The 72089-nt window shown below is 41.8% G+C and overlaps 1 long non-coding RNA gene across 1 annotated transcript; it reads right to left on the bottom strand.

Annotated features, from left to right (window-relative positions):
* Positions 1 to 13792: 13792 nt before the first annotated feature.
* On the bottom strand, positions 13793 to 51730 carry LOC120401964. Its single transcript, XR_005596882.1, has 5 exons — positions 51683 to 51730; positions 37028 to 37055; positions 28623 to 28754; positions 15763 to 15868; positions 13793 to 14527 (listed from the first exon to the last, which is right to left on the bottom strand). It is a non-coding gene; the product is annotated as an uncharacterized LOC120401964 (long non-coding RNA).
* Between the last annotated feature and the right edge of the window lie 20359 nt (positions 51731 to 72089).

Below are 72089 nucleotides of genomic sequence, written 5' to 3'. Positions count from 1 at the left end.
TGTGTTGCCTGATCTTCATAGCTCTGTCTCCATCTCAAAGCTCTTTTGGTGTCTACTAGTGTTTAACCTATTTGGTTTTGGTTGTTTTGTTTTATCCTAGAAATATACAAACTGTTGTATAATTCCACTACTGTGTCCTTCAAATCTTTCCTTACCACCATCCTTTGCCCCAATCAATAAGCCAATTGATGGCAGTTTGAGGGGCACATTGGGTTAATTGGCAAATACTATATTTATAGTTAATGTATATAGAAATGTGTACTTCCACCCTTTATATGTCTTCCTAGATCATGAGCTTTTTAGGAGAAGGACATGTCTTGGTATGTATTTGAACAGCACCTACCACAATGATGGGCATGGCTGTAATATAATAAATTCTTCAGATAGAGACAGGCCTAAAGTGTAAAAAAATTCAATCTGGAACCAAACTTGCCAGAAGTGCCAAGTTGTCTGATTCAGGCAACTCTCTTCTCATAAGCCAAGTAGTTTCTATTGGAAACAATACATGTGTTATTTTGATTAGATTGCATTCAGCAGGTTGGACTTGATAGACTAATTCAATTACTGACTATAAAAATTCTCAGTGAATTAGTGAGTGCTTTCTTCATACAGATTTTTCTACATTAGTGATGTTTTATTACCTTCAAGACAGAATCTGATGGCTATAGAATAATTTATTTAAAATTAGTGTATTCAGAACTAGGCACTGTGGGGAAGTGCCTTAAGCAAAAGTGCTTAACAAAGAGAGGTGCCCAGTCTGCCTTGCCTTTTAAAGGGAGTTGGGCACCCAATGCCCTAGGGTGCTTTTGAAAATTCCACACTGGGATATTAGAAAACCTGAGGTATGTTTATAAGAGACTCCATTCCTCACAAACAAAATCTTAGCCGGACTCTATTAAAATATGCTTTTAACCTTAACTAGGGTGACCAAATAGCAAGTGTGAAAAATCGGGACGGGGGGCAGGGGAGTAATAGGAGCCCATATTAAAAAAAAAAAAAGCCCCAAATATCAGGACTGTCCCTATAAAATCGGGACATCTGGTCACCCTAACCTTTTTTCAACTAACACCTAAAATCAATATTTCATTTCCCTTACAGAAATCTATACTTACTTACTTAGTCTAACATTTGTTGTTGTTTTTTTTTAAATCTGGAAATGAACAGATAAGCAACCCAGCCCATTTTCACTGGTATATAAATTCTTCACTCACTATCATTCCTACTTGATTTACAGATACCCAGACTTTACTTTGCCACCTTGGTTTGTTTTAGGACATGAATATGCTGTTGCATGAATATTATTGATTTTTAATATCAGTTATTTAGAGCCTAATCCAAACTCCATTGAAGGATTTGTGTTTTGTAGTGTACAATGTTAATTTTATATGCTCCAATTCAGCAAAAGAACTAAGCACACTCAAGTCAAAACTTCCAGTCTTAACTTTTTAAAGTGTTTTGTTTGTGAATTTCCCTGATTTTTGTGGGTACCAAAAGCTCAAGGGAGGTGAGCCCTGCTCAGTGAGACCTTATAAAGTGAATCAAATCAAGGCTTCTCTCCTGCAGAGATTTGCAAGGAACTTTGTGTGGGTATGATATATTTGTATGGGGAGGAGAATCTGTAAGTGGGTGGAGTAATCAGGATAGTGTACTGTGAAATGGGAGGGTAGAGGATTTTAACCTCACTATAAATGTGTATGTAATGTGTGTGTATGTAATATGACCCTCTCTGGATCGTATGTCCATTCTAGCTAGCTGTTGGATTGCTCAACATTGTACTTTAATTTCCACTTCAACAGGTTAATTAGCATAAGTACACATAAGCAAGTGCAATTTATACTCTTCCACCTCCTTTCTAATAATCACTGTCTGCCTGATAGATGCTTTCTGAAACCACACCTCTGTCTGTGTTAACAAATATATGTGTTGAACTAGAACAGGATTCTTGTGTCACTTTCAGCTAGAGCTGGTCAGAAAACGGACTTTCTAGCCTTTGGAAAAAATTCAAGATTTTGAAATTATTTTGTGTATTGAGGTGGAAGAGAAAATAAAATTAAAAAATTTCAGAACAGTTGAATCATTTCATTCTGATAAATTCAAAATGTTTGTTTTTTACATAAAGTGAATTTCAAAATAAGTTGATTGAAAAATGGAATGTTAACATTTTAAAAACCAATTTTTAACAATTTAATCAAAACTGAAATAATTTCATGAAAAATTTCTGTTTCAGTGAAACAGCATTTTATGATGGAAAACTGTTTTGACAACATTTTCGATTAGTTCTACTTTCAGCATGTATTCAATAATTGTACTTGCTTTTTAAAGCTATTTGATATTTCATAGGAAGGTGCACTTAAATACAGTATAAGGCAGTTTCAGAATTTCTAAACAGATTTAAAGCTTCTAGTCAATGCAATATGGTCCAACAGCAAAACAAAATTTTATTGTACCCAAATCTTTATTATTTGTCTTAAGAAAATGCTCCCCAGGAAACTATTTTTTTTAAATAAGACATTACTCAGGCTACAGCCAAAACAATTTCTGCTCCAGTTGATGTTGTACTTTGCTTCCTCACCAGCTTCTCCATTTGATTACCAGCTGTTTTCAGTGCAGTTCCCTGGCTTATCTTTGTGGCCCAGTAGTTGGATAGGGCTTTGTCACAGAGGGGTTTCATTACAGCTTGTTAAAAAAAATTGTTGAATTTTTTGTTGATGAAAAATAGAGTTTTCCTTTATATAAAAACATTTTGAAAAATGTGTCAGTTTTGACAAAATTTTGTTTAGGTGGAAAAACAAAACATATGAAGGATTTTGATAACACCAAAATATCCTATTTTGACATGTTCAGAATGTAATGTTACCATTTTTTATTTCAAAATAATTTATCCAAATGAAATTGTTTTTTTTTAAAGTTAAAGGTTGAAATCAATTAAGTGCTTTGATTTTATTGAAACAAAATGTTTCAATAAATCCAAGGTGAAATATTTTGTCATTTTGTTTCATGGGAAACTTCTAACTGTTTTGGTTCTTGTTCCATTTTGGAATGGGAAAAAATTGGAATCACAGAATTTCCTATGAAACAGCAAATCCAGTTTCTGCCCAGCTCTTGGTTTTTGTCTCTTTTCATCTCTCATCTAACTCACAATGATGAAATATATGCTTAATGAATTTTCATAAACATTATAGTACAGTAGATTAATGAATAAAATAGTCTTTTTAAAAGCAATTTTTCCTACATTTCTCTTCCCTTTAGAACACAGCCATAGAACTGGGATGTCAAGCTAAGAAAATACTATTTTTAGAAAAACCACAAGATCGTTGACAATCTTACCAGCCTGCGTATAATTCTACTTGGGCGGTATGAGGTTATTAAGCTGTAAATATTAGCCTGTGTATGGAGTCTTCATTCATTCACTAGTTTCTTTAGACACGCTAAGGTGACCAGATGTCCCAATTTTTATAGGGACAGTCCCAATTTTGGGATGTCTTTTCTTATATAAGCGCCTATTACCCCTCCCCCATCCTCGTCCTGATTTTTTACACTTGCTGTCTGGTCACCCTAAAATACGCATTGCAAGAAACCATGTTAGTTTCTTAAGTTCGATTTAATCGGACTAAAGCTTGCAGTGGATCCTCTTAATAACATGTATTAATTAATTCTTTTGCAGTATAAAAGCATCATCCTGATCTTAGACCAATTGCATTCCTTTGAACATTATTGCCAACCTCAAGAGTTCACAAATTTTGAGTGAGGCCTCTAAATAAATAAAATCTCCTGCAATTAGCTTAAAATTCATCATATTTTTAAATAATAATTAATTGGGGGTCATTTATGTTTGCTGTCAGATTTCTGAGCTTTTAGGGAACACTCTGTTCATGTTTCCAAGCTTTTCTCAATAAATAAATAAATAAACAGAACTAAGTTTCATATGATCGCCTGATTCCAGGAGCCGAGGCTTTAAAAATATTGCGAATCTTATGAGATTTGGGATAACTTCATGAAAGTTTGCCACACTGGGTGAACTTCTGTAAAGGTAAATTAATATTCTTTTATACTATCTAGCAGGGAAAAACAGAATTCTGAAGACAGGACTTGACATCTAATTAAAAACGGAAATAGCTTTTTTATTTCTGTGAATGTCATATATTCAGTAGTATTAATAGTAACCATTATACTTAGCAATTATATTGTCCTTCTCATCTTCAAAGTGCTTTACTAACCCTTTGTTAATGTGAATTTTAGGCCACATTAGGCAGCTAATTTAGACCTCCCCAGGCTAATATAGAGATGATCTGTGTCATAGTGGAACACTGGAGAGACCAATGGTCTGCCTACTTCTGTACCCTGTCACCATCTGAGGCCAGTTTCAAAAGAAGATGCAAGAAATTTCCGAATGGAAGATTAGAGAGTAATCTTTCTATAAGGAAAGCTTCTTCCTAATCCCACAGAATTAGGGGTTAGTTTGTGCCCTCAAGGAAAAGGATTTTTTCCCCTTATTTTTAAAATCCTACTATATATAATGGAATTGTGCATATTACTATTCATATAAAGAGTCTGTTCTTTTGTTGAATCCTAGTAAGATGTTAGTCTTAATAACCTTTGGTGTCAGTGAGTTTCACAGGTTAATTATTCAAAATATGAGCAAGTATTTCCTTGTTATCAATTTTAAACTAATTGATTTTTTTATGTTCATTGGATTTCTCTCTTGTTCTAGTATTTTGAGTGAGGGTAAATAGGAACAGCTGACTTATTACTCTAAACAGTTCACTTTTTTATGCACCTTTATCATGCCGTGCCTTATGCAAGACCAGTCAAACATGGTGACACAAAACTATTAAGGGCCTTATATTGTTGTATGTGAAAGACTCCGGATACAAATAGAATTATTATTTATATTTTTCTTGGAAAATATGAACCAGAATGTATTATGATTAGGACTTCAGGAGTTGTGAGTTTTGTTTCCTACTCACTCTTCTAAAAATGTGCCATGACTCCTGGCTTTAGATCACAAGCTGCTTCATATTCTGTTTTAGAAACTACGTGTATTCTGCTCCCATGGAACCAAGCAAAATTTGTTCCACTTATTCTTATTCTGAACAAAAATACTTTTATATTGATGAGCTCTACTGTCCAGTGGTGCTGCACTCTAGCCAAAAACATTGTTCCCAGGTTGCACATTTTTTTGGAAGTATAATATTATGTAGCTTGGGTAACTGTAATAGAGTGTAGCAACACCACACTGTGTCTGAAGGAGTTAATGAGAGCTGATGGGTGCAATCAGCCTCACTCTGCTACACCTGCAGTAGGTGTCATGCCTTGAGAGAGGAGTTAAAAGGGCTGAACCTGACCCAGTTAGGCCCTGAACAGGAAGAAGAGCATAGCTCTGGCTTATATCGCAGTGAGAAGCCTGTCTGGAGTCAGGGAACTGGTTGGGTGCTGTGGGGGCAGTGCCTGCGGACGGGGCAGTGCACGGAGCTGCCTGGCTGCGCCTCCGCATGGGAGCCAGAGGGGGGACATGCCACTGCTTCCCAGAGCTGCTTGAGGTAAGCGCTGCCGGGAGCCTGCACCTCTCTTGCACATCTACCCCTTCCCCTGCCCCTGCCTCAGCCCCAGCCCTGATCCCCTGCTGCCCTCCAAACCCCTTGATCCCAGTCTGGAGCACCCTCCTGCATCTCAAACCCCTCATCCCCAGACACCCCAGAGCCCGCACTCCCAGCCGGAGCCCTCACTCCCCCTTCCTGTTTCCCAACCCCCTGCCTCAGGCCTGATCTGCCCCCCCAACCTCTGAACCCCTCGGTCCCAGCCTAGAGCACCTTCCTACACCCCAAAGCCCGATCCCCAGCCCAGAGTCTGCACCCCCAGCCAGAGCCCTCTCACACCCCCTGCACCTCAACCTCCTGCCCCAGCCCAGAGCCCCCTCCTGCACCCCAAATCCCCCCAGCCCAGAGCCCCCTCCTGCACCCCAAATCCCTCATCCCTGGCCCCACACCAGAGCCCGCATGCCCAGCCGGAGCCCTCACCCCCACATGCATCCCAACCTCCTGCCTCAGCTTGGAGCCCCCTCCCATTCTCCAAACCCCTCAGCTCCACCCCCCCAGGCTGAAGCCCCTCTCCTGCAGCTCAAACCCCTCATCCCTGGACCCACCCAAGAGCCCACATCCCCAGCCTGACCCCTCACCCCCCTCCCACATCCCAATGCACTGCCTCAACCTAGAGCCCCCTCCTGCACTCTGAACTCCCAATTTCTGGCCCCACCCTGGAGTCCGCACTCCCAGCTGGAGCCCTCACCCCCTCTCGCACCCCAGTCTCCTAAGCCAGCCTGGTGAAAATGAGCAAGTGAGTGATGGGGGGGAGCGAGTGACAGAGGGAGGGGGGATGGAGTGAGTGGGGGCAGGGCCTCAGAGGAGGCAGGGTTGGGGCAGGGCAAGGGTGTTCAGTGTCGTGCGAGTAGAAAGTTGGCCACCCTACCTTTTGGACTGGGCATTATCTGAATATTAATGTGATTTTTTTTTTGGTGTAAGAAACCATCTATCACAAAGTCCAGCTTGCCTAGGCAGCAAGATAGACTGGGATACCCAAGGGGACTGTCTGTGACTCCCTCGTAAGACTGTTACAGTGCTTTAGGAGTTCACACTTGTTACTGGTGATATCTAATAATAGAACATACAACGAGTTTGGGGGTTTTGCCCTGCTTCTTGACAGTCCGCCCCGAGCTTGGCACTCACGACCGTGAGCCACTCTAGACAGCGTGACACCAGGATTCTGCACACTGGTGGAGAGGCCTGCAAGGAGCAGTAACAGCCCTGCTGAGTCAGGGAAACAAAGAAAACCATTCTCCAGCAGAACCAGCTGGGTGGTGGGAAGTGCTAAGCTCTGCAGTGAGCCTGTGGAAGAGGCTTAGAGAGGGTCTTGACGATACACTGGGAGCCCAGGAAGATGCTGGGGTGAAGCCCAAGGCAGGGCTTGGTTTCCCTTAGCAGCCCACTGAGAAACATGGAGCAGAAAACCCTCCTGATGAGGGGTAAGGGCTACTGAAAACCCCTGACATTAGGGATAAGCACTAGTACAGGGGTCGGCAACCGGTGGCTCGCGGCTCGCCAGGGTAAGCACCCTGGCGGGCCGGCCCGGTTTGTTTATCTGCCGCGTTGGCAAGTTCGGCCGATTGCGGCTCCCACTGTCCGTGGTTTGCAGTCCCAGGCCAATGCGGGAGACAGGAAGCCGCGGCCAGAACATCCCTCGGCTCGCGCCGCTTCCTGCCTCCCGCATTGGCCTGGGACCGCGAACCGCGGCCAGTGGGAGCCGCGATCGGCCGAACTTGCCGACGCAGCAGATAAACAAACCGGGCCAGCCCGCCAGGGTGCTTACCCTGGCGAGCCGCGAGCCACCGGTTGCCGAACCCTGCACTAGTGAGTCCTGATTCAGACTGAAGGTACAATGTGAGGTTGACAGACTATTGTTTAGTGGATTATTGGTTTACCTTGGAAGGGGAAGGACTATGTGTGACCCAGCCTGTTGGCCAAGTTACAAGAAGTAGACCACTGCAGGGCCAATAAGGGGGAGAGGATGCAATGTCACACCCAGCCACCAGGAGGAATGCTGGTCAGTGAGTCATGCTTACAGCAACATGAAATTAAGTGATATTTCAAGAGTGTTGCCTTTCTATACATTGGGAATATGCACGTTAGCTATATAATTCAGGGTGGGTGGGATTTTCAAAACCATAAGTGATTTAGAAGCACAGACTTCCTTTGAGTGTCAATGAGATTTGTAATACTGATGCACTTTTGAATATCCTACCTTTAGTTTCCAATAAAATCTACCAACTTTGTGCAAAAAAAAAAAAAATTAGGCCATGTGACTGGTGGTTACAGGGAACAAATTTTGATCGGAGCCTTGCTCCTAGTAAACAGAAGTCAATATAATAATAAATTATAATTAACATACTTGGCAGGGTAGTATGGACATTGACCTATATACTCTCATACATAGATGTGATACTCAAGAACAGAACTGGTTGAAAGATGCTTTCACTGCTGCTGTCCTGCATTGTAGATACAGGATTTCAGTTTCTAAAAAAGCTTGTCATCTTTGTTTTTCACACAATGGATTACAGTTCAGATTGAATTCTTGCTGTAAATGGTGTATGCGCCAAGCGATGTCTGATATTTATGGCCCTACCAAATTCACTGTTCATTTGGTCAATTTCATCATAGGATTTTAAAAATCATAAATTTCATGATTTCAGATATTTAAATTTGAAATATCAGTGTTGTAATTGTAGGGATCCTTACCCAAAAAAGAGTTGGGGGTGGAGGGGGGAAGGAAATCGCAATGTTATTGTGTGTGGGGGGGGTTTGCAGTATTGCTACCCCTACTTCTGCACTGCTGCTGGTGGTGGCGCTGCCTTCAGAGCTGCGCACGTGGCCAACAGCCTCAGCTCTCTGGCCACCCAGCTCTGTAGGCAGCACAGAAGGAAGGGTGGCAATACCGTGACCTGCCTAAAGTAACCTTGTGAGCCCTCCGCACCCCCTTTTTGTGTTTGAGAAACGCTGCTCTCCCCCATGAAATCTGTATATGTAGAGGGGCAGTTGTCCCACTTTGGCAGACAAAGGGTTAATAGCACCCCAGAGAAGGCTTAAAAGCAGCCAATCAGGGCCAGGCTGGGCCCTGTATAAAGACTACAAAGCAAGGGAGGCGCACTGGGGATAGCACCTTAGATAGAGCAGGGCTGGGCAGTCTCAGGGAGCAGGGGAAAGCTCCAGCCTGATACCTGCCAGGCTGAGGCCCCTGAATGAAAGGGCTGAAAAGTGGCCAGGGAGCATGAGCAGTAGAGAGAAGGAGGGCAGGACATGGCTACCGCCAGAGGGTCCCCGGGCTGGGACCCAGAGTAGTGGGTGGGGCTGGGTCTTCCCCTTCCCCTTACACATGGCCGATGAACTGTGCCTTGTCCCTGAGGCAAGGGACCAGACTTTGGGGTGGCAGGTGGCCACAAAGGCAGGTACAGACTGAGGACTGCTGATACCCCCGGAAGAGGGGGAAGGATTAGAAGGGTAGAATTCTGTGAAATGCTTCCTGTAACTGGCCCTGTGCATGGAACACAGGCAGAACTGCAGGGTCCCACTGTGTGGATGGGAAAATGATATAGAGAAGAGGGGTTTAGGTTTATTAGGAACTGAGAAACCTTTTGGGAAAGGAGGAGCCTATACAGGAATAATGGGCTTCACCTAAACCAACATGGACCAAGATTACTGGCAAGAAAAATTAAAAAGGTTGTAGACGAGTTTTTAAATTAAGGGCTGGGGGAAAGCTAACAGGTGTGGAGAAGCACATGGTTCAGACAGACAAAGCCCTTGGGATAGGATTAATTAATGAGGATACACTATATCCTAGTAAAGAGAAGAGGATAGAAGTTGATAAAGTGCAGGCAGGAACGGAAGAGAAGCAGTCAAATGAAAATGAGTCCCATTTAGCTACATCACATGAAGGCAGACAACTAAATACTGCCAAATTTTACAAGTGCTTGTATACAAATGCAAGGAGTCTAGATACTAAGATGGGTGAACTCGAGTGCTTAGTATTAAATGAGGCTATTGATATAACAGACATCAGAGAAACTTGGTGGAACAAAGATAATCAAAGGGGCACAATAATACCAGGTACAAATCATATAGGAACGACAGAGTAGGTTGCACTGGTGGAGGAGTAGCCCTATATCTGAAAGAAAGCATAGAGTCAAAGGTAGTCAAATTCTTAAATTAATCAAACAGTACCATATAATCTATGTGGCTATTAATTCCATGCTTTAATAATGAGGATAGCAGTAGGAATATACTACCCACCTGACCAGGATGGTGATGGTGACTGTGAAATTTTCAAGGAGATTAGAGAGGCTAATGGGGTAATAATGGTGGATTTCAACTGTCCCCATATTGGTTAGGAAAATGTCACCTCAGGAGTTAACATTTCTAGACACCATTAATCATTGCTTCTTGGAGCAGCTAGTCCTGGAACTAACAAAGACCAAGGCAATTCTTGATTTAGTTATATGTGATAACACAGCATCTGGTCCAAGAGGTGAATACAGCTGAACCAGTTGTACACTATCATAATGTAATTTAAATTCAACATCTTTGTTGGGGTGGAATTCCAAGGAAACCCACCGCAGTAGCATTTAACTTAAAAAGGGGGAAGTATGCAAAAATAAGGAGGCTAGTTAAATGGAAATTAAAAGGAACAGTCACAAGACTGACATGCCTGCAATCTGCATGGAAACTTTTTAAAAACACCATAGTAGAGGCTCAAACAAAATGTATTCCCCAAATAAAAATAAGAGAACCAAACATGCCACCATGGCTAAACAATGGAGCAAAAGAGGCAGTTAAACACAAAAAGACATCTTTTAAAAATTAGAGGCCAAATCCTACTGAGTAAAATAGAAAGGAGCATAAATGTTAGCAAGTCAAGTGTAAAAGTATCAGTAACAAATTGAAGAGAAACTAGGCAAAGACACAAAAGGAGCAAACTTTTTAGGTACATCAGAAGCAGGACGCTTGCCAATCAATCAGTGGGGCCTCTGGCCAACTGAGGTGCTAAAGGAACACTCAAGGAAGGCAAGGCTATTACAGAGAAGCTAAATGAATGTTTTGTGGTGGTCTTCACTGCAGAGCATGCAAGGGAGATTTTCATATCTGAGCCATTCATTTTAGGTGACAAATCTTAGGAACTCTCTCAGGCTGAGGTGTCAATAGAGCAGATTTTGTGAAAAAAAAAAAAAAAAGATAGATAAGCCACCAGGCCCAGATGGCATTCACCCAAGACTTCTGAAGGAACTTATATGAAATTGCAGAACTACTAACTGTGGTCTGTAATCTATCAATTAAATCAACCTCTGTACCAGATGACTGGAGGATAGCTAATGTAACACTGATTTTTTTTAAAAAGGTTCCAGAGGTGATCCTGGCAATTACAAGCTGGTAAGCCTACCTTCAATACCAAGCAAATTGGCTGAAATTATAGTAAAAAACAGAATTATTGGATACACAATGATGAACACAGTATGTTAGGGAAGAATCAACATGGCTATTTAAAAGGGAAATCATGCCTCACAAATCTATCAGAATTATTTGAGGGTGTCAACAAACGTGGACAAGGGTGATTCAGTTGATATAGTGTACTTGGATTTTCAGAAAGCCTTTGACAAGGTCCCTCACTAAACACTCTTTAGCAAAGTAGGCAGTCACGGGCTAAGTGGGAAGATTCTTTCATAGATCAGCAACTGGTTAAAAGATAAGAAACAAAGAGTAGGAATAAATGGTCAGCTTTGGTAGTGGAGAGAGGTAAATAGTGGAGTCCCCCAAGGATCTGTACCGGGACCAGTGCTGTTCAATGTATTCATAAATGAGCTGGAAAGAGGGCTAAACAGTGAGATGGCCAAGAAGGCAGACAATACAAAATTACTCAAGATAGTTAAGTCCAAAGCTGATGGTGAACAGTTACAAAGGGATGTCCCTAAACTGGGTGACTGGGCAACAAAATGGCAGATGAAATTCAGTGTTGATAAATGCAAAGTAATGCACATTGGAAAACATAAACCAAGCTATACATACAAAATGATGGGGTCTAAATGAGCTTTTACCACTCAAGAATGATCTTTGAGTCCTTTTTGATAGTTCTCCGAAAACATCTGCTCAATCTGCGAGTCTAAAAAACTAACCGAATGTTTGGAAACCTTAGGAAAGAGATAAATAATTTGACAAAAAATATCAAATAATCTCTATATAAATCCATGGTATGCCCACCTGAAATACTTCATGCAGTTCTGGTCTTCTCATCGCAAGAAACATATTAGAATTGGAAAAGATGCAGAGAAGGACCACAAAAATGATTAGGAGTATGGAACAGCTTCCATATGAGGAAAGATTAAAAAGACTACCTGTTCATCTTAGAAAAGAGATGACTGAGGGTGGATATGATAGAGGCCTATAAAATCATGAAAGGTGTGTAGAAAGTGAATAGGGAAGTTTTGTTTACACTTTCATGGAACTCAAGAACCAGGAGTCACCCAATAAAATTAAAAGGCAACAAGTTTAAAACAAATATTAAGTAGTAGTACTTCACACAATGCACAGTCAACCTGTGGAACTCATTGGCAGGGGAGGTGAAGGCTAACTCAGGGGTAGGCAACCTATGGCATGCGTGCCAAAGGCAGCACACGAGCTGATTTTCAGTGACACTCACACTGCCCGGGTCCTGGCCACCGTTCTGGGGGCTCTGCATTTTAATTTAATTTTAAATGAAGCTTCTTAAACATTTTTAAAAGCTTTTTTTACTTTACATACAACAATAGTTTAGTTATATATTATAGACTTATAGAAAGAGACCTAAAAACATTCAAATGTATTACTGGCACACAAAACCTTAAATTAGAGTGAATAAATGAAGACTCGGCACACCACATCTGAAAGGTTGCTGACCCCTGGTCTAAATGATGTTTTTTTAAAAAAAGAATTAGATACATGAATGGAGGATAGGTCCATCAATGACTGTTAGGCAATATGGCCAGGGATGTACCCCATGCTCTGGGTGTCTTTAAACCTTGACTGCCAGAAGCTCGGACTAGATGAAAGGGGATAGATCACTTGATAACTGCCCTGTCATGTTCATTACCTCTGAAGCACCTGTCACTGGCCGCTGCTGGAAGACAGGCTATTGAGCTATATGGACCATTGGTCTGATCCAGTACAGCCATTATTTCTTATGTAGAGAATGGAGTAGGAATTCCTGCTGAGATCAATAGGGAGGCTTCTCATGGGGTGATCTGAACTAGCAATTTTCTAGGCCAGTGATTAGCCAGAGCTGCTCAGCTACTAAGTGGGAGGGGACAGCCTGACTCAGACAAAGACAAGCTTCAGTTTCAGTTTTGACTAGGGCTTTTAGTTGGGAGCGGAGAGAGAAGTAGAACAGCTCAGTCTAATTAGCAACCACTCTCCACACAACCAGACTTTGAACTACTCTGAGATCTGATGCATGAGTCAGGCAGTTCTAATCCTGCGGAGACCAGCATCCAGAATGGCAAAGATATCAGCTGGCACCAGTTGCCAAGAACTCCAGAGCAGGGAGCTAGGAGAGGACCCTGCCCCCCTCCCATAGGCAAAGACATTATAAGAGTATTTTTTTGTTTAAGCCAATAGCCCTGCAGCACTCATCTCTGGACTTCGCCTCAGTGTACCATCTGCCTGGGAAGGGGCTGGGAAATTTGTTCATGTTTATTAATTAACCTTGACCCTTTCTTTCCCTAGATCTTATTTTCCTACTCCCAGCAAAGGCTTCCTTTGTTATACTGTTTTGTGGTGCATCATTTCTTTACTTGGGTTAGTGTTGATGTATTTCAGCTGTAGTGGTTTTTATACTCTTTGCCAGCAGTGGTAGCATTATTCATTTTCCCAAGGGGCAGCACCTCTTGTGTTTTGGAAACCAAGGCTACCCGATCCATGTTGCACACAACACAGTTAAACTTCCTTGTCCTAACAGGCATAATTGCAGTAAACTGAAAAACTTGGAGGATTTATTTCATTTTAAAATGCCTAAGAGTCTCCAAGAGGAGTTTGCCAAAAGAAATATTCCTTAGCCCTAACTGACCTTGAATTAGAAAAGTGGTCTTCCTAATCTTTTTTGGTTTTATAACAGCAGAAGAGGACCCCAATTTTAAAAGAGAACACTACTTCGTTATGCTTTGTTGATTCTGATATCAAAATGGTCTAGGACTCTTGGCATGGCATAGAGCCTTACTGTAACTTTACATGGCACAAGTGTAATTCACAAAGTCAAAATAGTTGAGAACCTCATTGCTGGATGGTAACAGAGTATGAAACCCAGCGATGATTCGTCCTGGTGATATTCTGAACAAAACAAGTCCTCATCCATGTCTGTAGCTGTTTTCATTGCTTCACACTGACTAGACAGCAATTCTAGGCCTTAGTGATATACAGACACATGACAATCCTGAAACCTTATTCTAATTGAGAGTGTAAGGTGTATACTTTTGTTATGTATTATAATACATGTTGCTGCAATTCAAAATGGAGTCTAAAAATTCAAGATGGCGCATGTGGTAGGAAAGTTTTGAACTACATCTTGGTATACTTTCTTCATGGCATTTTCCTGCCAAAACTCTGTTTCCCGCCAAAACTTGAGGGACTGAGAGCTGGCTGGAACCGGTTGGGGGCAGTGTCTGCCAGAGCGTGCCTTAGCAATTTGCACCACAGAGAGCATATAAGGAACTGTCAGCGATGATGCAGAGGCTGTCCACCGTCGAGGCAGCCACGTCCAATTTCTTTGTGCAGTTATTGGATCAAGACTTTGGCCACTAACACTTGCCAAGGACTTTAATAATTACCTATAACTGATTCCTGTATTCCATTGAAGGATCCAGTGAAGACTTTCACTGTTGATCTGCTTCGGCGGTAGAGAGCCAGGTCCTTTGATGTTCCTGAGACTCTGAGATGGTCCATCAGTTGCCAGTAACCTCCATCTGCAGTGAAAAAGAGACAGTCATTGTTTTTTGGGAGCTTAATAGTTTAACCAAGGCACAGTTAATGGGTCTGGGCTTTATGCCCCTTGCTGGAATCTATTCTTGGGTATTTGTAGGGATCCCTTTAATGAATCTTCCCTCTCCACCCCAGTTGTAACCATCCCTTAATAAATCTTCTTTCTGTTTAAGATTATATTCTCTCTATCCTTTATTTTAGTGCAACACAGGCAGCAGGCACACAGATTTCTAACTTTCCCAGGGGATAGATGCTGGTAGGAGTCGAACCTGCTTAATAAGGAGGTGACATAATTCAATAACAGATTTTGGGGTAACAAGCCTACTGAAGTCAATAAAAAGACCCCCATTAACTGCAATTGGCTTTGGAGCAGACCCTTAAAATAAGAATGAATAGTATTTAATAATATAAACTAAAAATTAATATTGTTTTAAAGAAAGTATCTTGCCAGGATTTTCCTAAAGGGCTTCTGGGAAGAGAAGTGTAACTTTGCCAAGACAGCCGTGACCATGAACAGTCTTTCAGTTCCTGAAAATATTGTTTTTTACTTTTTTTTTAAATAAATATCAACCTCCCAGGGTGCCATACAGCTTGCCAACTACTTTCTTTGATAAGATTATCTCTCTCTTTTTTTTATTCCATTGTCAGCTGCATTTTAAAGTCTCAGTACTTGTATCTGTGGAGTTTATTTTGCAGTGGAAAATAATTGCTGGGTCGTCTTCTGTTGGCATGTGAGCATCTCAACAATAACAACACCAGGAGATGTTATCTGATAGTCTTGGCAAAAATACAGGACCAGGACTCTAGAGAGCTAGATGTCCCAAGGATGACACTGACTTGCTGCATGAGCTTGAGAAAGGCATTCAAAATGTTCTGTATCTATTTCTTTTGTAAAACAGGAGTAATTGTACTTACACACCATGGGAGAGGCATTAACAGGAGACAGACATTCTCTCCCTTCCCACCCATGGAGCCAATATCCTCTCCCTTTTCCACATGAAAGTCAAAGTAGGGGAGTGTCTTCTCTGCCCCCGCCCCGACCTGGTCAGAAGAAGAGAGTTTGCCTGACTCATCTGAAAGTTCAAAGGATCCTGCAGGGCAACTAGAGAAGAAGACTGATTTGGTAGCCAAGGGACTAGGTCTTAGGAGATCTTAGGTGAATTGCTTAATATCTCTAGGCCTCCATCCCCATCTGTAAAGTGAGGATAATATAACTTACCTATGTTTTGGACATGTTGTGAAGATAAATCCATTAATGCTTGTGGGCTGCTGAAATACCGCTGTGGTTGTGTGTGTGTGCAGGAAGAGGGAGGAATTTTAAGTACCTAGATGGGTTCAAAGGCAGATAGAGCTAGGAATATTATTCAACAAGGTAGATAAGAGGAATACTGAGCAATTTGATCAGCTCTCAAGAATGGCTGCCACAGCTCAGTTCAGTTTTTATCTCAACGGAAGCTATATATTTCTCATTCCTTAATCTAATTCAGTCAACCCAGAGAGCCAGTAAATTGAGTAATAAAAGCAGCATAATCCAGGATAAACCCCAACATCCCTTCTGTGATTTATATTTAATAAGCATTTATCTGTGCTCATCATGGAGGCAGCTGGGTCCCTTACATCAATACGATTACACAATCATATCAATGATGGTTCTGTTATTGAGCCAATGTATAGATTCAATAACAGAACAATCTATTCACATGCACAGACTCTCCAAGCCTTGCCAGGCTGTCTGCAGATTCAGCCAAAAAATAGGAATGTGCTGTGGGGTGAAGTGGAGATAGATAAAATACAGCATTAAAAGGGGCACTTCCCACTCAGCAAACAGGTAATACAGTATCAACAATTCTCCACAAAAGCCAGCATGGTAGATGAGGCGCTGTCTAAACTAGCCAATGGGAGATGCCGAAGAGGGGTGTGTCCTAAGCCCCTCCCTGTCAGGGAGCTAAGTGTTTAAGACTGAGCTGCAGTCTTGTCATCCACAGTCAGGAACCCTTCTCCTGGTGTCAGGAGGCTTAGAAGCACCTAAATTTCTTGTGACAATGAGTTAGGTACCTGCTTTGCTTCACTCCGCTCAGAGTGCAGGGGCAGGGTGCTCTCACCTAATATGTAGGAGACTCAGGTTCAATCCCCCCCTCTACCTCATGGAGAGAGAGTATTTGAACAGGGATCCACTCCCCTCTCAGGAGTGTGAACTGACAACTGAACTGTGGGATATTCTAAAGAGGGGCTCTCTGTCTCTGCTATTGAAGCTGTTCCACTGGGGATAAATAAGAAAAGGGTTATTGGAGCAGAAGGATTGGACCCTCGGTCTCCCACAGAGGTTCCTTAACTGCCAGGCTGTAAAGTCATATTTTCTCTCTGGCCCAATGACTAGCTAAGTATTTATCCAAAGTGGAACAGCTTCAACAGGAGAGAACCTGACATCAAACTAGGATTAAAACTAGCATTAAAAGAGACAGAAACTGAGGTGCCTAGGGGAGTCTCTGCAAATGTAGGTGCCATCTGAATGAGTTTAGGTATCTACAATGTTAGGCAGCAGCCAAGTGGGAGTTATGTGGATGACAGTAGCACCTAGAACTGGAACTTAGGTGTCTAAGTCTGAAGTTTTGGCACCCAAGTACCTTTGTAGATCTGGGCCTTAGTGCTTGCAAACTGGAAAATTCTTTGGCATCCACTATACTTCTGTTTACTATATATATCTCACAAATTGAAGGGATTCAGGGACACATGATGAAAGTGATAAGAGCCATGGAAAGACTTTCATATGAAGAATGGAAAGATTTTCAGTGAAATCCTGGCCCCACTGAACTTGCACTAAGGAGAATAAGCACAGGATTTCACAGACTAATTTTTTAGAGGAGATGAATAAGAGGGGACACAATAAGGATTTATAAAATAGTAGTGAATAGCATAAAGAAGGTAAATCATACACTGTATGGTTTACTGTTGTATAATACAGGAACCAGGGGCATTCCATGAAACTGAAAGGCAGCAAATGTAAAGCAGATGAAAGAAAATAGTTTTTACACCATGCATGATTAATCTGTTAGAACACGCACACACAATATATCATTAAGGTGAAGAACTTAGAAAGAGTGAGCTTTATCTGATGAAGAAAATAAGGCTGAAACTGCAAGTTGAGGTCATGGAGATTTGTGGTCAATAAAAAGTTATAAATGTCTGTCTATCAATGCAAGAAACTAAAACACAAAAACAGATGAGCTAGGCTATACAGACGCAGCTGTGGAGGAGGGCCTAGATGTAATTAAGCATTTCTGAAACCTAGGAAGATGACAGTATTGTCCGTTCTTGCATCCGAAGAAGTGGGTATTCACCCACGAAAGCTCATGCTGCAAAACGTCTGTTAGTCTATAAGGTGCCACAGGATTCTTTGTTGCTTTGATAGTATTGTAATACTTGGTGACTATTCAAGCATGACAGCTTAGGTCATAAAGAAGGAAGATTAAGACTATATCAAAGAGATTCTGTAGAGTCTATTGAAATAAAATTTGAGAATGTCAGGCAATAGAATCTGCAGGAATAATCCTTCTAAATCACAAGTATATAAATAGAATAACAGGTAAGTAGTGGTGAGCAACATTTTTCAATTTTACTGTCAAAAAATTGAAAGTTGTAATAAAAAATTATTTGCAGGTTTTTGACCAGCTTATAGAGCTTGTCAAATTTTGCCCCAAATTGAAAATTTTCATTCAAAATATTTCATAAAAAAATTGAAAATTTTATCATTTTCAAACAAGTTTGAGTTGAAAGTCATGAATACGGGAATAAAATCTACTAAACAGCAATAATAGATGATTGCAATTACTTAAACAGTAACTCGCCAACAGTTTCTGTGGTCCTCTTAGAGATCAGCTGTTGGATTTCTTTTATACTGTCAGGGGAAAAAGGAAACTGTTCCTGTATTTATATTTATTTGTATTTGAGCAACTGAAATGATTGTCCATATTGAATGCATTAATACTTGCTGTTGCCATGCGTCATTCTGTAAGCATGAGCAGGTAAGAAGAATTTTTTTTAAACACTTTGGATCTGATTCTGTGCTCCCATTGACTTCCATAAGAGCAGGACTGGGCCCATTGTGTAAATAATTAACCTTTGACTAACTTTAAGGGTATTTGGTTTTTAGTAACATGGACACTGATAAGGTAGAGGGGGACTGTGGTGGCTCATGAGAGTTTGTTAACAGAGTCACTCGTTGGGCCCTGTCAATGAGATATTTGGCTTTCATTTTGAAAACAAAGTAGCTACTCTTTTCTTGTGAAAATAATCTTGCAAATGTGAACTGATACAAGTCAATCACTTGACCAAAAGGAACATACAGTTGGACTCCACCTCTGCAGCATGAGATTGTGGGGAAGGAGACAGAGAGAGCAGAGGGAGCTGCCTGCAGGAGACTTGAAGCCTGGGGCAGGCTTGCTAAATGAGTTAATCAGAGACACCTGGTGCAGGAAGGAACCCTGAAGCTACTGGTTCCATATAAAAGGAGCTGAGGGGCTGACTCTGAGAATTCTGAAAGGGAGCCAGTGCTGAGCAGAGCACTTGCAAGCTGACCCTCAGAATCAGGGGCGGCTCTAGCTTTTTGGCCGCCCCAAGCAGTCATGCGCGGGAGGCGCCCCGGAGCCGCGGACCTCCCGCGGGTATGACTGCTGGTCCCGCGTGGCTCGGCTGGACCTCCCGCAGCTGCGGGCGGCTCGCGGGTCCGGCGGCTCCGCTTGAGCTGCCGCAGTCATGCCTGCGGGAGGTCCAGCCGAGCCGCGGGACGAGCGCCCCCTCCGCAGTCATGCCTGCGGCAGGTCCAGTCGTCCCGGGGCTCCGGTGGACCTCCCGCAGGCATGACTGCGGCAGGACCGCCGGCCCAGCCCGCTGCCCCCGCGGCGCAGGGGCGCCCCTAGATGTTGCCGCCCTAGGCACCAGCTTGTTTTGCTGGTGCCTAGAGCCGCCCCTGCTCAGAATGGGTCAGTGCCTAAAAATTGATGAAAAGCCTCTGTAAATGAACTCTCTTGCTCACGTAGGCTCTGAGGTAAGAGCTGTTCCCTAGGACAGACTTTTGGGACTTTGAGTTTTACTGTTCAATTAATTTTGTCTGAACAAAACCAACTCCAATAAGGATGGTGATTGGATGAATAAAGCATGTTTAGCCTGTAAAAGGGCCTAGAAGAGGGAGCATAATGAGCAGGGTAGTGCAGAGGCCTCTCCGCCATGAGGGGGTGCATGGGGTGGCCAATGTCCTTACAGAGACCTAAAGCGCTCCCTCTGCACCCCTGTCCAACACATATATACAGAGCATCCTTCTCTAAGTCTTACCTTGCATTATGTTTGCTGTCCTGTATTGCTGTTGTTTATGTGTGTTGTCCTAGCACCCATGTGTCTCAGTTAGGGACCAGCACCCCACTGTGCTATGCATTATACAAACACAGAATGAAAAGACAGTCCCTGCACCTCAAGAACTTCCAACCTACTTACCAGGCAAGAGACAACAGATGGGTACAGACAGAACAATACAAATTGTAAGCTGGCCTGTACAGAAACAATGAGACAATATTGGTCTGCATGCTAGGCAATGGTCTCTGACTAGCAGCATCCTAATGTTTGTCAACTTTTTGTAAGTATCACATCAAAGGAGAGTTTTAAGGATTTGAAGCAGAACAATGAAGTGATTTTTGTGGCTATTTATGGGATGCTTCACCCAAGTATGAGGGACAACGTGGGAAAAAGGTGTTGACCCAAGTGGGCAATGGAGATTGGCATCATGGGCTGATTGAAGGCAGGAATTGACCTTTCAATGCTGAATGAGAGATGACAGGTGGAGTGAAGATGAGCTTATTTTGACGTGATAGAGAAGGGGGACCCAATGAACATTTTGAAAAGAGGGGGATGATGTAAAGACAATGATGGGCTAGGAAAATAATCTTTGGAGAAGTATTCTGATTGGATATGAGCAAGGAAAGACTGTATTTGTCAAGACCAGAGAAAAGAATATTTGAGAGATGAGATTAGAACCTGGGCAGGAGTTTATCTGTGGGGGTGAACAGGAAGGGATGAAACTTTCTCGCTCAGGGGTGTGAAAAAACAATCCTTCATTGCCTTACTGAGTCAGGGCCTAAATGGATTCCCTGGCCTGCTCCTGCACGGGGCACCTGGAATGAATGAAGCAAAACTGTCCTTCTCCTCTTCTAGATTAGATCTAATACAGGGCAGAATTTTAGTCCTCGGTGCTTAAAGCTCAATTTAGGCAAGTTTTAAGCAAATACGTTTGTTCTAAAAACAACAATAAAAACCCATATTCCACTACAGAGATAAGAGAGGCAATTTCCTAATGGAAACAGTGCTTCGTAACTGATGTTTGACTTTTTTTCTGCTTGATGTTTAATGGGTTTTTCTATTTTTAAAGCATGGAGGGTACTAGTGATGGATTTAGTTAATTAGTTGTCTTTGTCATTGCAAACCATGATAGCTTGTTGGCAATTTAATGTTGATAAGCAGCAATAAGAAAGTAACTTAATTCTAAACAATGTTTTAAAGTGAATTTGAAAGTCAGTAACTTCACTGAAAAAAGAACTAAACCATTTAAATCAAGTAAGGAAGAACAAAAATAAATTGCAGTTTTATCACTTGCATCAGGCCTTGATTTAGATTCATATGCCCAATGGTCATGACAGCAGCAGTTATATATGTGCATTTAATCATTGTTTTCAATCTAAGATACAAGAAACATTTTTCTTTTCAAAAAGAGAAGACAGCTGTAATTTGTCTATCCATTCTATTGTCTTTCAAATATTTTATTCCAGTATTAACAAGATACACTTACCCCATTTCTATTAAGATATTTAGCAGCATTCACTTGCAGAGCACTGTGAGGTTTAATGTTTGTATGATGTTGATCTGTGATATGATTTTATAGATGAGGAAAATGAGAGATTGACTTGACTGAAGTCATGCAGCAAGTCAATGGAAAAACTTGAGCTAAGCAGATCCCAGCTCCAAATCCTGAGCTCAAGCCTGTATCTTATATTGCCTCCCCATGTCATTGGATGGTGCCAACCAGGTGTTGTGGTCTTTCAGATGGGCCTCTTCTGGGCTGGAAGTGCTTCATACTTTGTAAAATATGTTGCATCCTGAGGCATAAAGCTGAAGAGAATGTGGAAATTGATCTTCCTTTATCTGAATGTACCATAAATACTCTGGACAGATATATTTGACTATGACTAGATGGGTCAGACACACCCCCTTAGCCAATTAACATTTATTTTACTCTTTCCCATCTCTCCTGGTAACCTGACCTCCGAGAACACCCCTCGGAAGAACAATGGATCCCCAAAGAGGTGGAGCAGTGTGTCTGCTCCCTTTGCATGAGAGAGAGTTCAAGTGGGAATTGTGGCTTGGGTCTGTTCTTCTCAGTTCCACAGTTAATAAGTTTAATGAATTGTTAGCTACTGTTACACCAGCATTAGCCTATGGATATCTTCCTTATTTATAATGGTCTTGGCTCGTACACTCCGTTTCTACTGGTACTTTTAGGCTTTGGATTTGATTACTAAGAATAGTTAGCATCTTGGTGTTCTTTATAAATGTAATTTGCTCTGAGTTGGTTGGTTTGCTTTTAATCCTTTTTCTAAGTATTCCACTGAAACTTGATCATTTACGTCTGCTTTAGATAGCTTTTTTTATAGACCTTCATCTTCATCCTTACAATTTGGCTGGAATTATAGGAAGCGAGATTCAATTTTCAGGACTCAACACTTGAACATTTAGTGGTTTTCTAATTTTAAATAAGTTTAACCATTCATTGGCTATAGAATATCATCTTTCCCTATTGCAGATTTCAGGATAAAACTCAAATTTCCCTAAGATTAGATTTATCATGATAGGGCCTGATCTAGAGTAGAGTATTCCGATTGACTTCAATGGCCTTTGGATCAGGTCCATAGTTTTGATTTGCTCTATTGATCTCATGCTTTTCCGCACCAAGAGCTTCAGGTTTTGTTGTATGAGAAGTGGTTTCACTCCGAGATAGTGAACTGGTATTTAAGACTTTCCTTATGCTTTCTTTGCTGTTTTCTCTTTGTTGTAAAAAGTGACCAGCAATTCAAGCCCACTCAAAAATATTAGGCAATTTATCTTGTTCCCAAGTGTGAACATGTAAATTCAGAACTGGACACAACCAAGCCACTAGCCTGTAATACTCCTGATGTTTAGGGAAGATAAAATCTGAACTATGAGTGTTAGAAGTCTAAAACTTTTTTTTGAAGTTTGATTTGTTTAAAATAAGGTTTACTTGGGAAAACCAGCCCTTCCTCCAGGGCCCATATTTTCACAATTATGCTATCAGCTGTGTTAACCCTTTCCACAACTGATGAGAAACTGTCAAATGAGAAAAGTCCCATGCCATTACATGATGTAATTGAAGACAGCTAAAAAGTGACAAGTTTTTTAAAGTGCTTATATACCAATGCTAGAAGTCTAAATAATAAGATTGGTGAACTGGAGTGCCTCATATTAATTGGGGATATTGATATGATATAAGCATCACAGAAACTTGGTGGAATGAAAATAATCAATGAGACACAGTAATACCAGGGTACAAAATATATCGGAAGGACAGAACAGGTCATCTTAGTGGCACTATATGTGAAAGAGCATAGAATCAAATGAAGTAAAAATCTTAAATGAACCAAACAGTACCATAGAATCTTCATGAATAGTAATTCCATGCTCTAATAAGAATATAGCAGTAGGGATATGTTGGCAATTAATTTTGGCAATTGATCTTTGATTATCAGCAGGTAAGTATGCCCAGTGGTCTGTGATGGGATGTTAGATGGGATGGGATCTGAGTTACTGCAGAGAATTCTTTCCTGGGTGCTGGTGGGTGAGTCTTGCCCACATGCTCAGGGTTTAACTGATCACCATATTTGGGGTCGGGAAGGAATTTTCCTCTGGGGCAGATTGGCAGAGGCCCTGGAAGTTTTTCGCCTTCCTCTGCAGCATGGGTCACTTGCTGGAGGATTCTCTGCAGCTTGAGGTCTCAAATTGTGGTTTGAAGGACTTCAATAACTTAGACATAGGTTAGGGGTTTGTTATAGAAGTGGAAGGGTAAGATTCTGTGGCCTGCTTTGTGCAGGAGGTCAGACTAGATCATAATGGTCCCTTCTGACCTTAAAGTCTATGAGTCTATGACCTGACCCATATGACTGAAATTCTCAGGGAGATTAGAGAGGCTATTAAAATAAAAAACTCAATAATAATGGGGGATTTCAACTATCCCCATATTGACTGGATGCACGTGACCTCAGGATGGGATGCAGAGATAAAGTTTCTTGACACTTTAAATTACTCCTCCTTTGGAACCCACAAGAGGAGAGGCAATTCTTGATTTAGTCCTAAGTGGAGCACAGGGTCTGGTCCAAGAGGTGAATATAGCTGGACCGCTTGGTAATAGTGACCATAATATAATTAAATTTAACATCCCTGTGGCGGGGAAAAGAGCACAGCAGCCCAACACTGTAGCATTTAATTTCAGAAAGGGGGACTACAGAAAAACGAGGAAGTTAAACAGAAATTAAAAGGTACAGCACAAAAAGTGAAATCACTGCAAGCTGGATGGAAACTTTTTAAAGACATCATAATAAAGGCTCAACTTAAATGTTTCCTCCAAATTATAAATCTTAATAAGAGAACCAAAAAAGTGCCACGGTGGCTAAACAACAAAGTAAAAGAAGCAGTGAGGCAAAAAGACATCCTTTAAAAAGTGGAAGTTAAATCTTAGAGAGGAAAATAGAAAGGAGCATAAAATAAAGAATTTGAAGAACAGCTAGCCAAAGACTCAAAAAATAATAGCAATTTTTTTTTAATTACATCAGATTCAGGAAGCCTGCTAAACAACTAGTGGGGCCACAGGATGATTGAAATGCTAAAGGAGCACTCCAGGATAAGGCCATTGCAGAGAAATTAAATGAATTCTTTGCATCGCCCTTCATGGCTGAGGATGTGAGAGAAATTCCTAAACCTGAGCCATTCTTTTTAGGTGACAAATCTGAGGAACTGTCCCAGATTGAGGTGTCATTAGTTTATCAATTTGTTCCAAAACCTCCTCTAAACAGTAATAAGTCACCAGACCCAAATGGTATTCACCCAAGTGTTCTGAAGGAACTCAAACATGAAATTGCAGAACTACTAACTCTAGTCTGTAACCTATCATTTAAATCAGCTTCTGTACCAAATGACTGGAGAATAGCTAATGTAATGCCAATTTTAAAAAGGGCTCCAGAGGTGATCCTGGCAATTACAGGTTGATAAGCTGGATTTCAGTACCAGGCATACTAGTTGAAACTATATTAAAGAACAAAATAGTCAGACACAGATGAACATAATTTGTTGAGGGAAGCATCAACATGGTTTTTGGTCAGGCAAAATTTCCCTTTACAATCTCTTTGAGGAGGTCAACAAGCATGTGGATGAGGGGGAATCTAGTGGATATAGTGTACTTAGATTTTCAGAAAGCCTTTGACAAGATCTTTCCCAAGGCTCTTAAACAAAGTAAGTGTCCTGGGATAAGAGGGAAGGTCCTCTCATGGATTGGTAACTGGTTAAAAGATAGGAAACAAAAAGGGTAGGAATAAATGATCAGTTTTGAGAATGGAGAGAGGTAATAGTGGTGTCCCTCAGGAATCTGTATTGGGTCCAGTCCAACATATTCATAAATGATCTGGAAAAAGGGCTAAACAGTGAGATGGCCAAGTTTGCAGACAATACAAAATTGCTCAAGATAGTTAAGACCCAGGCAGACGGCGAAGGGCTACAAAAGGATCTCTCTAATCTGGGTGACTGGGCAACAAAATGGCAGATAAAATTTAATGTTGATAAATGTAAAGTAATGCACATTGGAAAACATAATCCCAACAATACATATACAATGATGGGGTCTAAATTAGCTAATTAGCTGGAGTCATTGTGAATAGTTCTCAGAAAACATCCACTCAATGTGCAGCAGCATTGTAAACAGCAAACAGTGTTGGGAATCATTAAGAAAGGGATAGATGATAAGACAGAAAAGATCATATTGCCTCTATATAAATCCATGGTACACCCACATCTTGAATACTGCATGCAGATGTGGTCACCCCATCTCAAAGAAGATATATTGGAATTGGAAAAGGTTTAGAAAAGGGCAACAAAAATGATTAGGCTTATGGAACAGCTGCCATATGAGGAGAGATTAATAAGTCTGGGACATTTCAGCTTAGAAAAGAGATAACAGGGAGGGGGGATATGATAGAGGTCTAAAAATCATGGCTGGTGTGGAGAAAATAAATAAGTGTTATTTATGCCGGTTCATAACGCAAGAACTAGGGGTCACCAAATGAAATTAATAGGCAGCAGATTTAAAACAAACAAAAGGAAGTATTTTTTCACACAACCTGTGGAACTCTTTGCCAGAGGATGTTGTGAAGGTCAAGACTATAACAGGGTTCAAAAAAGAACTAGATAAATTCATGGAGGATAGGTCCATCAACAGCTATTAGCTAAGATGGACAGAGATGGTGTTCCTAGCCTCTGTTTGCCAGAAGCTGGGAATGGGTGACAGGGGATCACTTGATGATTTCCTGTTCTGTTCATTCCCTCTGGGGCACCTAGCATTGGCCACTGTCAGAAGACTGGATACTGGGTAAGATGGACCTTTGGTCTGACACAGTATGGCGTTCTTATCTTCTTATATACTTAATATTGGAAGCCCTACTGGTCCTACAGTAGTCATCATTATGAAGTAAATATTTTCCAATGGCTACTATACTGTCACCATTCAGTTGTTTCCTATTCCTTACCAGGTGCATAAAGACCTGGTAAGTGAAAAGCATCTATTTTGCTGAATGTTGTATATTGCCAATGACTTCCAGGCCCTAGAGAGAGCTGTTTTCTGAGGTTCCCATTGCAGAGAGGGTAGTTATTGTGGTAGTTATAGTGAAAAGAGTGAGTAAGGGGGAAGAAGAAAAAGGCAAACCTACCAGAGCACATTCAATTCCCATTTGGAGTGCAGCTGTAAACAGCCTAAGAGTCAGGAGGAACTGTTCACAAGTGGCAGAAGTGTAAAACAGAGGTAGGAGGAAGCACAAGGTTACTGTGAGATGATTATGAATAGCATAATAAACAATGGTCACAGCACACCAGCTGCCTAACAATCTTATCATACTTTGTAAGGAAGCAGAAACTGAGGAAGAGGAAGATGACAGGAGTGGTTAGAGGGAGGCAAAAGGAAAAATAGGGATGGAAGGAAAGGAAGTAAAGGCTGCAACTTTCTGGAGAAACAAATCTGGAAAAAATTAAAGGTTAGCGATAAGGTTATTAAATAACCGGTGGCGGAGTGGGGAGAGAAGTTTAATCGTTTTATAACTTCATCTGTGCACTGTATTTTAATTGATGAAATGCAATTGAGGATAAGCAAGAAACACTAAAGTTACATTTCCTTAGTTGCAGAGTATGTTCTGTTGAGCCTCTTATACCAGTTCATCTGGTGAAAACATAGTTGGTGGGGCAGCCCATGACCTAGTGCATGAGTTCCTGTGCCCTTCCACTAAAATTTTGGCAGGCTATAAACCCCACAGGCTGCAGTATCAACCAGTGCACCACTACTTTAGCCATGTAACACGTGGACCAGAGTTTGTTGCATTTTAACCCCTTTTTTCTCCCCTTTATGACTAGGAGTTTGTTATAAGCCAAAATAGAGCAATCTTGGGGAGAATCGGGCCCTTAATGGTAGTTGGTTACTCTGTGGAAATGTCTTTACTAAGCATGGCCCTCTTTTCATGCAGTTAGTTTTTCCTGTAACATAGGATAAACATGGAGTGAGAATAGGGATTTTTCAGAAGCTGAAAGCTTATGCTCAGACAAGTTTGCCCAAAATTAATATTCTGCCAAATAACAAATTAAAAAATAATTGAAACCCCCACAAAAATACTGTCCTTTTAATGTCATGGCTCCAGAAAGAACGCTAGGTAATGTAATAATTGAATTGCTTTTAGTGAATATCTTAATTTTATTTTTCAAAAAAAATTTCTTCCTAACTGGAAGCCTCTTTTATTTCAGTCTAAATATGTTGCTCCATGATCAGCCTTGGTTTAAGCAGACAAAGGTATTTATCCCAGTTTACACCAGAGATGAATCTGATCTGTTGCTCTAAATGCGACCTACCCAAAGGCTCTCAGCACATCTTACATTCTTTGCCTGTAATTTGTGTGATTAATTTGTTGACCAATCACCATTTCCTGTCAGTGACCTTGAATCATTGTAAAGTAGTGTGGGAATAATACTGTACTGATGGGCTCTGCCAGGGCTCAATGAGAATGAACCCTCTTGGGCACTAAACCCCACCTCCCAATTTATCCACTGAGGGAGAGGGAAAGGAAGGTGTGTTTAAATGGCAGAGGAATATTTTCCATCCACCAGTGGTTTCTTAGGAATCTACTTGGTCCCACAAGAATCCAGTTTGAATGTAACCCAGTTGAGTGGCTCTCTGGAAGCTGACTACAAAAGTGGTGTTGAGTGGGAGTTACTTTGATTCAGACTCCTCAGGGCTAAGGAAAAGCAATGTAGTTACCCCGACATCCAGTTAAGCACTCCATAAAGCTTTTTTTTGTTGGATGGTTGGTGGGGGTGGTTGTTTGGGGCTGGTTAGTGGCTTCAAGGTTTAGAAGCATGTGTTATAATTTCCTTTGTAGGAAACTGAGCATAAGCAAAACTCTGCACGCAAGGAAAAATTCAGTGATTTTGGCAGTAATATTTTTACTCTTGAAAGAAGAGAACACCAACCATGTAAACCTTGGAGAGGGAGCTTTATTTGCCCTAGCAAGCATTCTGTGACTGTATATTGGGGGTGACCCTGCGTCTACCCTATTCATTTACCTCTGAGAAGTGCTGTGAGATTTAACTAATTTTCGAAATGTGCTTTGAGAGGCTCTAATGAAAAAATGTTAGCTACAGTGAGCACTAAATGGACACATACAATATATGCTTGTTTCTTCTGTTTGTCCATTGTAAAATGCCATAAATCAATCCACTCACCGGTCAAAGAGTTTCCTTAGCAACGTGATTGGATGTAGGAAGTGGAGATTCTGATGGCTTGTTTTGTTGTTGTTCCATTTTATCTTTTGGTGAAAACAGATTTACTCTTCCACTTCAAGGCGGGAATAAAGTCTTGAACAGGCATTAGAGGGGGAAAGATACAACCAAAACACACACACACCTTCATTAACAGACTGGATGTTCTATTACAGAAATGACAAGCAATGAAATAACCAAAAGGGGTTAGCTAGGAACCTGGAACACAGTGTGTGCTGGGTCAGATAGCTCCACCCTGGCAAGGACCTGGGCTAGGGCTGCTGGCTAAAAATAAGTTTGGGCCTGTAAGATAAGAAATGGTTCGTTTTACCTAAGTCGTCTCCTGCTTTAGGAGGAGCCAAACTTTGTACATTCCTGTATAAATAAACAAGTTTGCACCAATAAAATTCCGGCTTCCATCAGTTTCTACTCCCAGATGGAACATCCCCAGAGTACTGAACTTTGACTAGCCACTTGGGTCAAAAGGGAGTAACAATATGTTATCAGAAGAAAAAATGAATAAGTGTTGGATACCCTTGCAGCATCTTCAGTGTAATTGTTTAGTAGTTATTACATAGAATAGTGTTTATTCAGAAAAAATGCACTCTGCAGCATTTCCACATGTCAGGGTTGATTTTGGTAGAAGGTGTGCATAGGATAGCTAATCTTAATTCCACTTTTTTAATGAACAACAGTCAAAACTACTTTAAGTTTTATTCCCCTCCCTCCTGAATTGACAGTTGAGTGAATAACATTGCATATTAGTATCAGAATAAGAAAACCATGTAACAATTAAGTTTAATAACATGACTCAGAATGACTATGGTAACAATATAAAAATGGGAATGATTTAATTTAAATCAGTTCTTTTAAAAATATCTAGCATGATAGAGGATAGTTTATATATCCTTTTAAAAGGCCATCCTGGTAAAAGGACACTTCAGCTGATACTGTAAATTGCAGGTGCTCTTTTCCTCTGTCACCATAGTACATTTCCTGATCTTGAACATGTTAGTTGATTATATGCTGCTTAGCCCTTGAAATCTCTCTCTGCTAGGTTTCTATGGCTTATATTAGGGAGTAGTGCCTAGTTACACTATAGTTAAACAGAAACTCTGCTGCAACCTTAAAGCCCAGTTTTTAAGAATAAACTTTGGGGAGCAGATTTTCAAAGGTACTGAGGTGAATTGTACATCCAGCTCCCACTGATATCCAATGTGCTTTTGAAAATTGCCCCCCATACAGACCAGTTCTGACATTCTGGCCTATCTTTTTAGATGGCCAACTGGAGGCACCTTCCAGGGGGATGATTTTTCAGAGGCATCCAAAATTACAGCTACTGTAAATACAAAGTTGGCTCATATAGAAAATATAGGCCACAGAGCAGACTCTCCTCTTCTCATGATGCTGTTGGGTTGGGACAGGGGAGGCCAATGGTAGGAAAAACTGCCTATGGCATTTAGACAAAATGTGCTTCCAGAGCAACAAAAACCCTTAAATCCATGTGGACTGTTGGTCATTTTGTTGTAGTATGCTATAACTACTTCATCTCCTCAGCAGCATGATATACAATAATCTTGAAGCCAAACACTGTAGACACTCTGTCAAGTCTTTTAGAACCTATACAGTGGGCTCTCAATTAACACTTATAAGCTCAGATAGAGACAGGATTACTTACTAGTGCCACTAAGAAAATAAGAGTGACAAGAGTGTAGTGGTTTAATCAGTTGCAATAAGATATGCACCTGCTTGGGGCAGTCTAATAGAGGAGCACTAGAATAATCTTGCCCCATGGGGATCTTGAGATCTGATACCTGAGCTTGCACCTTCTAGTCCATCCCTCTGTAGAGGGCACTTATATATTGGTCTATAGATCCCACAGGTAAGTTTTAAACCAACAGCCTTTGCTGGAGCTCTTCTGTGCTCTCCTCTTGTCATCCAGCCATAGAAGATTTATTATTTGTATAACCGTAGTGTATAGTAGCCCCAATCATGGCCCAGGACCTCACTACGCTAGGCACTGCACATATGCAAAACAAAAAGATAGTCCCTGCCCCAAAACTTACAATGAGTATAAGACGAGAGAATAGATGGATACAGACAGACCAATGGGGAGTACAAGGAATTAATGAGAATATTGATCAACATGATAGGCAGTGTTCTCAACACACCAGCTGCCTGACCACTGTCAGGTTTTTATGTGCATCACAGTCAATGAGTTGTAAGGAGGAATTTGAATGAGTTAGGGTGTTTATGGAGAGCTCTCCATAAAGCCTGGGTGGGAGGGATGCTAGTTTGTGTAAGGGTCAGGGAAGAAAAGAGTTCAGTGCATTTTGGGAATGAGGGTGAAGGACTACTGAAACTCAGGACCTGGTACCTGCACCTGACTGTCCTTCACACTGCAAACTGGCAGTGGTATGGGGCAATGCCACAGCTAATGCGTGCACTTCAGGTATGCTAGTTTGCTTGCCCTCTACACACCTTGAGATGTGCTTTAGGGGTTTCAGGTGGACAACGGGGCTATGGCACAAACCCACGCATGGACATGTATGCAGTTGCTAGTGTAGATATACCATATCACATAATAGTGGAGGCACCTTTGAATATGGGGTATATTATCTGCTGTAAACATGTTGGTCCCAGGATATTGGAAACACAAGGTGGGTGAGGTAATATATATTTTATGGAACCAATTTCTATTGGTGAGAGAGATGAGCTTTTGCGCTCACACAGAGCTCTTCTTCAGGTATGGGTTTATTATAATCTATTGTTAAGCTTTTGCATTTATTGGCTCCTAGCTACTTCTGAATTCCCAAATAGAAACAATCACTCCTAAGTGCTGTTTTCTAAATGGTCAGAAGAACATGACAGTTCTTTTCCAATGCACAGGCTGCTACACTGGTAGGCAGTGTGGTCTAATGGATAGAGAGTGAACTGGGATTCAGAAGACTTGTGTAATAGTCACTTGCCTGCTGGGTGACCTTGGGTGAGTAACTTCACTTCTCTGTGTGTCAATTTCTCCATTTTAAAGATGTTGTCCTCCTTTGTAAAGTGCTTTGAGTAGAGGTAGGTGAAGAACTGTAACCTGTTTTGTGCAGAGTTTCAGCATTTCAAAATTCGTTTCATTCCAATTTAGAATGAAAAGCAAAAATTTCAGGTTTCTGCAAAACAGAATAGGACCCCTCTGGGCAGTCTGCCTGGTGGACTGCCATGGCGCTTGAGCTGCTGAGGAACCATGAGATTGGGATCCAGGATTCCCAGGGCTTCTAGAGGCCTTGGTCCACAGAAGCCTGGCAAGAAACCAGGCAGATTTTCACCAAAACCCTGCCTGGCTTCCATTGTAACTTGATCTAAATCAATATGTATCCACAAAGAGTTTTGATTTCAATGAACTGGAAAATTTTCAGTGAAACTTCTTTTTCATTTAAACTCTTTTGAGTAGCTCTAGCTTTGAAATATACAGTTGAAACACATTGTAAGAACTAAGTATTCTTCTTTGGTTCCTCTTCATCAACTCAACAGCAAAGATGGGGCCACATGAAGTAACTTTCCATCTTGTAGCAGCTCCACAGCTTCATTCATCTTTTTAAACCTTTTAGTTCTATGTCATTCTTCACTATGTCCATCCAACACATTCTCAGTCTTTCTATCTTTCTCATTCCTTGCACTTTGGTATGTATTACCATGTATGGTATCCTTTCCAGGTCCATTCTTGACAAAAGTACAAACCATTGCAGTCATCTTTCTTGAATCTTCTTTAACTGTTATGTCTTTCCCTGGCTGTTTTCTTATCTCTACATCTTTTACTTTCTGCAATCTTGAAACTCTCAGCATTTCCCCTCAGCCAGTTCATTTCTGCAGTCAAAATCTTTTTTCATTGGCTTTCCTCATACTCTAGCATGCTGACCCAGACAGCAGTATTGGCATGGCAGCTTGCAGACAGTGTATGAGACAACTATCACCAGACTTGTTCAACTTGGTGGTGGACGCATAACGGTTGTAGCACTGAGATGGAATGGGAGGAGTCAGGTTATGTGGTAGGACAGTGTATAATATTAGATTTGCAGGTGACATTGACCTCATAGCATTGACGACTGAGGATTTACAGAGAATAACTGACAAGGTAGACCAGTATCAGAGGGGTAGCTGTGTTAGTCTGTACCTGTAGTCTGTTGCTTCTTGGGTAGACCAGGAAAGCAGCAAATTCAGATTGAAGTTCAGCATAGAAAAGACAAATTATGGCAACTTTCAGTTGCCATAAAGCTCAAATCTGAGATGCAGAACTAGAACAAATGGAAAAAAGTGTGTATTGTGGAGGACTAGTATCAAATTATTATTATTATTTTATTTATTATTAAGATGACCTAAAAATCAGACTAACCACCACTGCATCTGGAAAACTGCAAGATATGGAAGGTGAGACATTTTGATTAAAAGCAAAAAATCAGTATTAGACGAGTACTGTTATTTTTATGGCTATTTATATATCCACAATGTTATTGCCATTAATTTGATTGACATGATCCTCATGAGCAGATTAGACTCTTCAGAGTCTAATTCTATCCCTAGGAAAGAGACAGAACAGGCAGCTATTTAGTCAGCAGCATGCAATGACTACCAAGGGACAAGTAACCTTTCCAAAAACAGTATATCATCTGCAGCTGCACAGCCCAGGAGGCCAACAGAAGCTTCACTCCAGCAGTCAGATAGTTTAAATTGGGGCTGGAAATTGAAATTGGTGTGAAATTAGTTTTGTTTTCTGTGTTATAAAAAAATTCTTTTCTGGAAACTTTAAGAACAATGCCTCCAAGCTATTAGCTGGGGAATAAAATGGCAAAAGTTAGGACAAAACATAAATGGAGTGTAGAACAGTGATCAACATGCTGCAGTTATCACCTACCCTTTAAGAGTACTTTCTATTCACAATTGATAATCTAATTATACTATAGACAGAGCAGTGATATTCAGTGGAGGAAAACAAGAACTAAATTTTAAGAAGCACTCCATGCGTGCATATAAAGAAATTCTTTTGATTAGAATCAGTTGTGCAGCAGCATAAGTGTGGCCTTGCTAAAGAGAATGTAACATCATAATCAATCCAAAGAAAACTGAAAGGGAACATGCATGCAAGTGGGAACCTTAGAAATGTATAAAATCCTACAGATTAGAAACAATCCAATCATGAGAGCGAACCAATGAAGCTGGACTAGCTTTAGTCCAGCTGCACAAGAACTAAACATAGTGTCCTCCGAAGCTGTTTTAAAAAAATCTGTCACTGATGTAAATCTAATGAATATCTTCACACGTTCCAATCAAATTGGTTAACATTACTCTGTCTTGCATTAAAATTGCAAACTCTTTGCAGCATGGGCTGTTCCTTACTAAGGCTATGTCTGCACATGGAGCCAGGGCTGTGACTCCAAGCTTGCACAGTCATGCTAGCATTAGCTCTCACTGAGGAAGAGCACTAGAAATAGTAGCATGGCCATGGTGGCATGGGCTAGTCGGCCCAAGCAAATATGCATGAGGGCCTGGCAAGTTTGTACTTGGGGCAACTAGCACATGCTGCTGCTTGCCACTGCCTGTGCTACCATGGCTACACTACTATTTCTAGGTCTCTAGCTCAATGAGAGCTAGCACAAGTATGTCTATGTAAGCTGGAAATCACACCCCTAGCTCCAAGTGTAGATGTAGCCTAAATATCTGCACAGCACCTTGCACAATGGGGTCTCAACATCGTTGGTGTTTCTAGGCACGGCTGTAATACAAACAGTGTTAGTGGCATTCAACTTTCTTTTTATTCCCCCACTCTCTTCAAACTCCTTCATTGGCTTCCTGTCTCTTCATAGCACCTCTGGTTCAAAGCTTGTCATGTCCATTTTTTTTCTTTTTAACACTCCTCAGGTTGGACCTGTATCTCTGCTCTCATTTTCTTGTACTTTCTCCCCATCCCTGCTCCCAGCTCCCTCACCTCACCGAGCTCTTTGCTTTCCCATACTCTGCTTCACATTCATTTCATGCTACTCCCTGCACTTGGAGAAGCCTTCTGCTTGTCCATCACCTGTCCTCCCTCTTCTTCTTCGGATCCCTAAACTCACTTTTTTAATCTAGCTTTCCAAAGCTGATGTCCACAGTAATTGTTTTCAAAATGCTTCTGACCTGTACTGTCTTGCATGTTTCATCTCTGTCTGACTTAGACATCAATCCTGCACAGGGATTCATCACCGTTAACCTTGTGTATGGACAGTCCTATTGGCTTCAGCAGAACTCTGAACAATGCTGTGGACTGGAAAATCCTTGGGAAAAATAACATAATTCACTGTCTGATTCATGGGGAGGAAAACCTACACTTGGAAGATGGTGAGAAACATCAGATTTGGAAGACTTGACAAGGCATGTGGATTAAGGAGGGATTTGAAGAAGGAGAGCCCTTTGCATATAAGAATGAACAGCTTGCTCCAACTATACAGAAAAGCACAAAATTGTAATGTAAATTAAATGGTCTGCACTTTGATTCCATGCTTAGTTGTGTGAACTAACTAGGGATGGTGGTGGGGGGGAAGCACTGTGAGAGTACACTAGGAAATGTCTTTCCAATATAAGTACAGAAAAGCAAGATGTGCACCAACAGTGACAAACTGTTTAAAAGTCAGGCCTTAACCAATTGAATTTAAAAAGGATTGGCGTGTTTGCAGGAAGGCAGGCCTCTTCAAAATGTACCTGTCTTTAAATTAAAATCTTTAGTTTTTGTAGCTCCATCATTTTAACTAGTACTCCAAGACTATGTAGCGCAGATCACCTTCTCAAATGGTGGTGGGTAAGTCACTGTGCCCAGGTACTTTGTGCTTGATTCATGTTTGAGTTTTAGTTTTCAAAGCATCTAATTCATCTAACAAATTAAAAGAAGACACCTAACCAATGGTAATATAGACCACTTCACTGCTATAGGAGAACAGCTGTCAATTTCTACTAACCATGAATAAATCGATTACTGATCAAAAGGCAACCTATCCATCTAAGGCATTATCTTCCAAAGTGATGAGATCAATAGATCATTTCTGGTATCCACTATCCTGGTTCCTGGATGCTCTTCCAATTTTAAATTTGACACACTATGTGGTTTTCAGGTAAAGAGCACTGCAGAATGCATGGCAAGCAATAACTGAGTGAGGCAGCAGCTATGAAATAACCTAGTAGCAAAGAAGTTGTCAGAGCTGCTGGATGTTCTAACAGAATCTTCAAAATTAAACAGAATTGAGCCAGAGGTTAAGCTACTTCAAAAAAGCACCTTTGTGCTTTCTCCTTTGGTGCCCCTCATGCTTTAGAGGATTTCACCCTACTCATCTCTGTCCTTCATATTCCTTTTTAAAACTCTCTTCTGTCATGGCTCCAAATATTGGACAATACTGAGGTAGTTGGTGTGCTGTGACCATGGCTTTTCATGCTGATCTGTACTGCCAGCTGTATCCATCTATTGTTGCATGTTTTTTATATATAGATTGTAAAGTCTTTGGGGCATGGACCATCATTTTTGTTGTGCTTCGGCCTGTACAAACACATAGTGAAGCCCTGATCGATGATTGGGGCACTTAGGCTACCTCAATACAAATACTAAATAGAAATAACAAAGAATGCTTGGTGGCTAATCATGGGAGGAAGACAGCAGGGAGCAGAGTTCTAGTGGAGAGCTACAGGAGGTAGGGAGTATTTAGTAGAGATGGAGGGAGGATACGGCAGGGTCCTTGGTACACACTGACCTCACCTTAGAAGTGCTTAGATTGTATAGCAATAGGCACAAGAGAAACTCTAGGAGAGAGAGTTATAAAGGTTCTGAACTAGGCTGACATCAAGTCTGCTCTAGGCTTGTCCATTCTTAATGAAGTCCTCCATTCCTACCCTGTGCGTGTGAAGGGGGCACATCATTTAACTGCCTGTGTGTCTTGTCTGCAAGGTATGACTATGTATCCTCCTTTCCATACTAACTGCTTTGTCCTTTAGCTGGAAAATGACAGCCACTCATATTGTACAGTGACTATTTGATACCAATCTGTTCTTTTAAATTAGTTTTGCAGTAGGCAATTTTCTTCACTTGTTCAAGTAGATGTAAACCTACAGGATCAATTCATGTCTAACCGAAAGGTTATCCAATTTAATTTTGTACTCCACTCAGATGCTTTTTAAAGCTTCAGTCCTCTGCATAAGCTAACATACACACTCTTACTGAAGACCAATTGATTACTGTTTAATATTTCTATAAAATAGCTTTTGCTTATTTTTCATTAGCACAGAAAGCACTAGTTTTTTTGCCTTTATAGAAAGTGAATTACAGCATACAGTTAAATATATGTAACTGTACACATAATACTCACTCTGGCTTGCTGCTATACTGTCTATGATCTGGAAAACAGAAGAGAGATTAAATTGGTTTAAACAGCTCAAACAAAAACAAACGGGTAGTGTTCGACTCATATATTTTCTTGATGTCCCTGGTTTTGTTGAGTTTTTTGGTGGTGATTGTGGTTTGTTTTTAATATCTCTTATAGAGATTCTAGCTCTGTCTGTATTTTTACAATGAAAGGTCATAGATAAAAATGTCTTCCATATCCTAGAACTGTCTTGAATGTGATCCAAAATGTAAAGGTTGTTTTGATCCAAAGAAACACACACATTACATATGACTGTTTCCAAAATTTCAAATTAATTAGAATGTCTACATCCAGTGTTCCAAACAATCAATTAGCAACTAGACTTTCAATCTGAATATTTGAATACATATTAAGCATGTGGGTCATGTATACTGAATAATCAAACTACAAATAAACATTTCAAGATTCTAATCTATAATGTTCTATTGAGGACATGTCCCATTGTTTGGGATAAAGGTTTCAGTCCTACGTGAATGCATATTAAACAAGTGGATGTCTTATATTGATCAGAAGCTCACAGTAAGATTTATTTGCTACTGAGAACATTTCATCTTATTTGGAATAAAGGTTTTGAACAGTCAATAGGATCATAACAAATCTGTTTATCAAAATGTAGAAATAACTGCAGAGTCATACTGGAAACATCTTTGAAACAAATATTTCTATCTATTTAAGTATGTAAGGGAGGGGCATCATTTCAGAAAAATTCAGGGGTGGAGGAGTGTGGAAAAATTTGTTAGCATAATGTGATTATCCTGCAAAATTGGGGGAGGAGAAAGTGGAGCATATTGACCTATTAAATATTTTGTGGGGGGGTTGTGTTTTTTTGTGTGGGGGCACAACTGACCTTTTTGCCTGTAGCAACTGAATCTGTAATGTTAGGTACATATTTGTTCCCATCACCGTTGTAATAGCTGCTGCCAACTTCGTGGTATAATATCAGAAATTTGAGACTATTTAGGTAACAGTAAACCCTTGACTTATTGCTGAGATCTCAGACTTGTAGACTGTAAGGTTAGAAGGGACACGGTGATCATTTAATCTGACCTCCTTCACACTGCAGGCCACAGAACCTCACCCACCCACTCCTGTAATAGACCCATAACCTCTGGCTGAGTTATTGAAGTCCTTAAATCATGATTTTAAAAACTTCAGTTTACAAAGAATCCACTATTTACTCTAGTTCAAACCAGCAAGTGACCCTTGCCTCATGCTGCAGAGGAAGACTAAACTCTTCTAGGGTCTCTGCCAATCTGACCCGGGTGGAAATTCTTTGCCATATTTGGGGTTGGGAATCCCTGAGCATATTGGCAAGACCCACCAGCCAGACACCTGGGAGAGAATTCTCTGTAGTAACTTAGAGCCCTCCCCATCCAGTGTCCCTCACCAGCTGTTGGAGATATTTGCTACATGCCATTTTAGACAGTCTCCTCATACCATCTCCTCCATAAACTTGTCAAGCTCAGTCTTGAAGCCAGTTAGGTGGGTTTTTTTGCCCTCACTGTTCCCCTTAGAGGCTGTTCCAGAACTTCACTTCTCTGATTAGAAACCTATGTCTAATTTCAAGCCTAAACTTATGATGCATTTGTTCTTGTGTCCATGTTGGTGCTTAACTTAACTCTTCTCCCTCTGATGTATTTATAGAGAGCAAGCCTATCATCCCCTCAGCCTTCTTTTGGTTAGGCTAAACAAGCCACGATTTTGAGTCACCTCTCATAAGGAAGGTTTTCCATTCTTCTGATCATCCTAGCCCTTCTCTGTACCTGTTCCAGTTTGAATTCATCTTTCTTAAAGATGGAGACCAGAACTGCACACAGTAGTCCAGATGAGTGACTTGTATAATGTTACGTCACTTCCCTGTCTCTACTGGAAATACCTCTCCCGGTGCATCTTTGGAATGCATTAGCCTTTTTCACAGCCTCATCACATTGGCAGCTCATATTGTTCCTGTGATCAACCAGTACACCCAGGTCTTTTTCCTTCTGTCACTTCCAAGTGATAGATTTGCAGCCTATAGCAAAAATTCTTGTTGTTAGTCCCTAAATGCATGAGCTTGCACTTTGCATTATTAAATTTTATCCCATTTCTATTACCCCAGTTACAAGGTTATCTAGATCTATTTGTATGATATTCTGGTCCTCCTCCCTATTGGCAATACTTTCCAATTTTGTCATCTGCAAATTGTATTTTGTGCACTCCTGCTTTTTGTGCCAAGATCAGTAATAAAAATATTAAATAAAATTGGTCCCAAGACCGATCCTGGACAAACTCCACTAGTAACCTTCCCCCAACCTGACCATTCACCTTTCAGTATGACCCATCATAGTCTCTCCTTTAACCAGTTCCTTATCCATCTTCCAATTCTGTCATTGGACCATCTTCTCTAATTTCCTTTGTGGAACTGTATCAGATTCCTTACTGAAATCCAGGTAGATTAGATCTACTGCATTTCCTTTATCTAAAATATCAGTTATCTTTTCAAAGAAGGTGATCCGGTTGATCTAGCATGACCTACCTTTTGTAAAACCATGTTGTATTTTTTCCCTATTACTGTTCAGCTTGTTAGCCAAAAGGGCTCGTTTCCCCCCGGAGCTTACCTAATTACACCAAGGAGGCATGGAGACAGGAAGACGAGTACCATTCCCTTTATTGATCGGTCAGCTGAGCGGGTGCTCTGATCAGCTAGTGCCAGAAGAGAGACACCCTTTATGGTCAAGCGGCCCTTTTTTATAACCAGTAACAAACAACTTAGCCTACGTTCGTCTACGTCATTTGGTTGACCTGTAGAACCTGTACATGTATCTGTTAAGGGATAATTGGGTACACAGGATACATATATCATTCTGAAGGGTACAGCTGTTGAGGATACATTTATCACGATAAGGGGGAGACAGGATACATCTATTGACCCTTTGTACTAAATACCTTGGAGACTTACATGGGAACACAGCTGCATACACTTGGGGAGCCAAACAAAACTGATAAGCAATGCGCTGACATAGGCCTTTGTTCTATCTAGTCCTTGAAGCTTTCCAACAAGCTCTATGTCCTTAATTACTTTCTCTTTCAAAATTTGTTTCAAACCTTTCATTCAATTGAGGTCAGACTAAGACTAAGACTAAGGCCTACAGTTTCCCAGATCATTTTCCCCCTTTTCTTAAAAATAGGAACTATATTAACAATTCTCCAGTCATAGGGTATGAGCCCCAAGTTTACAGATTCATTAAAAATCCTTGCTATTGCTATTGCAATTTCATGTGCCAGTTCCTTTAATAATCTTGAATGGAGATTATCTGGGTCCCCTGATTTAGTCCCTGTGACGCTCTCTGCCTAGGGGGAACACCCTGCACCCCCATGTTCATCCTTCTAAAATGATTGTGTGTTATCCAATGCAAAGTTTGTCATGTCGGGTGTCTTTGGAAGGCTCATGATACACTGTATTTATAGTAATGTTATAGGTTGTAATTTCATGTGTATATAGTTATGAGGGTAAAAATGTGTCCTCATGGCTTAAAACAAGCCCAGGCAAAACTCTCCAGGAGCAGAGGGGCAGTTCACACCTCATCAGGGCATGTATGGAACAAGCCCAGCCCAGCCTCACAGGAACAAAAGACACTGACCTAGGCAGCAACAAAGGATCTGTTGGACTCAAGTGAGTCACGCCCCCCTTCCCTCGGTCAGTTTGGGACTATGATGAGGTAATGCTCACCTGATTCTGAAGGGGGGCAAAGCCAAGAATAAAGAAAGGACATGATAAAAGGGAGAGATGTTTGCCATGCTCTTCCTCTCTCATCCATCTCCATGTACAGACATCACTGCCAACCGACTGAAGCACTGATCAAAGGGGAGAGCCTGGCTGAAGGGCAACCAGCTAGCTTGTGGTGAGAAGCATCTAAGTTTATAAGGGCACTGAAAGTGTTAAGATCAGCTTAGGATGCATTTTGCTTTTATTTCATTTGACTAAATCTGACTTCGTGCTTTGACTTATAATCACTTAAAATCTATCTTTTGTAGTTAATAAATTTGTTCTACCTGAAGCAGTGTGTTTGGGTTGAAGCATGTCAGACTCCCCTTGGGATAATAAATCTGGTACATATCAATTTCTTTGTTACATTGACAAACTCATAAGCTTGCAGTGTTCAGTGGGAGTAACTGGACACTGCAAGACAGAGGTTCCTAGGGTTGTGTCTGGGACAGGATATTGGCTAGTGTCATTCTTTTGCACAGTCCAAGCAGCGGCTGGCCAAAAGTGCTCACTCACATAGCTGGGAGCAGCTTACATGCTAGAGGCTGCATGTGAACAGCCCAGGAGTGGGGGTTCTCACAAGCAGAGCAGAGTAAGGCTGGCTCCCAGAGTCAAGGATTGGAGTGACCTAGCAGATCACCAGTCCAGATAACACTCGAGGGGAACGTCCATCCCATTAAGCTGTTTTGAATTTGGCTTCCACCTCACATATGGTAAATTTCTACCTCCATATCTTTGTTCCATTAGCCACCCTGCCACTACCCCTAAGCTCTTCCTTAGCCTTATTAAAAACTGAGGTAAAGTAGTTGTTTAGGTGTTTGGGCCATGCCTAGATTTTTAAACTCCATCCCATCCTCAGAGTTTAGCAGTCCCACTTCTTCTTCCCTTGTTTTCTTTTTATTTATATAGCTATAGAACCTTTTTTACTATTGGTTTTCATTCCCTTTTCAAGGTCCAACTCTGCTTGGCTTTTATCACTACGCTTTCTGACCGCCAAGAGGTAGCGTTCCTGGCTGATCCATCCCATCTTCCATTCCTTGTAGTCTCTCTCAATTACCTATTTGAGGTGCTTGCTCATCCAGCTTGGTCTGCAACCCATCCCTATGATTTCTTCCCCCCTGCTTAGGATGCAGGCTTCAGGTAGTTTCTGCAACTTTGACTTAAAGTAATTCCAAGTCTCCTCCACATTCAGATCCCTAAGTTCTTTGCTCCAGTCCACTTCCTTAACTAATTCCTTTAATTTTTTAGTTAGGCAACTTGGGTCCTTGATTTCAAAAGGGCTATCTATTTTTGTTTATCCTGACATTTAGTTTAAACTGCATTAGCTCATGATCGCTTGAACCAAGATTGTCCCCTACAACCAGCTCTTCTGAGGTCCTCACTACTCCTCAATACCAAATCCAAAATGGCATCACCTCTTCATTCAGAGATTTGGTGAAGAAATCTGTGAACCATCACATTCAGGAAAATCTGGGCCCTACTGTTGTTAGTAGTGCTTGTCCTTCAATCTGTATCTGGGAAGTTACTTTCCCATAATTTCACAATTCTCAGTATTTATTTTATTTAACAACATGGTAGAGGTCTCTATCCATATCCAAGTCTGGTCCTGGTGGTTTGTAGTATACCCCAAGCACTAGCGCAGTCAGGGCTGGCCTTAGGGAAAACGGTGCCTTGGGCAAACATTTTTGGTGCTCCCCACCCCTCCATCACCTCCAGGTCATGCTGCCTTCCCCCAGTGCTTAATTTCTATTGAAGAGTTGTCAGAACTCAGCCCGGGCACAAATTAAACACTGGTTGCATGGCCTGATAGCAGTGACCGCTGGCCAGGCGCCCAGCTCTTGAAGGCAACACCACTGCCAGTGTATTACCACCCTTACTACTGTGCTGCTGTGGCTCGTGGTGCCTGGCACTTGGGCCATGGCTTAAAGCCGGTTTAGTGCTGTCACATGGGGACTGCAGCTGGTCAGAGTCCATGGCCATCCTGCAGCACTCCTAGCTCACCAGGGATGCCATTTCAGATTTTGGTCAGACGTGGGGGGACTTTAACATCACCGCCCCTTTTGCCACTGCTCTTCCCCCCTGCTGCCGATGGGGGTGGCATGCAAAAAGGGGCAGCTGCCCTGTGGCCTGGTGATTTCAGGCCCTTTAAATAACCACCGGAGCCCTGGGCAGCACAGGCCAGGTAGCGTGGAAAGGCTGGCTGGGGAAAGCTGACCCTCAGCCCTGCCCCTTCCGGGGCCCAGAGCTGGGCCCCCGGACCAGTAAGTAATTTATCTATCTTTCATCCCTGCAATCAGGAGATGGGATTGGGAATATCTTCCTATAATCCCAATCCCAAGATTTAAGGTATCAGAAACACAAGTTTGATACTTTGTACACTCTTTTGTAGCGATAAAGAAAAAAATCTTACTTTCTCTAACCAACATTCAGTTACTACAATTATCTACTCTATTTTAGTAAATTTGTTTTTCACTTCACTAAAAACATTTAATAAACCTTAGTTGTATGTTAGTCTCTTCAGAATGGGAATTAATTTTTCTAATTATTTTTGGCATTTATGTTTATAATCATGATCTTGATCATGACTCACTAACATTTAACTCCTTCCTGGCTGTTAGTATCATACTTGGAACTGCATTTATTATTTTTGTATGAATTTTAAGTTGGTTTTAGATAGAACTAAAGTACAATTTTAAAACAAGTTACCTTCATTTGCACAATGTCTAAAGTTGTGTTTTAGGTCCTTTTTAAAAACTGGCACTGCTAAGGTGAGTACAAGCTAAATTTAAATTCTAAAAGGATACTATTAATTGTACCAATTTAAACAGAGTAACCAAGCACAATATGATAATAAAAGTAATAATGATGATTACTCCAGCCAGGACAGGTTAGGCATTTAGAACTCCCTCCTCAATTTTATTTCTCTTATGCTTAAATTTAATTCTTTAGGCAATACACAGACCAGTCAAACTAAAATAACAGCACTGTAATCCTTAAATGAAATTTTAAAGAATAAAAGAGAATAGGGCTGTTGGGCAATTACAATTAATTATAATTGTGTGAAAATCACAATTGCATGATTCATTGTGCTGTTAAACAATAGAATACCATTTATTTAAATATTTAGGTTTTCTAAGATTTCAAATGTATTTATATCAAACACAGAATACAAAGTGTACAGTGCTCACTTTATATTTGATTAATATTTGCACTGTAAAAAAGTGAACTGAAATGCTAATACAAGCACTTTCATGACAAAGATTGACTACAGTACAACTTACAAATGTAGAATTATGCACAATACATTTTGTTTTTGAATGCAGTTATTTAAAACGTTAGAGTCTGCAAGTCCACTCAGTCCTACTTCGTATCTGAGTGATTGGCTGAACAAGTTTGTTTACATTTATTGGAGATAATGCTGCCTGCTTCTTGTTTACAATGTCACCTGAAAGTGAGAACAAGTGTTTGCATGGTACTTTTGTTGCTGGCATTGCAAGGTATTTACGTGCCAGGTATGCTAAACATTCATATGCCCCTTCATGCTTTGGTCACAAATCCTTGCCAAAACAATGAGGAGTACTTGTGGCACCTTTAGAGATTAACAAAAGGTATTTGGGCATAAGCTTTTGTGGGCTAAAACCCACTTCCTCAGATGCATGGAGTGGAAAATACAGTAGACTGGTGTGTGTGTGTGTGTGTGTGTGTGTGTATACACACACAAAGATGGGAGTTTCCTAACCAAGTATGGGGGTGGGGGTCAGTGCTAATGAGACAATTCAATTCAAGTGGAAGTGGGCTATTAACAATAGAATACCATGGGAGGAAAAGCAGCAAAGAGTCCTGTGGCACCTTATAGACTAACAGGTGTATTGGAGCATGAGCTTTCGTGGGTGAATATCCACTTCGTCGGATGCATCACCTTTGTAGTGGTAATGAGAGCAATGTAATCAGGGTGGCCCATTACAAACAGTTGACAAGGTGAGTAACAGTATGGGGAAATTAGTTTCTGTAGTGACCTATCCACTCCCAGTTTTTATTCAGGCCTAATTGGATGCTGTCCAGTTTGCAGATTAATTCCAGTTCTGCAGTTTCTCATTGGAGTCTGTTTTTGAAGTTTTTAAGGTGAAGATTTGCCACTTTTAAGTCCTGTTGAGTTTCCAGGGAGATTGATGTGTTCTCTGACTGGTCTTTGAATGTTTTAATTCTTAACGTCTGATTTGTGTCCATTTATTCTTTTGCATAGAGACTGTCCGGTTTGGCCAATGTACATGGCAGAGGAGCATTACATATCACATTGGTAGATGTGCAGGTGATTGAGCCCCTGATGGTGTGGCTGATGTGGTTAGGTCCTATGATGGTGTCCCTTGAATAGATATGGACAGAGTTGGCAATGGAGTTTGTTGCAGGGATAGGTGCCTGGGTTAGTGTGTTTGGTGTGGTGTGTAGTTGCTGGTGAGTATGCTTCAGGTTGGGGGGCTGTCTGTAAGTGAGGACTGGCCTGTCTCCTGAGGTCTGAGAGTGAGGGATTGTCCTTCAGGATAGGTTGTAGATACTTGATGATGTGCTGGAGAGGTTTTAGTTGGGGGCTGAAGGTGATGGCTAGTGACGTTCTGTTACTACAGGACAGACTGAACAAAGAAAGTGACTTCTGGGTACTCTTCTGGCTCTGTCAATCTGTTTCTTCACTTCATCAGGTGGGTATTTTATTTTTAAGAATGCTTGATAGAGAGCCTGTAACTGAATTAACAGTGGCAATTCTTCAACAAAAAAAACTTCAGACTCAGATAAACCGCAGAACTGGAATGTTTGTCCATATACCTGTCTACTGTATTTTCCACTCCATGCTTCTGATGAAGTGGGTTTTAGCCCATGAAAGGTTGTGCCCAAATAAATTTGTCAGTCTCTAAGGTGCCACAAGTACTCCTCACTTTTTTTGCTGATACAGACTAACACTGTTACAACTCTGAAACCAATCCTGGCTAGTCTTTTAATTGTCACTTTGGAGACAAGTCTACCTTGCACACTTAGTTCCTCTCTGACCAATAAGCACAAATATCCTCTGGTACTTCAGGTCTCTTGCCTTAAGATTTGTAGGATAACAACATTTGCAGTAGCTGCTTGAAATTCCTTCAATTTCTGTTCTGAATTAGGCAAATAAGATGACATGAGATATCGTGCAGCATCCACTTTCTCTGAACTTGCTCCTTTACCATGCAACATGTATGTTCTGAATCAACAATTGCTAAGTATTTCCATAGTTTATATCCAACATCCAGCTCATATTTATGGAGTTTTAGCAACCATCTTTGAGTCCAGGGTGAAGCGCTGTACAAAGATTTTTCTAAAAAATGTCTTTAAGGCTTGTGGTCCATTTCCACTGCTACTTCCCCCCTGCAGATAAACTGATGAAATTGAGTCCAGACAAATATTATTGCCAGCATTTCTTATTTACTTGGACATATTTATGTTGCTAGAGCTACACAACAGAGCTAGGAGCCCTGGTTTGCAGCAATATGCCCTGTATTCCAGGGAAGCTTGTATCCAAAGACACAGTTCCTGGTTCTTTGACATTGAAATACTTCAGCACAGATGCCCCTGTAAGCAATTATTTTATTTATATGCCACCTCCTGTATTGGCACCCAGGCAAACTTGACATTTTTTCCCAACTTTTTGTACTTCGTTTGGTTCTGACACCAGGTAGTAACTGTTGCCAACTTACTATTATAACGTAAGAAAGGATACTGGAGACTTCTCAAGTAATGACAAATCCTTTACAGTTCTGAGCAACAAGTTTAAGTACTGATGGGTGTTGCTGGCTTGCCTGCATGGCTCCAAGTGCTATAGCAAGATGCTTCTGTTGAGGCTCACTACATAATGATTCCCCCTATATAACAGTACCAGTAACTTTGTTTCCTACTATGAGTTCAGCCACAGAATTTGAGCATCTCACAATCATTCACATACCTAGCCTCACAATATCCATCTGTGGTAGGGAAGTACAAATATTCTCATTTTACAAAGGGGGAAACGGAGGCACAGGAAAACTAAGGTCTAGGTCCTCAAAGGACCTAACTCCTATTGAGTTCAAGTGACTTGTCCAAGGTCACACAAGAAGCCTATTGCTAAGGAAGGAACCCAGGTCTCCCTAGTCTTAGGCTCCTTCACGTGCCACTTTACAAACTAACATGCACTCATTGCTTTGGGGAAAGTATTTTAGCCACCTCTTTTGCTCTCTACTGCAAATTACTTTCACTGACATTAAGCTGCTATTTGTGCTCTGATCAGAATCCATTTTTGACAGATCTACCAATGTGCCTTGAATCTAACTGGATTAACTGACCTTTCTAAGCTCTTAATGTTTGTTTGAATAGAGGAATTTTTATCTTGTTGCAAAATTACAATAAGTACAGGCTAAGAGGCTCAAAATCCTACAGTTTTTTTTAACTTTCTGAAGACCAAGCCAATGCATTGTAATGGAGGATTCTTCAGTATTCTGTCAAACTTGAAGACCTTCAGCCGAAGACAGTTCAGCAAAAACATTAGCTACATCTCCCTCTAAATAGTCACTAAATTCTGGACTGAACTGACTTCACTAGTACTGCAACAGTGAAAGAGATTTGGCTCCATAAGAGCAGGATACCAGAGCAGCACCAGACCTGCCAGAACAGATGCAATACCCACAGACATCTCTGCACTGCTACAATCAACACCTCCCACAACAAACCTTTCAAGACCCACAGATCCTACACATGCTATGTGGTGTACCTCCTTAAGGGCACTAAATAGCCAATAATAACTGTGGGTGAAACTAATCACTGCACTCTCGAATGAACTCACAGGAAAATGATAAAGGACAAAAACACCCTATCACCTGGGGCTGAACCCCCTTTTTTTGTCCCCACAAAGTGATCATTCTATATGTGATCTATCAGGTTTTTAAACGCTTACAAATTATGAGCCTGTTAGCTTATTCATAACTTTGCTAGACACTTAAAAAAATCATGGTATTAATAAAGAAACTGGACTTTTGTTTCTTACAACAATCTGTAACCCACTAACCCCTCTTCTTGTCCTATGACTACAGCTATGTTAATGGGCCACTTCACCTTGAACAGTGGGAATAGGTGCAAACTACTTATGCTAAATTCAATCTTGTATTTAGTTGTGAGGCTTTCAGTATCTTTCCCAGACCTGAAGAAGAGCTCTGTGGAACTCAAAAGCTTGTCTCTCTCCCCCCAGTAGAAGTTGGTCAAATAAAAGGTATTACCTAACACACTGTCTCCAATATCTGGGGCCTGACATGGCTACCAAAGCACTGCATACAGCAATATATGTCCATCAGTACAAAACATGTCCATTCTTGATGCAGAAAGTTAGGGGTTTGATTCACTTAAGAAAATACTGTAAGTTTTCCCATCTCCCTCCCCTTCCATTGTTTCTCAAGGACCATGTTGTCACCTTTGAGCATCCAAGACATTATGGCTTACGATTTATTTTCAATATAATTTGACAGTACTCTCACGTAATTTAGGGAACTTATGAAAACAGAGGGGAAGCAATCTTCTAGAGCAGGCTTCCCCATTTTTTCCTCAAAGAAGTTGGCAATTGCTCTTGGACTTAATTTTCAAGGTCAGTTAAGAGCAGCTGGAAATAGTACAGCCAGGCCTGCTGATGGGGCAGGAGGTGGGGTGTGACAAAGGGGGCAATTGCCCAGGGCCCTGGGCCCTTTTAAATGGCTCTGGCAGGATACAGGGCTCCTAGGATGCGTGGGGTGGTGACTGCTCTGGGCCCCGAGCTTGGGGGTGGGGGCGCACAGGCCGGTGCAGTTGGCCAGCACAGTCAGTCCCAGAAGTGACAGATTCACCACTTTTGTCCCAGGCCCTGCAGCCCCCTAGGCACGGCCCTGGGGGTCAGTGGCTGTCAGCAGGCCTGAGTATAGCACAAATATAGACTGTGGAAAGACAATATTATTCCTGCATGGTGGCTCAGAGGGCTTAGTTTCATTTCTTCTGAGTCCTCTTCATTCTCTCTTCAACAGCCCCTCCTTCCTCCGAGGGATTCCTGTTTTACAGGTTCATCTAATGACTTCCAGATCCTTAATTTAATTACTAGCCCTTTCTTGTATTAATCACCCTGCCTCTGTTTGTAAACAAAACACTGACTCCCTGCCCCAGGGGCCCAAGATGGGAGAAGCACCTCTCTGCAGAACTCACATTCCACATTAGTTCTGTGCAGAACTAATGTGGAATGTGTTAAGAGCTCCGCCTGGGAGCACACTTCCTGTATCTAACTGGGCGGGGAGGGTGTTGGCAGCACCCCGCCTCAATTGGCGCCCTTGCACTAAGTATTCAGGTAAACACATTTCAAAAGGGTAGTACCAGAGCACCTTGATACATGGTTATGATGTAAACATTCTCCAGAGATGACAAGGACACACCAACCCCTCTTAAAGTTAAGGTCAGGATGATGGATAGAGATATGATCAAACAAACATGTACAAGGTAAAGGGTGGTAACTGGCCACCTCAGAGGGACAGTATGTAATTTGTTTGTAGCTGTGTAAAAAAGGGTCACAGGAGGGACTAAAACGTCCCACTGCTCACTGAGCTGAGTCCATTGTAACAACCATACATGTGTTAGTGTACATATAGCACATATGGGATGCTAGGACCATGCTTCATTGACAATAAACCTGGCAGAGTGCCTTTGCCTCTGAACTGAGTCTGTGGTCTTTTGGGGCAGTTTGATCGAGTTCTGCTGAGTCCGCTATCTGTGCTGAGCTAGTACAGCAAACAGAGAACACCCAGACCTAAAGAACAGCTCCGTGTAGCTCAAAAGCTTGTCTGTCTGTCTCTCTCCAGTAGAAGTTAATCCAATAAAAGCTATGATCTCACCCACCTCATCTGTCTCATATCCTAGGACCAATATGGCTACAACCTTGCAATCAACAAAAGATTTCAGATTTTGCCTTCTGAAATGGAAACGCCACAACATGAAGGAAACCAAACATAACAGCAACACCTACTTTGTGAGTAAATGCAAGAAGGAAAATATCATCCCCCAAGGAGAGACCATCTCTAACCCTCTGACGACTATGTACAACTCTAAATACACTGAAAAGTTATGGAGAAGGACTTCAGAAAAAAAACGAGGAACCATTTACTTCACTTCACATGCTTCAGAAGGGACCATCTCAAACAAGAAGTCGTCACATGCTGGAAGGAAAATACTAGGATACCTACCTGCAGATCATTCAGGAAACTACTATATAAAAACCCTTGACAGTCATCCAATACTCCCCTCCTCCCCCCTAAAAAATGCAACCAACTGCACAACTCATGGAATACCAACTCCAGGAGAAACCATGACACCACATGGATGCTACACAGCACCCCAATATCATCAACCTATAAACACTACCCCCAGCTGGAGCTGAATTATCTGTACTCTCCAAGGGACTGAACTTCTACCTCACCACAGAATACCATATTAACATGCGGAGAACTAGAAGAATGCTTTTGCCAACTCCTCCTCAACGAATTTTTACAACAAAGACAACAACACCCACAGCTACCATGTTCCCACCAATAGTAATAAGAAAAAAAGGATTGTCTGACTTGACACTCCCCAGCAGACAAAACCATACACTTGATCATTACATTGATTGCTTCAGGGGGGAAAAAAAATTAAGCCCACCATAATCTCTCCACCAGAGAGGATACCAATACAGTCCCTGAAATCTACTTACCAGGTAGTGATCAAACCATCAGGTAAAGGAGGCACCATTGTAGTCCTCAACAGTGTTGACTACATCAACAAAGCCATCTGCAACCAACAACACTGACATTGCCTACTATAAAGAACTCCAAGAAGATCCTCCACCACAGTTCACACGGGAATTTCAGGATATCAAATCCTTCCCAAACACCAAGATACTCTACCACCTCATCCCTCCCCATGAACCCACCCAAAGGACCTTCTACATGTTTCTCAAGATACACAAACAAGGGAACCCAGGCAGACTCATCATATCTGGCCATGGCACTCTTACTGAAGAGATATCTGGAATCTCAGAAACCATTCTGAAACCACTCACCAATCAAAAGGCCAGTTTCCTCCAGGGCATAACAAATGTTGCAGAGTTTCTGGAGAAGTTAAACAACCTCCCTCCAGATCATCATCCTTACCACCATGGATGTCACCTTCGTATATACCAACATCCCCCACAATGACAGAATCACTGACTGCTTCAAATATCTACCAGACAATGGACAACATCCAGATATCCATCCCAAGCACAATTGCTAAAGACCTACATTTCATCCTCACCTATAACAACTTTACATTCAACAACATTTTGCCCAAACCATGGGAACAGCTGTGCATACTAGGATGGCTCCCCAGTCTCTTCATGGGTCCCTGTGGCAGGGCGATGACTCACCGGCACAGCGCCTCCTGCTGGTCATCCAGGGAATTAGCTCGCCAGCCTCCAGAGTGCCCTCTGTAGGCCAGTGTCTCATCTTGCCACTGGCCCCTGTGTCCCTCCCAGACCCCAGTGCCCCTTCTCAGGAAGTTCTGCCCCCTGCAGTACCCCACAGTCTCGCTAGGTCTCCCCTCCCTGGGGAACCCCCAGCCCCACCTTGCCTCAGTCTTTGGCTACTGCCAGTCACCATCTAGCCCCCGCTCATTGGGACGGACTGCAGTATAATTGCCACTCATCGGCAAGGAGGGTTTGGACCTGCTGCCTTTGCCTGCCCTGGGCTGCACCTCTGCAACCTCAGTACCTTTCCTGGCCTTTACCAAGGTCTGCAGCCTGGGGTTTTTCCAGGTTGGAGCTCCCCAGCTCCTCTCACCTTTTCCCCAGTCCTGCTCCAGTCTAGGTACTCGCCTCAGCTCCCAGCAGCCAGGCAGATCCCTCTCAACAGCCAGAGAGAGACTGTTTTTTGGCTTCTGGCCCACAACCCTCTTATAAGGGCCAGCTGGGCCCTCATTAAACCAGCCACAGCTGTGGTCAGCTACCCACTCAGCTTCCCCAGCCATTCTTAATGCCTCTTACCCTTCCAGGTCCGAAGTGGGGTGATCATCCTGCTAAAGTCCCCATGAAGAAGAATTTCTGTAAAAATGCAGCACAAAACCCTCTCTTCCACCAACAGAAGTTGGTCCAAGAAGTTTTTTCACCCACCTTGTGTCTCATATTAATTTTATATTCTAGGGTTTTTTAATCAAAATGTCATGTACCAAGTTAAACACCTTAAAGTTTAAGTGTCTCACATCAACACTATTACCTTTGTCAACCAAACTTGTACTCTCATTAAAAAAATCAAGTTTGATAGGATCTAGTTTTCTATAAACTCATGTAGTTAATGCAAATCAAATAGTCCCCTGTCCTAATTCTTTATTAATTGAATTCTGTATCAGCTGCTTCATTACCTTGCCTGGGAGCGATGTCATAATTATCTGGTCATTGAGAATGCTCATTTTAAAAGCTGGCACATCAGCTTTTTCCAGTCTTCTGGAACTTCCCCAGGGCTCCAAGACTTATTAAAAATCAACATTAACAGTTCAGCTGCTCCTCCACCAACTCTTTTTAAATTCTTTGCTTATGTAAAAAGTCTAACTTAAGTAGCTTATATTTACCATCCTCCAGAGATACTAGTGGGATGGAAATAGTATTATCTGTTTTTTCCTCAAATATAGAACAGAAATATTTATTGAACACTTCTGCCTTTTCTGCATTATTGATAATTCTACCATTTCATCTAGTAATGGATCAATACCCTTTTCAGGATTTTTTGTTCCTAATACAGTTAAACGCTCCTTATTGTCCTTAATGCTATTGGCTATAGATTTCTCCTCATGTCCCTTTGCTACGCTATGATGTTCATTGTGCTACATTCATGCTGTAAAGCTATTGCAATAAGAAAAAATTGCAACATTAATTTCCTGGTGTTCGTGAGCAAAAGTGCAAGGGGTGACTAGTGTTTGCCCAGGTGCATGAGGAGCCTTAACCCCCTGGTCACAGGTTAAGTACAATTGCAGTCCCTTCAACTGAGGGCAGGGGGTGGGCCCTGGTAGAGCTATCTGAGGCCCAAATGGGGCAAGGATGGAGCTGGCTGAGTAGAGGGGAGAATACACTCTTAAGGGGAGGTATGCCAGACATATTCTTGCTGGATACTTGAACACTCATCTTGCATGATGCAAAATGTCTCCCGGTTCTTGCACTGGTTGGGTACTTCTGTCCCTGCCTTGTGGCTAAATGTCCAGTCAACCCAATGTTTGTCTTTATTACAGTTTCTAACTGAATTAGCAATTTCTATGCCTAAAAGTCATGTTACTACATTAAAGTGAAAGCAATCATCTTAGTTTGTATATGTTTTCAGCTTGAAAAATACAGTGTAATATTTTATGTGACTGGCTCTGGTTTCACTTTGATATTGTGGCACTTCTTGACATCATCCCTGATACAGTCTCCCATGTTTCCTGTCATGTTCTACTGTAAGCTATCTGGTCTACAGTAGCTGAGGTGGGGAAGTCAAGATAATGTAAATAAAAATCAACCACTTAAAGACTGTGTTCAATATGGAAACAGTTGAAATTTGGATTAAAAATAATTTTAGGCTGGGATTTTTTTCCTGATCATCTGTTCGTAGGCAGCTAAGACATCAGACATGGTTGTCTGACAATAAAACTTAATTGTCCATAACTCTTTTGTTTGACAATATTTAATGTTAGTGTAATGTTACACTGGTGTGACTATCTGAAGGCATTTCTCTGGATTCTGCTTGTACTGTTTTTTGACTATTTTTATTCCAGCATTTCTTATTCTTGGTCTCTCTTGCTTTTAGTGCATAAAACTCCCTTCATAGAATATCAGAGTTGGAAGGGACCTCAGGAAGACATCTAGTCCAACCCCCTGCTCAAAGCAGGACCAATCCCCAACTAAATCATCCCAGCCAGGGCTTTGTCAAGCCTGACCTTAAAAAGTCTAAGGAAGGAGATTCCACCACCTCCTTAGGTAACCCATTCCAGTTCTTCACCACTCTCCTAGTGAAAAAGTTTTTCCTAATATCCAACCTAAATCTCCCCACTGCAACTTGAGACCATTACTCCTTGTTCTGTCATCTGCTACCATTGAGAACAGTCTAGATCCATCCTCTTCAGAACCTCCTTTCAAGTAGTTGAAAGCAGCTATCAAATCCCCCCTCATTCTTCTCTTCTGCAGACTAAATAATCTCAGTTCCCTCATCCTCTCCTCATAAATCATGTGCTACAGCCCCCTAATCTTTTTTGTTGCCCTCTGCTGGACTCTTTCCCATTTTTCCACATCCTTCTTGTAGTGTGGGGCCCAAAACTGGACACAGTACTCCAGATGAGGCCTCACCAATGCTGAATAGGGGGGGAATGATCACAGCTCTCTATCTACTGGCAATGCTCCTACTTGTACAGCTCCAAATGCCATTAGCCTTCTTGGCAACAAGGACACACTGTTGACTCACATCCAGCTTCTTGTCCACTGTAACCCCTACGTCCTTTTCTCCATCTTGTGGAGGGCCTCAGTTGTGTATAGTACTCCACATTAATAGTAATGTAAGCTAAAATTGGGCAGTCTGCTGGTTAAGAGTTGTTTAAATAGTGTGCATGGACACTTTGTTATGGATTTGATGCCATTTAAATTGCTTGAGACAAACATTTACTTAGGGATTTTCTCCTGACTCAACAGTTTGTCAGTTGGCCTAATGGGCCAACTTTTCACTACTGGGTCAATGTGTGATTTCAAAACAATGAAAGCATGTGAGTTGTGGCTACAGAAGCTTCATGGCTCTGACATCAATATTGTTCAATGGCCACTTCAAGTAGCTTTCCTATATAAAAGGAAATGTGTTTTTTATAAATGCCTACCTTTACTTAAAAATATGCTTTATATTAAAACTGTTCTTGCATAAATGTTGTGGTTCTCAGATTCAGTTTTAATCTTGTACCTACCCCTTTCCCCATTCAGTGGCCCAATATGAGGTTGTTCAAGATGGGGGAAGCCTCCCTTGCAACTTTTACACAACTTTTGGGAAATTGGACCTGAGGCTCCTTTGTGTGCTCTGTGTTGTGTGTCAGTTTGTGTTCACCTCAGATCAGACCCACTCAGACAAACCACCAGGAAAAAGACTTTATTCTGTAAATAACATAGAGCAGGATTACAGTCCAGCAGCCTCCTCTCTGCTTGCCTGCTATGTGCTCCCAGCTGAGTCAGTGCTGAGACCTCCTGCTGCGGGGGCAGGGGTACACCCTGGCAGGAACCAGGAAGTTCTCTCAATGTGTCACAGTTTGTCGTTGTAGTTCCCACAGCTGCTGTTAAAGCACACTGGACCTTAGGCTACACCCTTACAAATAAACCACACCTCTTGCTGTAAGAGGATGAGGTCTTTTAGAATCTGTTTAGGATTTTTTTTGCACTTACAGTGAAATGTCACAACTGGTTAGAAGTCCTGCTACACGAAACTGAAAACGCTTGAATATAGATATTTTTTCTTAGTTCTCTTGGAAACACATGCTTAGTTTTAAAGTTAGTTTTCAATATTGATAAGATTATAAACCTATAGACAAGGTCTCTGCTCTAAAAAGAGATTACAGTCCAAGGTTGTATTCCTATATATTGGGAGTTTTGGGTGAGTCAAAACTCCCAATTAAGTCAATGAAATATTGGTAAGAATCCTGGGTGAAGACTGCAGGGCAGAGCCTGTAGCTGGAACCATGTGAAAAAAGTTAGGGACTAGGAGGGAGAAATGCACATGTCCTGCAGTCGTTTTAGGTGAGGTTGGGCAGACATCAGTAAGATCAGTAAGAGCGTGATATGGAACTAACTCTAAGACCCAGGGAGAAATTTTGGTTTTGCAGAATGTTTGCTGCGTATCCAAAGGTAACAATAAATCTCTGGTTTAGCTTTTCCTTTGCATATGTGATGTAGAATTATGGAATATTTAACACCTGTTATTGCAAGCTATAATTCTTTACCAGTTAAACAATTTCCCTGCTGCTGGGATAGAACAGAATAAAAGGAAAAATGTGTAAATGCCAACATATAAGTGGTTACTTGACCTAATGTAACAAAAATACATGCAAATACTAGTGAGGGTGGTACCCGTTGTGGCTTGGAGTTTGATTAAACAGCTGAACTTGTAATCAAACTATCTGACTATGAAGGCCTCCACCTTTAAGCATGCACTTTTATTCCAAGCCAATCCTCCCTCCCATTCTCTTTCAAAAATTCACCTTTACTTCTACTTGTGGGAGTCTTCTAGGGACAAATGCCAGAAGAGCACCTGTCTCCGTTCTCTCCTTTTTATCAGCTTTTGTTGTCTTTGCTAGTGATCTCCCCTGTTTCCAAGTTCTCAAGCGGAAAGTGAAAGCTCACTAATAGAGCTGGCTAGAATATTTTTCATCAAAATGAAATTTTGGCAAAACATACTGTTTGTGTTGAATCCAAAACATTTTGTGGAGATCTTTTCCCACTAAACTTGGCTCAGGAAGTTGAGAGAGGCACAGGCTTGCCAGCTGGCTGGGTACGGTATCAACATGGATGTCATGCAAGTCCCTCCTCTGCCTGATTCAGGAGCTTGGACCTGGGTCTTTCATATCCCATGCCAGTGCTATTCAGGGATGTGGGGGTGGTACTGACAGAGAAATGTGAATGTGTGCACACGTTTCTGGAAAACATTTGAAGGGGAGGAGGGGAGGTTATATTGTGGAACAAAAACCAAAGTGGAGCTGTCATCCTCTGATCAGCTCTAGTTACTTACTGCCAGGCTGCAGATCATCTCTTCTACAGGTCTGGGGTGGAAGTGTCACCATCTTATGCACAGATTCTGTGGGGCCATCAAGGAGTTTGGGGAAGTGGAGAAGGTGACTTCATTAGGAAGATCTATCACAGGACATAGGGGTAAAAGATGGGAGAGCTGCATGGGGACAATGGGAGAAGCAGTGTAGATGGAAATGCGGAGCCAGCAGGGCATACTTCATTCCTATTAGAACAATATTAATCTCTCTAAGGATACGAGTTCTTGTGAAGCACCACATCACTGACAGTATGCATCCAGGTGCCTGACTGAGACTCATCCATCATCTTTACATAAAGATGAACAGTGAGGCAGGGTTGATGGTGTCTTGGTACTCTGAGTTAATATACTCCAGCAAATTGATATTCAACACACACTACTGTCTGGAAGGCAATGGTCTCTCTCTTTCTGAAAGAAACTATATTTAGTACAGTTGAACTGCTGTTAATGCATATTACTAGAAGTAATATGAATGAATAAAATAGGAAATATTAACATTCATGTACCCTTGCTGCTTCTGCTACTGCCAAAAACTGCTTCTCTTCTGACCATCCATAGATAAGAAACAGTTCCAGCCCAGTTCTCCCTCACTCCAAATAAACAAACTAACTTTGGTGAGCCTGTAGCCTGACTTCACCTTACAATAACTCATATCGGGGACTCATGCCTGTCCTTAAAGCAGGATCAGATATAGATGATTCTTCAAGTTGTTGGTGCTGAATAGAGGCACATGGATCCAAATTCATTAGGTGTAACTCCACATTACATCAGGAATGAACTTTGTCTATAAACTACATCTTTCTTGTATGAGCTTAAAATATTGTCAATTATACTCATCTTCTTGAGACACAAGTATGGTACTGTAGTGTAGATTCTTTGTAATATTTGATAAAATTTGGCTTAAATTTATTTCAGTACATCCACTCCATGACTCTTAAATTTGTCATTCCCCATGCAGAGAGAGAGAGAGCAAAGGCTTGCATTGACGTTAAGAATGAGCCAGCAAAACATTTGAGTGAATGCTTAAGGCTCAAGAAAATCAGTGGACATAAGCAAGTGCTCAGCTGCTTTGCTGAATCAAAGCTAAGTGATACTGTGCTCACTGTTTAGTATATACATGGAATCCTCAAAGGTAGATTCCACTAGTCAAATTCAAGAGAAATTTTACTTCATTGACTTCTACAATCTCGTTCATATTGTGTGTTCTGCTGCTTGTTAAAACTTTTTGTACAAATGTTGGGGGGAGGGGGAAGCTCACTATTCCATAGCTACCTGTACTTTCTAGTTCTCATATAACTTCACTACTGAAATGTGACACCAGAAATAACTTTCTGCTCCAATAACTGTGCCAATTCCAAAGTATCAGTAATGCTAAAAAAGGTCAATAAGTCCTTCATTTGACCGACTGTAGATAAATGGAATGTCGTGCCTTTTTCATAACTGCTCTCCTACTACCTTTTGTCAATGTGCCTCTATACCTATACACTGGATATCACTTTAATGGCTGGGGATAACTTTCAGAAAGCTTATTTCATGCTTTCACTAATTCTAATTAGCTTCATAGAAGCTGAAATACCTCACCTCAGAAAAACTAAATGGCCAGGTCAGACTATACACCAGAGGGCATCTTAATCCAAGAGGACATTTCATTCTGGTTATGAGGTGACATGGAACAGAATCTTATCCCATAGTTTTACTCTAAACTTTAGGGATTTTACATTATTTTGATGCAGAAAGTTTAGGAAACTGTTAAAATTAAAACTGGCAGACACTGGTAGGTGAGCGTTAGGAAAGTAGAGGGAGAACTTCCACTTTGCTCAGTAACGTGGGGTGTAATTCCAAAAGGGAAATGTGAAAATGCACTGGTAAGAGATGGTTTAGGAAAGCAAATTTTGGGGGAATAGAAAAATCTACAAATAAGCTTACCTATTAAAACTGACTTTTATACAATAGAATAAAATTCCCCCTAAAAAGAAAGCAAGAAACCAATTGTCCAATGAGACTTGTCATAGAGTTGTAAAGGGGCTGGCCCCATTATGGGTCTATCTGACTTCTGTAAGGAGACTGAGCCCATCTGGGTCCACCCGTAAGTAATTAACTGCCTAGGTGACTGGTTGGAGGTTGTTGACAAGCACCTGGACCTGATAAAAGGCTACCAAAGATTGGTTGGAGGAGGCTGCTAAGGAGAAGATTTCCCCAGGAACAGAGCAGGAGAACTCCTAGGGAAAGGGATAGAGGGAGGGACTTCCTAGATAACTGTAGGAGGCCCAGCTGGCAAGGAGCTGCATGCTGCCAAGAAATGAATTGCAGTCAGCAGGAAGGCTCTGCAGAGGTCCTGGCTCCAGGTAGGGTTACCAACTTTCTAATTGCACAAAACCTTGAATACCCTTTCCTTGCCCCCTGCCCCTTTTCTGAGGCCCCACCCCCTCACTGCAGAACCCCCCTCCTTCAGTCGCTCAGTCTCCCTCACCCTCCCTCACTTTCACTGGGCTGGGGTAGGGGATTGGAGTGAGGAAGAGGGTGCAGGCTCCAGCTGGGGGTGTGGGGTCTGAGGGGTTCAGGGTGGGAGGGGGCTCTGGGCAGGGGCTTGGAGTATGGGAGAGGGTCAAGGCTCCAGCTTGGGGTGCAGGCTCTGGGATGGGTCTGGAGATGAGGGGTTTTGGGTGGAGGAGTGGGCTCAGGGCTGGGGCAGAGGGTTGGGGTGTGGGCTCTGTCAGGGGGTGGGGCTGGGGATGAAAGGTTCAGGGTACAGGAGCAGCTCCAGGATTGGCCCGAGGGGTTTGGAGTACAGGAAGGGGCTCAGGGCTGGGGTACCGGGTTGGGGTGCGGGAGGGGGTGCGGGCTCAAGGAGGTGGCTGGGGCAGGGGATTTGGGATGCTGGCTCTGGGAGGGACTTTGGGGGTGGGAAGGAGCTGGGGTAGGGGGTTCGGATGAGGGTGGGAGGAAGCTCTGATCTGGGGCAAGAGGTTGAGGTGCAGGAGAGGGTTTGGGGTGCTGGCTCCGGACAGGTGGTGCTTACCTCAGGTGGCTTCGGGTCCACGGCACAGCGGGGCTAAGCCAGGCTCCCTGCTTGCCCTGGCTCTGTGCTTCTCCCAGAAGCGGCCAGGATGTCCAGCTCCTAGATGGAGGCAGCCCCCACTACGCCCGCCTGCAGGCACTGGCTCCGCAGCTCCTATTGGCCATGGTTCCCAGCCAATGGGAGCTGCAGAGCTGGCGATGGGGGTGGGGGCAGCATGCAGAGTTTCCCTGATTGCCCCAAAGCCTAGGGGCCCACAGGGTCATGCAAGCCACTTCCAGGAGCTGGTCCTGATGATCAGCATCCTAGGATACTGACAGGGTTAGATATAAAACTTACTGAGAATTATTTCAGAAAAATCAAAGGTACGTGGGGAGGAACCAAAACATCCGAGAAAAGACTTCATTTTTTTTTAAGGGAAGGATAGCAATTGATGCAATTAAACAGTGACAAAAAGAGCTGCCATTTTTTTGGGCCCTGCGGGGGCAGGGATGATCTATCTTAGATTGAGTTGAAATTAGAGCAGGTCAAGAATTTTGTAAATTTATGCGTGTGCATGTGGGAGAGAAGAATCATTGGATGTTTTAAACCAATCTATAGTTGGTTGAAATCTTTCAAAAGTTTGAAATGTAAATTTTGGGGGTGTGAGAAGGAGAATTCTTGCCACTTTTTGACCAGCTCTAGTTGAACTAACAACCAAATAAGCGTAGATGGGATTGGTCTTTTAATCCAGACACATACAAATGAAGGTAGTGGAACAGTGCTTATAGGAAATGTTTAAAGAGAACTACATGCATATGAGTCCTTTGCTTGACAGACCTTTCCCACTTTCCCACTTCCAGTCAACATTTTTGTGAAAGGCACTTGAGATACTGTCTCTCTCTGAGCAGCTAGCTCTGGAACTCTACCCCATCAGGAACTGTTCTTAGACCAAGAGAGGGCTCACAAATTATGATGGTGTGATATTGTGGGTTCTGTGCCTAGAATATGAGCAAAATAGGATTATGTGTGATCATCTGCAACAGATACAGAATCATAGTAGTTGTGGCCAGAGAGGAAGTTGAGGCTTCCAATAACCAGCAGTCACCAAAATACAAAAAAAGTGTGTGAAAATGTGGTAATTTCATTCTCCTCTGGAAAAAAGCTGAGGTGAAACAGGACAGGTTAGTTGGAGTCTGTAGGTGGAATCATTAGGCAATTCAAGTGGCAATTATGGCAGTAGGAGAGGGGAAATGCTGAGACATTCCTACACGGAGCTCCCATATTGACAATGGTCAGAAAGGAAATGATTAGAATGCTCTGGGAACTCTGAAGTACCGATGTTTGAGGTATGCCAAACTACAGGTGCATCAGAGTGTGTGAAATGTATGTATTTTATAGGAGTTCTTGACACTCTCTGGAGGCACGAAATCAGTGAGTGAGAATCCTGGGTGTATAGCAGGGGTTGGCAACCTTTCAAAAGTGGTGTGCCGAATCTTCATTTATTCATTCTGATTTAAGTTTTCGCGAGCCAGTAATTCATTTTAACGGTTTTAGAAGGTCTCTTTCTATAAGTCTATAATATATAACTAAACTATTGTTGTATGTAAAGTAAATAAGGTTTTTTAAATGTTTAAGAAGCTTAATTTAAAATTAAATTTAAAATACAGAACCCTCGGACCGATGGCCAGGACACGGGCAGTGTGAGTGCCACGGAAAATCAGCTTGCGTGCTGCCTTTGGCACACGTGCCATAGGTTGCCTATCCCTGGTGTATAGCATCATTAGAGAGAATTGGTTTAGATGCAGATTGCATTTAAATAAAGTAAACATGATTAACTATATCCAGAAACTATTTTTAATGACCTGTGATGGTGGAAGGGAAAGGAGTTACTCAAAAATCTAGAGACCATCAACTTTTGTTAAACTAGGCTTCCTTTTTCTCTCTTCCACATCCTCTTTTTCTCACTCATCCCTCAGCTTACTATTTGTATTACAGTAGTCCCAGGGGCTAAATTTGCTGGATGCTTTACAAACCAAGTATTCCAAGTCCCAAAAAGCTACACTCTTGTGTTCTTTTTTTTTCTTATCTTTTCTTCTGTCTGCCACTTCCTCAGTCTTCTTTTAAGAGCCTAAAAGTATCAGAAATAATAAAAAATTACTACAATTTTTATGGGTTTGAAAGTTATGCAGATAGCTGCTTTCAACTACCTGAAAGGGGGTTCCAAAAGAGGATGGATCTAGACTGTTCTCAGTGGTAGCAGATGACAGAACAAGGAGTAATAGTCTCAAGTTGTAGTGTGTGTGTGGGGGGACATTAGGTTGGCTATCAGGAAGCACTGTTTCACTAGGAGGGTGGTGAAGCACTGGAATGGGTTACCTAGAGAGGTGGTGCAATCGCCTTCCTTAGAGGTTTTTAAGGTCAGGCTTGACAAAGCCCTGGCTGGGATGATTTAGCTGTGGATTAGTCCTGCTTTGAGTAGGCGGTTGGACTATATGACCTCCTGAGGTCCCTTCCAACCCTGATATTCTATGATTCCTCCTCCTTCAAATGTGTATTAAAGCCAGAACTATATTCTATGCCATAAAGTTAGTATTTTTAGCATACTTACTATGCACATACATTAAAAAGTTTACCATATGTTTTGTTCTTTAAGGATAACTGAAAGCACTGAGTTCCAGAAATTGGAGTGCCAAAATTATTGAAGCTGAGTACTTTCAAAGTCCCACTAAACTCTTTTGAATAAAACTATAATTTTTTTTAAAAAAACACCCCAGTCTGCTTAGAATATGAATTAAGTTTTGCAAATGTTAGATGTGTTTGGTCTCATAAGGCTACAGCCTCATTTCTCTAGATATGCCTGTGTGGTGGCATGTTTCAGATTTTTAAAAACAAAAAAACTGCAAAAACTTGTACAGGGCCTTTTAAGGAATGGTGCATTCTCAAACTCAACATAAGACAATTTTGTTTATTCTGTTGGAAATAAAATAACTGCTATTTTTCTGTCAGCATAGTGAATGACTCATAGTAATCATGTATCTAAAATGGTCTATTATACAACCCATTGCAGTGTGACAAATTTGGTTTTTAACACTTGTTCAACAAAAAAGCATAATTTCCCTGATTATATAATGTAAATAGAGATGTGATAAACTAAACAGAAGTGCAATGAAATACAAAATTTAAATTTAAAGCCTGGTTCAGGAGACAACTGCAGTTTATTGAATTTGGACACTGCAGCTTTATTTCAGCTTGCAGTATGTTCAGTATAGTAGGATAATCTGGATTTGTGCTTTGATCATCAGATTCATCTCCACAACCTGAACTATTTTTTTAAATGGAATGTGTGAAAGGTGAGCTATTTTACTATATCCTCATCCATAATATAGCTGTTATAATACAAAATATGATCATAAAGGGAAGTAAGTATTACAACACCTGACTCATAGGCATCCTACTGCAATTCTCACCCTTGATTTAGTTGCCCAGGCACCCGATACAACCCATCAGGAGAGTTGGGCAACTAAGAAAGGGACCTCAAAATCAGCAAGGAGCTGATTAAGCTAAACAGGGATGAAATGGATGAAATGCAGAGGAAGGGGGCAGGTCTTAAGGCCTGGATTTGCAAAGGTATTTAGGTACCTAACTCCCATTGGTCTGGTCCTTAGGGCACCTGATTTGGCTGGAGCTAGGTGCATATCTCTTCTCAGTTGTGCACTCTCCCCTAGAGTGATGGCTGACCATGCTTAGACACCTTTATTGCAAGCGTCTGTGCATGCACCCCCACACACAAAACCCACCTCATCACATTCTAACCAACAGCCCAGTGATTGTCCGCTCACCTGGAAAGTGGTAGACCCAGATTCAAATTCATGATCTGCCTAATTTGGAACGGGGACTCAAAGCTGGGTATCCCAGTTGCGTGCCCTAACTGTGGGGATATAGAGTGTCTCTTTCTGGCTGCAGGTTTATTATTTATACAAAGTTGAACAGCTCTAACTGGAGAGATTGAGGCTCACCCTAGAATGCCTCATAGTTAGGACAATAACTTCAGCGGTAGATGGCTGGGGTTTTAAGTCCCTGCTCCAAAGCATGGATTTTTAATCTAGGTCTCCTATATCCCAGGTGATCACTCTACCCACTCTACCTATTGGATATTTGTGGGGAGCATATATATGTAACCCACCCACCTCCTGGGTGTGGTGTTCTGTCCCATCTAGTGGCACCAAGATCACTTAGCCCTTGTCTACACTACGAGTTTAGGTTGAATTTAGCAGCATTAGATCGATTTAACCCTGCACCCATCCACATGCCAAAGCCATTTTTATTGACTTAAAGGGCTCTTAAAATTGATTTCTGTTCTCCTTCCCGACAAGGGGATTAGTGCTGAAATTGACCTTGCTGGGTCAAATTTGGGGTAGGGACGCAATTCAACAGTATTGGCCTCCAGGAGCTATCCCAGAGTGCTCCATTGTGACCACTCTGGACAGCACTCTCAACTCAGATGCACTGGCCAGGTAGACAGGAAAAGCCCCACGAACTTTTGAATTTCATTTCCTGTTTGGCCAGCATGACGAGCTTATCAGCAAACGTGAGCATGTAGTCGCAGAATCGCAAACGAGCTCCAGCATGGACCGAATGGGAGGTACTGGATCTGATTTCTGTATGGGGAGAGGAATCCATGCTATCAGAACTCCGTTCCAAAAGACGAAATGTCAATATATTTGAAAAAATCTCCAAGGGCATGAAGGACAGAGGCTATAATAGGGACCCGCAGCAGTGCCGTGTGAAACTTAAGTTGCTCAGGCAAGCCTACCAAAGAACGAGAGAGGCAAACAGCCTCTCCGGGTCAAAGCCCCAGACATGCCGCTTTTATGATGAGTTGCATGCCATTGTAGGGGGTGCCCCTACAACTACCCCAGCCCTGTGCATGGACTCCATCAATGGATTCTCACACAACAGGGATGTGGATTTGGGGGATGAGGAAGAGGTTGAAGATAGCGCACAGCAAGCAAGCGGAGAAACCGTTTTCCCCGACAGCCAGGAACTGTTTATCACCCTGGAGCCAGTACCCTCCCAACCCACCCAAGGTGGGCTCCCGGACCTTGAAGGCGGAAAAGGGACCTCTGGTGAGTGTACCTTTTGTAAATATAATACATGGTTTAAAAGCAAGTGTGTTTAATGATTAATTTGCCCTGAGGACTTGGGATGCATTTGTGGCCAGTACAGCTACTGGAAAAGTCTGTTAATGTGTATGGGGATGGAGCGGAAATCCTCTTTATCTCTGTGTTATCCTCAGGAGGGTGATATCATTAATGGTCACTTGGTTGAAATAGGGGAATTTTGTTAAGGGGACATTCAGAGGTGGCTGTTCCTGCTGGTTGTTTGCCTGTGGCTGAACAGAAATCATCCCCGCTGTTAGCCACATGGTGCAGGGAGGGGTGAAACGATCATCCCAGAGAATTGGGTGTGTGTGTGGGGGGGGGGTTCGTTGGGGTTGTGCTGCACATTAACCCAAAAACCGCAGCCCCTCCTTTTACATGGGCAACCCATTTTAAATGGCCAACCCAATGGGTGCTTGGTATGGGAAATGAGGGTGCTGCTGTTTTGAAACCATCCCCATATGTTCTGAAGGTTAAAGAAGCCAAAAGACACTGGCTTACCATGTCTGCCTGCAAGCCGAATTCTGTTGTCTGCCAGCCCTGTGTGTGTGATCTCTCACACCAGACTGGGAGGCCCTCAATATAAGAGGCAAAATGTGACCTTGTAAAGAAAGCACATGTTATGTTATGTAATGATAACAGCTTGGTTCACCGTGAAAGTCTACCCATTGTTCTCTAAAATATGTCTTTTTAAATACTACTCTCCCATTTTTTTCCTCCCGCAGCTGCAAATGTTTCAACGCTTGCCCTATCATCTCCATCCCAAAGGCTAGCGAAGATTAGAAGGTGGAAAAAAATGCACTCACGATGAAATGTTCTCTGAGCTCATGCAGTCCTCCCAAACTGAAAGAGCCCAGCAGAATGCATGGAGGCAGACAATGTCAGAGTGCAGGAAAGCACAAAATGAACGCGAGGACAGGAGGGACACACGGGCATGAGAGGAGAGGAGGCAGGATAGCCTCCTCACCCAGACTCCCAAGAATGCGGTGAGGGGGCCTCCAGGCATCCAACCACTCCACCCCAGAGGACTGTCCAAGCAACAAAAAGCTGGCATTCAGTAAGTTTTGAAGTGCAATGTAGCCTTGTCCTTCCATCCTCCCCTCCTCCACCACCCCAACTTGTGCTTCCCTCCTCCCCAATCCCTCCCAGGCTACCTTGGCAGTTATCCCCCCATTTGTGTGACGAATTAATAAAGAATGCATGAATTAGAAACAACAATGACTTTATTGCCTCTGCAAGTGGTGATCAAAGGGAGGGAGAGGAGGGCGGTTGGTTTACAGGGAAGTAGAATGAACCAAGGGGGCGGATTTTCATCAAGTAGAAATAAAGAGAACTTTCACACCATAGCCTGGCCAGTCATGAAACTGGTTTTCAAAGCTTCTCTGATGCGCAACATGCCCTGCTGTGCTCTTCTAACCGCCCTGGTGTCTGACTGCGCACAATCAGCGGCCAGGCGATTTGCCTCAACCTCCCACCCCGCCATAAATGTCTCCCCTTTACTCTTACAGATATTGTGGAGCACACAGCAAACAGTAATAACAATGGGAATATTGGTTTCGCTGAGGTCTAACCAAGTCAGTAAATGGTGCCAGAGCACTTTTAAATGTCCAAATGCACATTCTACCACCATTCTGCACTTGCTCAGCCTATAGTTGAACAGCTCCTGACTACTGTCCAGGGTGCCTGTGTATGGCTTCACAAGCCATGGCATTAAGGGGTAGGCTGGGCCTCCAATGATAACTATAGGCATTTCAACATCCCCAATGGTTATTTTCTGGTCTGGAAAGTAAGTCCCTTGTTGCAGCCATTCACACAGACCAGAGTTCCTGAAGATGTGAGCGTCATGCACCTTTCCTGGCCATCCCATGTTGATGTGAGTGAAATGTCCCTTGTGATCCACCAGTGCTTGCGGCACCACTGAAAAGTAACCCTTGCGGTTTATGTACTGGCTGCCTTGGTGCTCCGGTCCCAAGATAGGGATATGGGTTCCATCTATCACCCCACCACAGTTAGGGAATCCCATTGCAGCAAAGCCATCCACTATGACCTGCACATTTCCCAGAGTCACTATCCTTTATAGCAGGAGGTCAGTGATCATGTTGGCTACTTGGATCACAGCAGCCCCCACAGTAGATTTGCCCACTCCAAACTGATTCCTGGCTGACTGGTAGCTGTCTAACTTTGCAAGCTTCCACAGGGCTATCGCCACTCGCTTGTGAACTGTGAGGGCTGCTCTCATCTTGGTATTCCTGCACTTCAGGGCAGGGGAAAGCAAGTCACAAAGTTCCATGAAAGTGTCCTTACGCGTGAGAAAATTTCGCAGCCACTGGAAATCATCCCACACCTGCAACGCTATGTGGTCCCACCAGTCTGTGCTTGTTTCCCGGGCCCAGAATCAGAGTTCCATGGCATGAACCTGCCTCATTACCACCATGATGTCCAAATTGCCAGGGCTCGTGCTTTGAGAGAAGTCTGTGTCCATGTCCTCATCACGCTCGTCACTGCACTGCCATCACCTCCTCGCCTGCTTTTGAAGTTTCTGGTGCTGCATATACTGCAGGATAATGCTCATGGTGTTTACAATGCTCATAACTGCTGCAGTGATCTGAGTGGGCTCCATGCTTGCCATGGTATGGTGTCTCCAGGAGAGCAAAGTGGCAGCGGAAGCAGTTGTTCAATGACGACAAAATGGGACTGACATTTAAATGTTTTTTCTAAATAAGATTTCATCAATTGATATGACTTAATAAAAAAAATGTTTTTGTCAAAACATCACTTTCCAACAGAAAAAAATTGACAATTTCAATCTTTTTATCTGACAAAGTTAATTTTGTTGTACAGCTTTCTACCTATCACTTTTGAGTTAAAGCTGATATACAGGAGATGGCAGAAGTGGTACATGGAAAACAAAGCAATGATTCTAAAACCCTTTGAAAGAATGGGTGGAGCAAATAAGCAAATAGATTTTTTTTTCAAAGGTACTCTTAATTTTATGAGCACAGTCAGGTGCTGTCTTTTGGCAAGCATTCTGAAAACAGGAAAAGCAAGAGATATTTTCATTTAAGAAATTTGGGCCCTATTGTGCAATTCTTACTCCTTAGCTGGGCAAAATTCTTGTTTTTGAGTCCAAATCTGAATGCTGACATCAATGGCGTATATAGAATTATTTTACTTATTATCCTGTAAACATGCAAATGGATAGTCCCACTATGAGCTTTTAGCCCAGTAGGGCCCATGGCACAACTGCAATATAACTATTAATAATTCACTATGCTTCTAGAAGAAATTGTTTCCAGTAGAGTTGGGAGAATTTGGTGTTCCTTTCTAACTTATGCTCCCCCCCCCCCGAGTCCGCTTAATTTAGTTTAAAAAGTCTAACTGGATGGAAGCCTATGCTTTGCAACAGGAGTTTTTTGAAAATAGTTCTTGCCCTGTTTCTAGGACTGCCAGGAAAAATCAACAAATCCACCATTTTCGGAGTGAGGCTAAATCGGGCCCCGTATCCCTATCCCTAATTTCAAGATTAATTTCAAGTTTCAAAACTTACTTGGAGTCTTGAAGCCAAATAACAAATGACTAAGGTGGCTGTGGAGAATAAAGTTATCTCAATGAAAACTGTCTTATCCATGCAATTTTATTTCCTCCCACTCTCATCCCCATCTCCTGCTTGTGGGAAAGCTGCTATTAAAAAAAAAAAAGAGCTATGGCTGCTAACCCATTCTATAATCTGGACCTGCATTGTGTTTGTTACATGAGGAACATTCTAAATGTTTTCCAGTCTTCTCAAACTGACTAATACTTTTGTCTTGTGTTGTCACCAATGTCAGAAATAAATGAGCAGGAAAAACTTGGAATTCATTGCAAAGATATAGATATAGCATGATTGCCAGTTATGTACAAGCACAAAGCCTGTGGACCAGTCAAGAACAGAATTTACAATTTACAACTCCCAATCCTGTGCTTACTACCACATTCTCTTAGAATACTCTGAAGCTAGAGGCTCACTTTGTCAGCTGTCTATAGGCTAGAGGCTCACTTTGTCAGCTGTCTATAGGACATCACAATCCTTTTTCTTTGACCACTAGCAACCTGGCTCATAAGCATCCTGTCCATACATTTTCCTTACATATCACCTTGGTGTACAGACAATCTGTGACAGATTAAATATATGGGATGAGGTTAGGGCACTATTGGTGGATATTGTTCTAGATTCTAATCAGCTGCAGCACAGAGAAAAAGTTTTAATTCAATGCTGTGCTGGTTGTAGATATTGGGGGGACCTCTCTCCTCCACTTCTGTGTCCACAAAGGCACATCCAATGGAACTGTGCCAAGTAGCTGGCAACTTGGTAAATCCTGGTTGTTTCCACATGGAAACCATCAGATCATTCCTGCTTTAAGTAAATTTCATGTAATTTCAGACAAGACAGATCCACTATGGACAGGTTTGACTAATATTGTCAGGCCGGATCTGTGTCTAGAAAAGACAAAGACACAGTTTTGGACAGTTTCTCTGGAGGTCCTAGGGGATGTTGAGTTTGCAACAGGTGAGTTGATCCAAAATCTTCATGGATAATATGAAAACAAACAAAAGTAGGATAGTTTCAGGTCTGGTTATGGTTAAGATTTATGTCTCCTCACAGGAATATAGGGCATGCTGATATGGTCCAATAAAGGGTGGTTAGATTCTTACTCAAGAAGCAATCTGCTTACAGATGTACAGCCACTATTTTTACTAACTGTGCATCCTTCCATGTAGTTTCTATATTCCCTACATGTTTATGTTTATGTTCTAGGTGGAAAAAGGAAATTCTCATTGTATCTAATGTTAGAACATACAACTTAAAAAAAACAAGCAAAACAACAACAAAAAACAAAATTCAAGATGCGAACCTCTAGAGATATTCAAGATATCTATAAAAACACTGCAAATTAAGTGTTTGTAGCTTCACCATGAAGGTTCTGGAAAACTCTGACCCTACCTTCTGCTCTCTGATTATTTCCTCCTAGAAACCTCCAATTATTGCTGCTATATTCAAACTTCTCACCTGGCAGCTTTCTTTGCCTCCATCATTTATGCCAAAGGTCATGTACCCTTTGCTGCTGACAGACATTTATGACCGGGGACCTGCCTTTCTCTTAATATAAGGGACGGTCACTTTGCAAACTGGGAATAGAGGCTGTCCTGGGAATATATAGCAGCATGAAAAAAGGTCTGGAGAATGGAGTGTGAAAAGCTAAAGTTGCACTGAGGCTGCTGGACCTGTTGGAATGGAGTGGGCAATGAGGGGATGTGATAAGACAGAAGGTCCAACAAGATGTTGACTGGGACAGAGTTCTGTGGTAATGAGGACAACTTTGCATTTGAATCAGTGTACAAGGTGGTCAGTGAAAAGTGTTTGGAGATGGGGTGACATGGTCATATCTTGCTCATTCATTGATAATTTTAAAAGCTGCTTGGACAGACTGGATGGATGTTATCTGTGTTTGGGGAAGAACAGTTTGCTGTAAGCAAGATTTGGATAGTGTGGATGGGAGAGAGAGAGAGAGAGAGGGAGAAATTGAAGATGATACCTACCTGTATGTCTGGGTGATATGGAGAAGGTGGTGGTGTCAACACTATCACCAGTTCTGACAGGCACCTATGAAGAGGTTCAGTTTTGTTGTGGTTCAGGGAATGGACAAAAAATCATTACATTTAATTTACCTGTTTTCTTCTACATCTCCCTTTGAGGGGGCTGGGGGACTAAAGCTTTAATCTTTTATCTAGCAGGTGATATTGATCACTATCCTTTCAAAGGTTGTTGATTACAAGTTGATTTTCATAGATGTGAATTCAGTGAGGGTTCTGTTACTTGGTAGCATGCCATTATGTGACATAAAACTGTATTGAGATACTGTTTAGCATGATGTGAAAATACTATCAAAGAGAATGATTGAAGCAAGACATAAAGATCTCATGTGCAGAAAATAAAACTGAAGGAAGTAGAAACACTGTCCCAAGACTGATCCCAATAAGATTTGTCATGGACTGGAAAAGCTTGAAGATAGAAGTAGAAAAAACTGAAAGTAACAAAAATTCTACATGTTCTCACCCATAAATGTGTTTTATGGAAGTATTGTCCATACAGGGTCTCCATGAGTTATTTTGAACTGTATTTTAAGCATACAAACCAATGTATAATAAAAAGAACCTCTTTGTCTTTCAGGTGTGGATGAGATTGTAAGAGGTTCCCCCTGAGGTGCCACCTGGAACTGGGGTACCACTGAGCCACCTGACCCACCAGCCTGGGTTCCCTCTCACATTGTAGTGCTGTAGCAAGCTGCAAAACCCTCCAGCCTGCACTTTCATCAGTGTTCACACAGTTAGGGACACACCCAGCTGCATTACACACAGGCTGTCTAACCATCAGCTTCCCAGCCTGAGACCCCAGAGCAGTACCATCCTTCCCTGGTCAGTATATGGGTTTAATACCCAATCTGCCTCTCCCTCAATGTGAAGAGAACAATGCACACTTGTTATAACCAAACAGAGATTTTCCTCAAGCACTCCAGTCAAAGTTCACAGCTTTCAATTAAAACATAAGACATTTATTAACTACAAAAGAATAGATTTTAAGTGATAGCAAACAGATCAAAGCAGACTACCTAGTAAATAAACAAAACCACAAACTGAGCTTAACACGCTAGATAGGTAAGATATGAATTAGCATATACTCACCTTGAGTAATAAACAGGCTGGCAGATTCTTAAGGCACAAGCTGCCTTGGCTCTGCAGCTTGGATTTTCCAGGTTTTCATACACAGGCTAAAAATCCTTTTATCCTGGGACCATCACATCCCACAGTTCAACCCTTATTCCTCAGGTGTTTCCAGGTGTGTTGTTGTAGGGAGAGTCAGGTAACATCATGATGTCATTTCTCTCTTTTATATCTTCTTTCCACTTGCTGGAAAGCTCTTTTGCTGTGACCTGGGTCAAACAGTTCCGATTATGTAGTGCTATGTTTGAGAGATTTCTATTGTACACGGTGCTTGGGGTAATCCTTGTGTTTGTGTGCATTTCCTCAATGACCCATTAACATTGTTTGGACTTTTTACTGTTGTACTTGGAAGGCTGCTTATGGGTGTTTTCAACCTCACAACATGTTTCAGTAACACATACATAGCCAAACTTCATAATTTCACATATGATGATAGCACATACAATCCAGTGAGATATTAATGTCTAGCAGATCATGACTTTTAGAATGATACATCACAAGGCATACTTTGTACAAA

The sequence above is a fragment of the Mauremys reevesii genome, linkage group 3, assembly GCF_016161935.1.
Source record: "Mauremys reevesii isolate NIE-2019 linkage group 3, ASM1616193v1, whole genome shotgun sequence".
NCBI lineage: Eukaryota > Metazoa > Chordata > Testudines > Geoemydidae > Mauremys > Mauremys reevesii.
Note: the sequence above shows the minus strand (reverse complement) of the source record. Positions and strands in the feature narration are given on the sequence as shown.